The following is a 60,948-nucleotide window of genomic DNA, read 5'->3' on the forward strand; positions in this document are numbered from 1 at the left end:
CTGTTTTTATTAAGGTGTAGATGTTTGTCTGGAATAGTTCATCTTATCTTTATAGGACCACATTAAGTTGTAGTGGTTTTTGCTATTGTTCATGTACAATATACTATGAGTTAGATGTGTTTGTCAACAAAATGTTATGCATTGAATGCCTATATGGTGTAAATATCTGTTTGACAGACTAAAAAATAGAGAAAAATGGATAAAAAGTTAAGAATAGAGAACAAAAAGGTGCTTAGATATAAAGAACTATGGGCTCTTAAGAGCCTGTGTTGCTCACCTGGTTCTACTTTGGTTTTTGAAATCATGCAAAAATCAATTAAAAAATCATAACAGATACTGTAGTAATGGTTGAGGCCAAATTGGCGCTGTAATTTAATTAAAAACAGAAGACTTTAGTAACGTTTACATAAATTACCAATAAACTCATTGAAATTGTAGAAAATGACTTTATAAGGACAACTCCAACAAAATATAAATTGTGAATTTTGCTCATGTTGACTTACGTGTAGATCTTCTTTTCTTAATATTTTCGCAGTTTACAGTATATCTCAGTCTATAAAGATACATTTTTTAACGTCTTCATCAGCACCTACAGGCGCGTAGCAACCCGTACGCAAAAACGCAGCTGCGTACACATCGAAAATTTGACAAAAATAAAAATATGGTAAATCTAGTTAGAATAAAGCTTACTATAGTAATAGAATTAATTATAAAGTGTTGTAAAAATATGTTTATAGTAGTCACTTTGTAACTATATTCCGTTCTGGAAACTATTTTTCTCTTTACATTTTCGGGACCAGCATCGTGATTGTGCTGCTGATGCAAACAATAAAAATATCTGAGTCCTCAGGGTTTCAGAATACAATAAGTGCGTCTACTATGCCTCCTTACCCTGACATCTTTTCTGAAGATTTCAAAATGACTGATGAAATAAAACGTGATGTTCTATTAATATAAGGGTAATATTTTTGCAACCTATTCGCTGTTTTTTTTTTACGATCAACGTGTTTTTTACTTTTTTATTTTACGTTCGGTCATGCAAGATGGGTGCCTCGTTCATTTAATTATACGTGTCTCGAGATTAAAAGTGCTTATTCTCCATGTGCAAAATTTAAAGTGCTTGTTTTCCTTTGCTTTGTAAAAATAAAAGACTCGTTTTTGGAAGTTGATAAAAAGAACTCAGATTTAGTTTTGAAGCTTTTCCTTGTAGATTTTGGGACTTCAAAAGTATTTATATACAAATGTATAGTTAAAGGTTTCCAAACTATGATGTTATAAACAAGGATTTATACCCAGGAATCTTTAAAATACTTAACATATAATATGCATGTATGTCGGTCTGGACGACAACGATAGAACACTCTTTCAGTACCATGAGACGACTTAAAAATACAATGAAATCCATTCGTTTATCTGGGCTTGTTCTATTGAACATATAACACGAAAAACAAATTTCAACAGACACGGTTTTGGATAACTGGAAAGGAAATGGTCATTGACTTTCAGAACTAACTTTGAGAATTAAAACCTAAAAGAAAGACTGCTTGTTCTCTTATAAGATAAAACAGAGAAATGTGATTCGATTTATTTATGTATTTTCTCAATAATAAAAATACCCTATTTGGATTCTCTCAGTAAATGTATAGTCAGGTTGAGACTGATTAGGTAGCAATTAAAATATATGGTGGTGGCACTATATATTTTAATTAATACCTTATATAAAGCTCTCCCCACTACACATAATAGGTTTTATTTTCTCTAAAAAAAAAATTCAAATTTAAGTATTTTCAAAAGTTGACTTGTTACTCATGAAAATAAGATTTCTGTGAGGTCATTTTCAGTCCCAGGAAATCGCGAAAATTCAGGATTTTGCACCATTTACTCTAGAGCTTCTGGGGGCCTTGAGCGGCCCCCAGACCCCTCGCCATATGACTTATTTCCCCGGCATTGCGTACACATCATTTTGGCCTAGCTACGCCCCTGACCTAAGAAGGGACATTGATTCCATGTTTGGTTTTATTCCATTCAGCATGTTCAGTGCTCCTTTAGAAGAAGCATTTGTATGTATTTCTTATGGTAATCTCAGTCCCCTGGTGGCAGCCATCTTGAATGATGGTTTGGCTACAGAGTAACAGCACTTGGTCGGCAATTCATTAGGAACATTCATGCCATGTTTGGTTTCATTCTACTCAGTAATTCTCTAGGAGAAAACGTTTGTATGTATTCCCCATAGTCTTAAGTTGTAAAACTTACTCCCCTGCTCACAGCCAACTTGGATGATAAATCAGCTACAAAGTAACACCACTCAGTCAGCACCTCAAAAGAAATTTTTGTACCATGTGTGGTTTATATGTATGAAGTAGTTTTTATACGACCACAAAAATCAAAAAAAATTTGGTCGAATATTGGTATCACGTTGGCGTCGTCGTCGTCGTCGTTGTTGTCCGTTGAAATTTAAACACAAGGTTTATGACAATAAAAGGAAGGTTGGGATTGATTTTGGGTGTTTTGATCCCAACAATTTAGGAATTAGATGCCAAAAAAGGCCAAAATAAGCATTTACTTGGTTTTAGTCCCAACAGTTTAGGAATTAGGGTAAAAAAACAGGTCCCAAATAAGCAATTTCTTGGTTTTTGAACAATAACTTTAGTATTAGTTTATAGAAATCTATGAAATTTAAATCAAGGTTTATGACCACAAAAGGAAGGTTTGGATTGTTTTTGGGAGTTTTGGTCCCAAAGAATTAGGGGCCAAAAGGGTCTAAAATTAAACTTTGTTTGATTTCATCAAAAAATGAATTATTGGTGTTCTTTGATATGCCAAATCTAACCGTGTATTCAGTTTCCAAATTTTTGGTCCTGTTTTCAAGTTGGTCTAGATTAAGATCCAAAGTGGCCAAAATTAAACTTAGCTTGATTTTAACCAAAATTGAATTCTTGGGGTTCTTTGATATGCTGAATCTAAACATGTACTTAGATTTTTGGAAAATGACGCAGTCATTGTTCCATTACTGGCGACCTGAACTTCATTACATTTCTCTGCCTACCGCGCTTGGTTTCGTATTTACTATTTTCTATACAAACTGGAATCTGCTTGTGTTATCATTAATTATGCATGAGAGGTCATTGTGTAGTAATCAGCCAGGAACCAGTTTACAAACTAACTGGTTTCTGCTTGTATTCCACTACACTCGGACAAAGTGTTGTAGTTTGACGGGAACCAGTTTAGAATTTGTAAACTACAAAACGTAATCGGTTATTGTTCATTCCGTTTTGGTGTTTCATACCGACTTTTATGGTTTGAATAAGCTTAAGACCCTTCAAACATTAATGTGATAGGTATATTAAAGACTGTTTTACAAAAGGATGGAACTGTTTTGCTTTGAAAGTCGTACTATAGTGATATCTGTTATGTACGGATTTCCACTCTCACCGGTTAATTTCTTTTTTTACACGTGCTTTTGAAACTTCCTGTTTAAACATCGCAAGTTTTAAAATTGTTTTTTGAGTGAATTTAACTTATTTTAACTATCATGAAGCGTTCCAGAATCATTTTCAAGCAGTTTCTTCTTCTCTTTGATGATGGAAAATAGGTTTTTCTCAAGAAAATACCGCAAACGATCGCAGAGGAATTGAAACGTACAAGTCAAGTCGGCACCTGGTTAAATTGGCATCTAGTCAAATCGGCACCTATTTGACGTCAATTCGGCATCCAATAATATTTGTTATAATATTTTCTATTCAATTAATTAATAACTGTTACCAAGTACATAGTGAATATGTTGTTGTGTATTTAGGTAAACAACGAAACCAAAGTGAAATTATGTTGTTGTGTATAAAGGTAAACAACGAAGCCCTTACCCAAGCTGTTGTTTTAACAATTATTAAAAAAAAATGGAAAACTACAAGTCCCTTTCAATAAATCAAACTTTCATGCCAAATAATAAGCAAATTTAAGGTGTTTTTTTTCTTCAGTAAAGTTTAAAAAGCATTAAACAAACAATCCTGTAAAATGCTCATTGACAACTGGTTTAAATAATGCATAAAAATATCCAATATCTCATGTATTAGTCCAAATAATTATGACGTCTGGCAAGGCTATTTTATTTTTTTCTGTGACGTCTTCCTACGAAGTTCGTAGGAAGGCTTTCTTAGGAAGGCGTCCCAGAAAAAAATTAACATAGCCTTGCGGTCATAGAAAGGTGTCCCAGAATAAAATTAAAAAAGCCTTGCCAGACGTAATAATTATTTTGACTACTCATATATATATCATTAAAAATACACCAAAAATGTCATTTAGTTGAGAAAAATAAATATATACAAAATGTACAATGAACACCCAAAAATGTGAAAGTTAGTATTTAACTCTTTTTGCTTAAATACTGAAAAAAATTCTGGCAACCTCTTACTTATTTTTACTCTTTTTGCTTAAAATACTGTTAAAATATATATTTAACATGGGTGACGAATTGACTATATCAGGTGTCGATTTAACCAGGTGCTGATTTGTCCAGGTGCCAATTTAACCAGGTGCCGGTTTGACTAGAATTCTTTGACAAATGTTTGAAATTACCTGAGTTTCATTAGACCTTTGATAACAGTAACAAAAAGATTATTTACTTAATATTTTGTGGTATCAGGTCTGTTCGCGCCCAATACACTTTCGCACCTCGCACGTTCGCACCCAAGGTCCGTTCGCACTCTACTCATTCGCGCTCAATTTTAATTCAAATTCAAGTTGAATAATTGGAAAATCATGATTGTTGTTTTAAATTGCTTTGGTGTAAATACTGAATGTATTTATAGCTTGGTATGAGTAAAAATTGAAGATTTTAAAGGAAAAACACAAAAGATAATTGTTTTTAACAGCTTGGTCCCTTTGATCTGAAACAACGAAACAATAAAATATAGGAACCAAAATATAGCAATCCACTATTATAACCAAAACATGATAAAATCTATTCAACACACAGAAAAAAACATAGTCAGAATCTCACTTCATTTTGAAAGAAGTCAATGAAACAAAGTTATAGCAATACACTAACCAAAACATGATTAAGAGTTATTCAACACAAAATAAAACGTTGACAAAATACCACTTTAATTAGAAAGGATTATTATTATTTTTAACAATACGCTATCCAAAACATGATTAAGATTTATTCAACACAAATAAAAATGCTGTCTCGCTTTATTTTGAGACAATGACAACAATTATACTTATAAGAAAACACTTGCTTACAGAGTTATTAAACACAAAACTAATGGGGGCGAACATGAGTGGGCGTGAACGGACCCGGATTGAGACTATGTACCAGTGAGAAATATACAAGCCTTTCTACGGTATTTATTTGTACAATTCAGGTAGTCTTGACCTATTCATTTGTCTTAAAAAAACAGCCAGTTGTCACCTTCACTTCACACACACACATATATACGAATATCAATTATATGCTTACGAGACATGTTGCATTGTTAAACTAATTACGGTATGTGAAAATCAAGACTTGCATAAAAACTATCCCAATATTAGAGACAGTGGCGTCATTTTTCTTCAGAGCTTCCAGCTCTTTGATTTATTCTGGACCCAGTTTTCAAGTTGGTCTAAATCAGGGTCCAACATTATTATATCAAGTATAAAGTAAGTAAGTTAGTAATGACTTTATTTAGTATTGTGCAAGAGCAAGAAATTTTCAATTGCACACTATTGTGCAATAGCAAGAAATCTTTAATTGCACAGTATTGTGCAATAGCAAGAAATATTCAATTGCACAATATTGCGCAATAGCAACAAATTTTCAATTGCACAGTTTTTCTCATTTCAGATTTCATAAATAAAAAGAAAATTTCTTCAAACATTTTTTGGAGAGGATTAATATTCAACAGCAAAGTGAATTGCTCAAAGGCAAAAAAAAATTTTAAGTTCATTAGACCACATTCATTCTGTGTCAGAAACCTATGCTGTGTCAACTATTTAATCACAATCTAAATTTAGAGCTGAATCCAGCTCGAATGTTGTGTCCATACTTGCTCCAACTGTTCAGGGTTCAACCTCTGCGGTTGTATAAAGCTGTGCCCTGCGGAGCATCTGGTTTAGAAGAAGACCTGTGTATATATTTCCCATAGGGTCTGTTGTTAGAAAAGTGCCCTGTTGACAGCCATCTTAGTTGATGGATTAGCTACAAAGTAACAATAAAATAAAATTGAGAATGGAAATGGGGAATGTGCCAAAGAGACAACAACCCGACCATAGAAGAACAGACAACAGCAGAAGGTCACCAACAGGTCTTCAATGTAGTGAGAAATTACCGCACCCGGAGGTGTCCTTCAGCTGGCCCCTAAACAAATATATACTAGTTCAGTGATAATGAAGGCCATGCTAATTTCCAAATTGTACACAAGAAACTAAAATTAAAATAATAAAAGACTAACAAAGGCCAGAGGCTCCTGACCTGGCACAGGCGCAAAAATGCGGCGGGGTTAAACATGTTTGTAAGATCTCAACCCTCCCCCTATACCTCTAGCCAATGTATAAAAGTCAACGCATAACAATACGCACATTAAAATTCAATTCAAGAGAAGTCCGAGTCTGATGTCAGAAGATGTAACCAAAACAAATAAACAAAATGACAAAAATACATAAATAACAACAGACTACTAGCAGTTAACTGACATGCCAGGCAATTATTGCCAGCTCCAGACTTCAATTAAACTAACTGAAAGATTATGATTTCATCATATGAACATCAGGCACAATCCTTCCCGTTAGGGGTTTAGTATCATACCATCATAACATATATGAGAAGAACATAACCCGTGTCATGCCAACAATTGTTTTTTTAAAAATGTGTTCAGTTCCGATGCAAAGACCCTATAAGTGAATCAATATTAACGCCAAAATATGCAATCTTTAATGACCTGACAACAGTATCGTAACTTGGTCAGCTTCTCAAATGAACATCTATGTCATGTTTTGTTTCATTCATTCTATTAAGTGGTTCTCTAGAAGAAAACATTCAGTTTGTATGTATTTCTAATAGATTCAGATATGTTAAACTAAGTCCCTGATTGCGACCATATTGGATGATTGATTGCATACAAAGTTACAACAATTGACCAACACCTCATTAGGAACATTCATGCCGTAATTTATTTCATTCCATTTAGTGCTATTCTAAATGAAGACATTTGTATGTATTTCCATAATGGTCCCTTTTTAAACTATAAAGTCCTTCTCTGGCAGCAATCTTCGATGATGGTTTTGCTTCAAAGTAACAACACTTGGCCAGTACCTCAAAAGAAACATCTATGCCATTTTGGTTTCATTACATTTAGTGGTTCTCTAACATTTGTATGTATTATCCATATGGTCCTATTTTAAACGAAATCTAGCTCCCGCTAGCGGCATCCTTGGATGGTTGGTAGCCTACAAAACTACAACACTTGGTAAGCGCCTCATCAGGAATATCCATGACTTGTTATATTGCATTCCATTTTGTAGTTCTTTAAAAGAATACAGGTGTGTATATTTCCCTCAGAGTCTTATGTTTAACTAAGTCCCCCCCCCCCTCTGGTGGCCATCTCGGATGATGAATCAGCTTCAAAGTAACAACACTTGGTCAGCACCTCATAAGGAACATTCATGCAATAACTGCACTTCAGGCATGTTTGGTTTCATTCCATTCAGTTGTTCTCTAAAAGAAGCCATTTATATGTATATCCCATATGGTCCTATGTTCAACCAGATCACCTGCTGGCGTCCATCTTAGATGATAGATTTGTTATAAAGTAACAACACTTGGTGAGCACCTCAAAAGGAACATTCCTGTCATGTTTGGTTTTTATTCTATTCCATTTAGTGGTTCTTCAAAACAAGACTGTTGTATGTATTTCACATAGTGTCCGTTGTTAAACTAGTTTAGTTCCCCGCTGGCAGCCATCTTGGATGCTTGACTTGCTACAAAGAAGCAACACAAGTTCAACACCTCAAACGTAACAGTCATGCCATGTTTGGTTTCATTCCCATCAGTGATCCTTTAAAAAAGACATTTGTATGCAATGTCCATAGTGTCCTTTGTTAAACTAAGTTCCCCGCTGGCAGCCATCTTGGATGATTGATTGGCTTCAAAGTGCTAACACTTGGCCACCACTTTATTAGGAACATTCATGCCATGTCAGGTTTCATACATTCGGTGGTTCTCTAATAGAAAAAACATTTGTATGTATTTCCCGTAGATTCATATGTTAAACTAAATCCCCGCTTGCGGCCATGGATGATTGGACAAACTTGGTCATCACCTCGTAAGGAACATTCATGCAATGTTTGGTTAAAATGTAAAAAGTTAGAAGTTAACAAAGACGCCAAGTTATGAGAAAAGGTATAAAACATAGACAAAACAAATCTTTAAAACAGAAATGAATAACCCCTAATCTAGACACGCTAATATCAGCAATGTAAAACAGAAATGAATAACCCCTAATCTAGACACGCTAATATCAGCAATGTAAAACAGAAATGAATAACCCCTAATCTAGACACGCTAATATCAGCAATATTTATATTTATCATCTATGATTGGTGTTTGAAATAATTGTATGCAGACTGAGCGAAATATATGTAAGGTATACTTTATATAGATGTTAAGGGGCCAGCTGAAGCCTGCCTCCGTGTGAGGGATTTTCTCGCTTTGCTGAGGACCAATTGTGGCCTTGGGCTGTTTTTGCTCTTTGATGGGGTTGTTGTCTCTTTGACACATTGAGATGTGGTATGATTGCCAAAAAGAATGCAATAATTAATTATCTACGACAGTTTAAAAGTCGAAGTTTAGAAATACGCAATCTATCTGCAATGCAAGATTAAACCTTCATTTCAAGGAGCATTAACAATTAATAATATAAAAAAAAAGATGCGGTATGATTGCCAATTAGAAAACTCTCATCAAGACACCAAAATGACGTAGATAGTAGCAACTATAGGTCACTGTATGGCCATTGAAAATGAGGAAACCCCCATACCACCCACATTGCAAGCTACATAGAATTTAGAATGGAAATTAGGAATGTGTCAAAGAGACAACAACCCCATCAAAGAGCAAAAACAGCCCAAGGCCACAATTGGTCCTCAGCAAAGCGAGAAAATCCCTCACACGGAGGCAGGCTTCAGCTGGCCCCTTAACAAAAATGTGTACTAGCTCAGTGAAAATGCATGTCTAACAAAACCCGTAATGACAAATGCAAAATAATTCAAACGGATATGCTAACGCCCTGATAAATCGGAGGTTGATTTAGGGGTTCACGGACCGTCTCCTTTTTTTTGGAAAGGGAAAGGGATTTTGTTGATTATGAAGGAATCACTGAGGTATGACTGGAATGGGCCCCCCTTAAGCCGTCTTAGTCAGTGCCCCCTTTTCAGAAAATTTCTTGATCCGCCACTGTATATGTACAACAAAATACAGGATAAAAAGGGGGGTCCAACCATATGTCCCAATTCAAATGCATTGATCGGGCAAAAAAAAGAGGGGGACCCTTCTAAATACACCTCTGCATGTATAGGTAACTGTAAGGCCTTAAACCCATACCGTATGGTCGGCTTTAAAATGCCCTGACATAGAAATATGAAACAATTAGATTAAGAAAACTAACGGCCTAATTTATAAGACAATGGTTTACGAAAAAACAAATTTATATGACAAACCTGATCCCACGACAACTACTGAATTACAGGCTTCTAGCTATATAGCTTAGGACTGGGACATAAAGAATGTGGCGGTGTTAAACATATTTGTGAGCGTTCGACCTACCCTCTAACCTGGAATAGTGGTGTAACAGAACAAATAAGAACAAACTATAAAAATCTGTTGCAAATGGCTTATAACTCATCAGATGGTACAAAAAGAAAGACATCTAACAAAAACAGAGAGTAGACATGGCTGGGTACTTATATATCCCAAAACAAAAAGACACTATAAGTACAGATATAAGAGTACTATCAGTTACTGACAGCTAGTTCAAAGCCAATAACAACTAATGAAAAAAGAAGTGATGAAAACATGTATTCAAGACTAAAATATCAATCAGTAAACATACAACATCCAATGGATTTAGTGTAGAGACGGCATTAACAGTCAGGGAAAAAAATATGACCGTGTGCAATGACAACTATTAGAATCTACAGATGTATTTGTTTAATTTATGATATACTTTAATATAATATCTGGACACTACGGACTTTTTTATGCCCCACCTACAACAGTAGAGGGGAGTTATGTTTTCTGGTCTGTGCATCCGTTCGTTCGTCCATCTGTCCCGCTTCAGGTTAAAGTTTCTGGTCAAGGTAGTTTTTGATGAAGTTGAAGTCCAATCAACTTGAAACTTAGTACACATGTTCCCTATGATATGATCTTTCTAATTTTAATGCCAATTCAGAGTTTTCACCCCAATTTCACGGTCCACTGAACATATAAGGTGACCTATAGTTGTTAATGTCTGGTCTGTGTCTCTTGTGAACAGTTGTCTCATTGGCAATCATACCACATCTTCTGTGACAGGTAACATTTCTAAAATGTGTAACACAATTCCTTGCAGTAACTTCAATATGTATTACATTTTAACTATACCATGCAGTGGCGGATCCAGAACTTCTCCTAATTGGGGGGGGGGGGGCTGACTGTCCTAAGGGGGCCCCTCCAGTCATGCTTCAGTGATTCCCTATTTAATCAACCAAATTTTTCCCACGAAAGCCGCCCCCCCCCCCCCCCCCCCCCATGGATCCGCCTATGCCATGATGTTTTATTCAGCTGAAGTAGTGTTTTAGATTGTTCATATGCTTCTTTTAAAAAAGGAAAATGTTTCCCAAATTCTTAGAACCAGGTGACAATTTAAGCATCCCTTTGATTTTTTTTCTACTACTAGGTTCTGTATCTTTGCTAGCCAAATGTTGCGACCCGAGAATTTTTGTTGTGCACCCCAAGTATAAAATTTAATGTATTTCTGACTCGGACAAAAAAAAATGTACCTCCCCTTCTTTGGAAGATTTCAGAGTGTGATCAATAACGTACTTATTCTTTTTTCATGTTGGGAACAAGCGGTAAAAAGTTAATTTTGTCATTTGTTATAATCTTTCATGCGGTATAAATATAACTGGAACCGTTTTGCTAGAACTTCCCCTCCCCCTTTTCGTTATTCTCATACTTGTCAAATTGTAGGCCTTCAAAGATTTCCTTTACCGAGATACATTTTATCTTTCATTGTATAAGAATATCCAAGGATTTGTATAGTACATTTTATCTTTCATTGTATAAGAATATCCAAGGATTTGTATAGTAAGGGTTTACTATACAAATCCTTGGTATATCTGAAACCGTTTGGCTAGCACCCGCCCTCCCCCTTTTCGTTATTCACATACTTGGACCTTTGAAGATTTCCTTTACCTAGATACATTTAATCATACATTCATTTAATTGAATTATATAGTGCTGGTGTATTATAAGTGTAATTACCAACAATTGATTATAGTTTTTTGCAATGACAACCCTAACTGTGCCTTTCACCTTAAGCTTTGAAAGTGTCAATCGATCAACAATAGGTCACGGCCGACTATCAGCAATTTATTAACAAGTTAAATAAATATGCTAATGAACCGATTTAACAAACAAACATTAAGATATTTCTAGGTTTATTATTGTTGCGCTTACTTTTACTTTCATATTTCAGTTGGAAACGCAGAATGCGTGGTCATCAACCTTTATTTGATCGCCTGTCATTGTCAATCAAGACGTGTCATTCAATGAGAACACTGATATGAGGGTGTCCAATGGGATGTGCTAATCATCATAAATCAAATCTAATTAAGACGACTCCTAAATTAAATTCATTGTGCAAGATTTTTCTACAATGTAATCAAACAATTTACATTAAATTACTCTAAAAACAATGTGTACTTTAATGAATTACTATGTAAAAAGTGTTAAAAAGTGGAGTTCACGTCAATGTCACGTGGTTTTGTGGGCAGTGTCGGCAAATTGATGCCCGCCATTTTGACGAAGAGTGACAACGTCTAGAAGCGAGGGTAAACTGTCAATTATATGTAAGATTGGCATGTTTTGATCTGATTTATGTATCTTTTTCTTATAGTATTTTATGTTATTCTTACTATTCTCTTGTGTGTCATTTAAATCTTATTGGATTGAAATGGCCAACACGGTAAATAGTGTTCCGTGTATGCTGTAAAATGATTTTTATTTCAACGATTTTAACAAATTTTAAGTTGGTGTAATAGACGATGACTGAATAATCAACCTGTTTTTATTTTCAGCACGACTGTTAACTTAAATATGAAAAATCTTAACATTTCTTCCTTTGTAAAATGAATATTGATTGTGTAATTTTGACCTGGACAAGATAATTGATATAAGTCACCAGACCGTGATATTGTGTAAATAAAGATTATAGTTATGAATGTTATATTAGTTTAAAACAAGTTAAATATAGATAAAACTCATTGAATATGGAATAAATTGATTCCAAGACAGCCCATTATTATATTGAAATGATACATTTATACAGGGTTTAAAATTAGAAAGTGAAATACAGGTAGAAAAAAAAATATATATTGTACTGTAAATACAGGATTCATGGTTTAGTATTCAATATTAAAGGATAACTGTTCATTTTAAAATAAAATGCATTTTTATCTACATTATTCAATCTTGTTAATTTCTGGGTCTCACTAATAAGTCATGTAAGTGACAATATTTTCACAAGGAAATGACAAGAAGAAAAAATAGATAGAGGAAGAAGAAAAAATGAGAGACAAGATAGATCATCAGTGGTGTATCCAGAAATTTTCACAAGAGGGGGGCGGGCCCACTGATGGCCTAAGAGGGGGCTGTTTCAGTCATGCTTCAGCAGTAAAGGGTCTAACTTAAATAAGTTATTAGAGAAAAATAACATGGATCGACACTTTCATGAGTTGTCTACTTTTTTTCCTTCATATGTTTGTTATCAGTTAAATATTTCATAAATATTTTATCTTTTGTGGGCGCTTAGGAATTCTTGAAACTTTGCGCAGTAGATTAATATATTACATTGATAACTAATTTTCTAATTTCATTAATACAATTTTGATCAACCATAGTAAATCAATGAGACAATGCCTTTGAGGGAAAATTAAGCTGTAATAACAAGGCTTAGGTATTACAGGAGTGTAACTTATTTTATGAAATGATATGAGCAAATAACCCCTAATACGGATTAATCAGCAGGTGCAATACTGAAAATGTTTCACTGTCAATATAAATCAAGATTTAATATTGCTCTTTTCGAACAGGGCCAATACGGAAAAAAACAGGGCCAATACAGAAAAGAGCGGGAAAAAAGCCGTATTGGCCCTGTATTGATCACGGTTTTTAATTTTCTTATAATCATTTAATAAAAGTGTTATGAACTGGCTGTTTCTGTATTGGCACTAATACAGAATCAGCCAGTTCATAACACTATATTATTAGAGTAAATGAGACACTTGGGAATTACTTGGAATCTTGTGCAGTGCCTCGTTACAAGGTCTGATAATCATTTCTTACAATGAATTGAAATACATTGTGATATATGCCTGAGCAAAGGCTTTAAAGAGATGTAGAGAAGCTGTAATAATACCCTTTGGTTATTGCAGGAATATATTTTCTGTAATAACATAGGTGTAATATGCACGATTGGTAAACTATGAACTGCTATATCTTTGCAAAGTTTAGTATACATAAAGAAAATTACAATATCAATAGAACTTGAAAAAATTCAAATCTTGACATTGAAAACTTTCTGTAACTATGTGTCAATAAATTATGAAGTTGTAATGGATATATAACTAGTTTATAAGTCAAACAACCATGACAACTAAAAGTGCATACTTACTCTTACAAAAAAGGATTGGAAGGGTGGTAATGAAATCAAATTATATAAATTATCTAGGCATTTTAATTTTTAAAACTTTTAATAATTAAAATGTAACTTTTTATAGGTCTATTTAATATAATACAAATGTATAACCAACATGGTAGACTAATTATAAATAAAAAGTTATCAAAGGTACCAGGATTATAAGTTAATAGTCCGCCAGAGGCGCGTTTCGTCTACATAAGACTCATCAGTGACAATCTTATCAAAATATTTATAAAGCCAAATATTAACATTATGTTAAAATGGTGAATCAATCTATTATCACGCGCTAACCACAGCGCTATCAAAAAATTTTGGGGAGAACACTGCATATAAGTACGAAATTATAACAAGAGAACCAAAAATAAATTAGTAAATACATTTATATTTACTAACCATGCTAACAGATGTATCCTGTGGCACCAAGTTTTTATATCTGTTTTGAATTATAAGATGGGCGACAGATACATGTACCAAAGGGACATTCATACTCATAAGTGGAAAATAAACAGTCAATGCCATGAAATTTAAAAAAAAAAAGACCGAATGACAATCTCCAGTATACAGGTATACAAAACACAACATAGAAAACTAAAGACTGCACATTACAAACTCACCAAAAACTGGGGGTGGGGTGATCTCAGGTGTTCCAGATGGGTAAGCTGATCCTGCCAGAGGCAGATTTAGATTCTGGGAAAAATTTTGTTTACTAAATAGGAAATCACAGAAGCATGACCGGCCCCCTCCTAGGCAGCCATTGGGTCCCCACTTATGAAAATTTCTGGATCCGCCACTGCCTGCTTCACAATCAATTATAACTATAAAATAACTTTATTGGGCTATGATGTGATTTTCTAAAACAGATCTGTTGAACAAAAAAAAGTGTTTTTAATGATTGAAATTTGACATGTTTCAGGGGTGTAGATGATGTCTGTGTTACCACCAGATATTTCACAGTACACAGGAGTGAATTTGTTAGCAGCCATCGTTACAACAGCAGGAATACAGGAATGTGATGGGTAAGTTTTTATTTTATAACTTTGCTCCGTGTTGTTGAAGGCCTCCTAACATGCCAAATGTCACACAACAGACGCAGCAACAAACATTTTGGAAATTTTCACACCACTAAACTTCATTTGCACTTTTGCTTTTCACTGTTAAATTATTGAAGGAAAACAAACATGTTAATTGAAATGTTAAAAATGTTTAGATTAAGAATTCAATGTAATGCTTTTTGTTAAGAATAAAGATGAAATGGAATAATAATTGCTTCTTTTCCCTTTTTGTGAAAACTGAGTAACAAATGATTTCCAAATTTCTTATTGAAATAAAATATGGTTCACCTGTCTATGCAATATTGTAAGCATTTGGCCTGAACTTGATATAGATATAAATCTAAGCATACAATTTGAAAATGATACAAAATGTATTGATTTGATCAAGAAAACCAAAAAAATACACTTCAGTCAATTAAAGCCATTAACAGCTTATCATCATGATCATTCCAAGATACAATGTACTGCAAAATATCAATATTGAGAAAACTTGATTCTATTCAGTAATTTATTGTTGACCTTTATCATGTTTATGTATGTTTACTTTGTTATAGAACTGAAACAACAAAGAACAGTTTAGAAACAGAAGATGAAAAAAAGGCTATCTATAGGTAAGAAAAATTGGGGAACCAGTTGTCATGGTCATTGCCTAAATGTATACATTACCTTGTTGTACAGATCAGATTTCAATACACATTAGGCAACCAGCAATGACTTGAATATGCAGGTAGCAATTAAGTTTGATCAATATTTTGTACTTGAAGCAAGACATACATGTAGCTATTGTACATTATTACATTGGTTGCAATGAATTACATTGATTTCCCAGTTAAATAAAAACCGATAATTTCACATGTGAAATAAACATGGTTATTTCACTCTCTGACGTCATACAACAATAGGCGTTGTCAAGACGTCAATAACGGCGGATCAAAACAAATTGTGAATGCGTAGATAAAGGATAAAGTTCCTTACATGTTTCATATTAATTTCTTAAAAATTAAAAAAAAAGCTATTAGCCAATGTAATAAAAGAATAACTAATTAATTGATTGATTGTTGGTTGCTTAACGTCCAGTGGAATAACTAATTAAGAATTCAAATATCGCAAAATAATCTACTCTTGCCCGAACAACACTGATAATTAACTCATGTGCTACACGCATTCTTGAATTAATGTGTTGTTCGGTCACTCCTTGAATATTTTTCTCTATTTGAATTCTTCGATTAGTTAATAGGGAGCTACCATTTGATTTTTATGGAGGACCGGATAGAGTGAAAAATAAAAAGGCAGGACAGAGATTACAACTTAAAAAAAAATGCAGGACAAAATTTTTCATCCTAGCCCCCCCCCCCATAAAAATCAAATGGTAGCTCCCTTATTCTATAATTCTTACAACAGCAGTATAAACAATTTAAAATTTAGTCTGTGTTTAAAGTTTTTTAAACATCAATAATTTTTTCATATCTTCCTGAACTTGTCATGAATGTATGAAACTTGGTCCAGAACTTTTTTTATGATCCAAAAAAATAGCAAAATTGACAAAAAGTAATGAGCACCTGGAAACAACTATTTCCAAATGAACAATCTATAAACAGATATGATATTTCAATAACTTTTGGGAAACTGAAGTTTTGGATAAAAATATTATAATGTGGGTTACTCTTATTGTTTTACACTAATAATTGATTACTTAATATAATTTCTATTTCAGCCATCCATTATTTCCATTGTTAGTGTTGTTGTTTGAGAAATGTGAGCAGGCCTCACAGTCAGCAGATTGTCCAAGTTCTGACAGTTTTGATATTGACATTCAGTCCTTCGTACAACGACAAGAGAAAGACCGAAAACCCTTTTTCAGTGAAGACCCAGATTTAGATAATTTGGTATGTTTGTTTCACTGTGAAGTTGATGGGCAAGAATATAATAGCCTGTCTTATTACCTTACCTGTATTTTTTAGAACTTATAAAAGTGGCCTAAAGCTTTGTCTAAATTAGATAAACAATATGCTTCACAAGCTACAATGGAGATTTTGAGATGGATAGATATGTTAACTCTTAATATGGTGATCAGTTATAAATGCTTGTATATACATGTATACAGGTAATATATAAAAAGAAGATGTGGTATGATTTCCAATGAGACAACTCTCCATAAGAGACCAAATAACACAGTAATTAACAACTATAGGCTGCTTTAAGCAGAAACACATAATGCAGCTATTCTTAAGGATTTTTTTTTCCTGGTCCTTAAAAAGTGCATGTAGGTATGTAATGTCAGTTTGAACTATCTTTATAGAATTAATTCAAAAACTTAATTGTTGCATTTTGATATTATTAATCAGATTTTTATGTCATGTTTATAGATGGTCAAAGCTATTCAGGTATTACGGATTCATCTGTTAGAATTAGAGAAAGTGAACGAACTATGTAAAGACTTTTGTAATCGTTACATAAATTGTCTAAGAGGAAAACTTCAAAGTGAACAATTATTAAAAGTGGAATCAGACTTTGATGATTCTGATGTTGGTTCACCACCACCCTCAGGTACAAAGAATGTACCGATAGCACCAAATTTAACATCTACAGCCAACAATGTCATGTTAGGACAGACAGTGTCTCCAGCCTCAGTGTCAATGCCACAGTTAGGTCCAGGTCAAATTATGTCAGGTGGTACGATATATCAAATGGTCCACACACCACAAGGCTTGGTGGCTCAACCAATACAGGTATGTGAATGTTATAATTAGAAATTATCTATCACCATGATTACACTGATAAGCTTAGAACTAACCAACATTATATTGTCTGATAATGTATAATGCAAAATTATCTTTTTACCTCTCATAGAAATACCATAAATAGTCTTATCTTACCTTCTATAGATTTATGGGGATATGATTGGTTAATCGACTACACATGGTGACTATGTATATTTCAAATAGGGTGTTTTAAAAAATACATGGTAAGTTACCAGCAACCATATGGGGTTAGTAAGGAGTTACTTCCCTTTCAAAACACAAAAGATTGCACAACCCTTTATAAAAACAACACCGGTTGGTGAAAAATCTGAAAGAATTCAACAGACGAGGAAATTGATGAAAGGTTAAAATAAATTCAAAAAACATGATTAAAGTTAACAAGTTGTTAGCGTTGGCAGTAGAGAGTTACTTCCCTTTCAAAATAAAAATAAATAAATCTGGAAGGTTTCAACAGATGAAGAAATTGATACATGAAATGAACAATTGAAATAAATTCACACAACAAATTTAAAGCTAAAAATTTGTTATTGTGAGCATTTATTTTCTGTATAGACAAATAGAAGCAGGATCTAAATACTAAGTATTGAAGACTTAAAATCACTTTGATAGGCCCTAGTCAAAATACCACATGTGAAGATAGTCGGTAAGAGAAATTCGTTACATGGTGTGCAAGTGACCTAATATGATATATATGGTATTAGGTCACTAACAAACCATGTAACTAATAATATATGATATAGTAAGTTGGACTATAAAAATTTGTTTGGCTCTTTTTAAGATTAATTGGACAGACACGGCTGATACAAAACAAACTATTGAAAAGCATTTTATCACTATAAATTGTGAAGATCTTATACGAGATCAGTAACTTTAAAACATATATATTATCTAGAGAATTGATATAACATTAGGTATTGTATCATGTGAATCTACTAAGAATGATATAACTAACTTTTTCTTTTTAGTTTCAAGCAGCACAATCAAATCCAGTCCAGGTTCATGGAGGCACACCAATGTCACAGATTGGGGTTAACTCTGTTACACCAGCATCTAGTGCAGGTAAAATCACTTAAGCAATTAATATTCACAAAAAGACATTATATTATCACCTAGAGTTCAAGTGTTTGTAGTTTCAATACTTTGCTTAGAAAAAAAAACTAAATACTTTTGTAATTGCTGTTTCAGATAGCTTCACTGCCACATACATGACAAAAAAGTCATAGTCAAAATTATGTGATGTATGTTTAAATGTTTCTCCTACAAATTGTTAACATGTAAACAACATGAACATGTAGCATATTAAATTAATTAGAATGAAAATTTGGTGTAAATATAGGGCATTCATTCATATGACATAATTTTAATTTACTATCATAGATAACTGTAAATTGTGTTCCCCAGTACTAAACTTCTTATTACAGATACATGTATAATTTTGTCTGCATTTTGATATAAGAATTCAATATTACACATTGGTATATCATGGTCTTATTGTGTGTAAATTTTTTGACAAGATAAACAGTTAAAATAAGGTATGCAGATAAATACTTTACATCAAACATGTTAAATTCTCATTTTCCATTATGTGAAAATGTGTAAATTGGACAAAAACAGTAGGAAAATTGTTCTTATAGACTTCTTCATTTTAATTATACTCCTGCTTAAATATATATAGATAAGCTTGTATTATGATTTTAACTACAGAACTATTAACTGTATTTTTATGTGTTTGAATTATTCTAGTTTATAATTTCTCGTATGCAATGGCACGCTCATATAGTAGCCATAATTTTGTATAAGTTACTGTTTATAGTGTTACCTTGGTAATTACAGGTGCTTTGTCAGCATTAGCAGGTCATTTAAGTTCTGATGATGAAGATGGTAGTGATAAAAAGAAGAGTAAACGAGGAGTTTTACCAAAGTCAGCAACTCAAGTGATGAAATCCTGGTTATTCCAACATATTGTTGTATGTATAGTTAAACTTTCAAAATAAGATAAAAAGGGGGTGTTCATTTATTTTGCCATGAAAAAAATACTGTTTCATTTCAAATATTGAAAACTAATTTGAATTAAAAGAACAAATTTATAAAGAAGAAAAATATAAAATATAAAGTGTTAAGGGCTATTCCAGTAAAAATTATCCAGGGGGGGTGGAACACCACTTATTTTTTGACCCCCCACCTATGGAAAAGATTAAAAAAATACACCCCCACCTAGAACATGTATTTTCTTCCAAGACCCCCTACCTAGAGAAAAAAAATAAAAGTTAGCTAGTTTTTTAAAGTATACAAAAATGTTGCATCCTGTCAAATAAATGTAAAATTTGTTGGTTTATCTATTTCAGTGCATCCAAAAAGGGGGGGGGGGGCCCCTAAATCCGCCTCTGGTCTCAATGGCAATCATACCACATCTTCTTTTTTATACTAGCTATGCTGCTATTAAAATATAAAATGAATCATGTAACAATGTTATGGAGCAGCAGACGACAGATGCAACATGACCGCAATAGCTCACAGTGACCGAAAAAGGGGGGTGCGATTTTAATTATGGCCCATTTTATTTTTAAAACTGTCAATAACATTTTCAGGTACGACATATTCTTCAGGTGGGGAAACTGGTTGGCACCAACCATTTGATGTTTCAGAGTTTAGTTTGAGCCATAAAATATTTTTGGTAGGCACAATGTAATTCTTTTTTTATTTTTTGTATTTCTTATATACATTTTTTTTTTTCAATAGGCAAATGTTGAGGAAGATGATATACTCTCCTGTGTAACAAGGCCATATTTTTCCGCAAAAATTAGGCCATTTTTTTCCTTCAATACCACCCACGCAACATGCGCAATAAAAATCTAATTGTCTGTGCCAAATATAAATATTTTTATGGACCGCATAGTTTGGATGTCACCCACACATATTTTTTTGTGGGGAGACGGTATACAAGGGAGAGGGTACTTGAAGTTGTTATAAACTGTATGCAATAAAATATTATTTGGGACAAAAATTGCAAAGAATTGGCCAGTCCACCTTATTAAGGACATATTCTTTGCAAGGAAAGAGATTTAAGTACAGCAAATTCTGCCATTTCAATTTCAATGAATATACAATAACTTCTTCCAACTGCAACAATATTTAAGTTAACCTTTATTTACAATGTTTAAACTGGTACTGTTGCCTTGTTCATGTTCATGTTGGGGTTTTTTACATTAAATTTGGGTCTTCCTCGATACCATACTTATTCCAGACGTTCCGTATCAGAGGACATTTCAGGCAATTCCTCTGCACTTCTTGTATCATTATATCTTCATCACGGTGACAAGAATAACAGTATAGAGTACCATTAATTCATAGAACAAAACAACAAATCGCTGAAGAAGTCATGTTTACAAAATGTCAAAATGAGCCAAAGACCAAAAAATGACAAGGACAGTTAAGCGTCTTTTATGGAGACAAAAACTATATTCCTAAATAGTCTTTGGGGTTCTTCAATCGAAATAATAGCAAGCTAAACTAAATGAGATTATTATAAGGGCTAAATCTCGTCTGTACTAGCCAAATTTAACAAATTTAAAGTTGTTTATAAAAAAAATATATATCATGAATGATGGTTAATTACGTTTTTCGGGTTATCAGTTAGACCGCATGGTTTTATTATTACAATAGGAAAACACCCGAGACGTGAAATCGCATGGTTCTATTATCATAGGTAAACATCCGAGACGTCCCAAAAATATATAGGTGCTCCTATTATTGGAGGAACATTACACAGTTGTGTACACACACATGGCGGCATGGAACACGATCGAAAATTCATTTGACGATATCTAAACGTTTCGAAACGAAGTGAAAAGTATCGTGCGCCACGTGGGCGCTTACATTTGTCACTGTATGCGCCATTTCTTGTCAATATGCGCTATAGGCTCAGGGGGCACGTCCTTCCCGATCACTGGTTTGACAAGAACACAAACGGACGCTTAAAATTAGTGGTCTGCCAACTTTATTTGCAGTTGGATGACCTTTTCAGGAGAATCTTCCTTCATAACAGGGGGAACAATATGTTTAACCTATCATTCAGAAACCCCCCACCAACAGAAATGAATTTAAATCGGGACCACCACCCTCCAGAATACAATTATGTTGATAACCCCCCACCTATTGAAAAAAATATCGTCGGCGTTCCGCCCCTCCTAGGTAAATTTTACTGGAATAGCCCTAATATTTTCAGATCGATAATTGTAGCCATTTTCAGCTGCACTATAATAACAGTATAAGGTCAATGAAGGTCAATTTTAGAAAACTATCCAGAACAAAACAGTTGAACGGCTTGGTATACCTTGCCTAACCCCATTTTCTAAGCCTCATACAAAAAGTTGATATTTTTCTCTGACATTGACTTAATATTGTATATTTATTTATGTTTGCTAAAATTGAATTAAATGTTTGGAAGGTGATTGTCATATTTTAAGTGTTTTGATTAAATAAATAGATACTGATACTGTAATCCTGTATTTTATTTTAGCATCCATATCCAACAGAAGATGAAAAAAGACAGATTGCTAACCAGACTAATCTGACTTTATTACAAGTCAATAATTGGTAAGTAGTTAAATAAGAACTAAAAGGAATATTTGTGTGTTTTTCAGTTTTCCTAAATTTAGTAGTAATTGTCTTTATTCGTGTGGCATCCCTTTATAACCAGGGAAAGTACTTTTAATGGCCACCACCCAAACATTTGCATGCTAAACCACACAATTTAAACTTTGTGAACTGCTTTTACTCATACAAATATAATTCAAGTTTATATTGCATTGAAGTTAAATCCTCTATAAGGATAACTTTTGATATATAATCGATTTCATTGATCTTGTAATAATAAATATCACAAGAAATAAAAAGAATTGAAAAAATGTTGAATTCTTAATATAAATGCAATAGCAATGATAAATTCAGTTTTACAAAACAAGTCTAATTAAGGTTCTCATCATTCCTGGTTTTACCCCACGGATGGCAAATTTTCATTTAGTGCATGATTTATCTTTTATTTTAAGTACAAAATGATTGTTTTCAGGTTTATAAATGCTAGGCGAAGAATACTTCAGCCAATGTTAGAAGCCAGCAACCCAGAACAAGTCAAAACAAAAAAGTCCAAACCTCAAACTCGACCATTACAACGATTTTGGCCAGAGAGTCTTGCAAATCTCCAGCCACAGATTGCTCCTGCCATTATGTCAATAGCCTCTATACAATCAACAGGTTTGTCATATTACTGTTAAAGCAGAAATAAATTTCGTGGAAAGAATATATTCACGAAAGTAAATCCATGTGAAAATTTAACCTTCACATAATTTCACTTCCATTTACTTTAACAACATAATAATTTTATTCATTAAATATTGCTTGTTACATAAACCATCAAGATTCGACGTGCCCTGTTACAATTCACTGACTACCCAGGGAAAATCAGCTGATTATATTGATTGACATACATTTTGTTTACAAAACACTATAATAACAAAACTAGAAACATTATTCATTGATTATGTTTCTTTTAAATGTGAATCTTATATAGAGACAAAACCATGAAATCTAAACCCCACAAAAATAAATATTTGTTGGTGATTTTCTCTTAAAACTGCAAAAGATATTAAATTGAAATAATATTAAATAAATTGTGTTGTTCTGATGTACTTTTCTGGATTTATATTCATCACAAAGACTAAAACCCAATTTGTTTCAAAGCCAGGATGTTTTAATAAATGTAGAAAAGTTCTGAGCCATATCAACAAATGTGACCTGAAAAAAACCTTAATATGGCTATAGTTGAGTTTGCATGACGAATTGGAATGATTAATGTTCTTTAAGTATTAAAGATGTATGAACTGACAAACTGAAAATTGTTGCAGTTATTAATCATTTGTTAATGAAGTTTTAGGTAGTGGAATTTAAAAGAAGAAAAAAACACTGCATGCCATCTTAATTAATTTGTCAATGATTTTGGTTGATATAATGACACCCGTAAAAGCATATACAAGCAGAAGACGATTTTTGGTCTTATTCTGATGGAAATTGCTCAGTCAGATTTTGTTCACCTTCTAGCCTTAATGCATTGAAGTTTGACTTAATGTTAAAATATTGATATAAGAAATAATATGATAGCAAATGAAACAACTGCCCACCCGTGACAAATTGATGCAAATTTAAACTACTGAAGTGGTAACCACATGCCTTCAACAAGGAGAAAAACCCATACCATATAGTCAACTATAAAAAGTGTTGACATGACAAAATATAAAACAATTCAAAGAAATCTGACACAAAAGATTCCAGACATTGCATAGAGATTTTTTACCTAGGTTGACAGATTTATTAATAATCCTTATCCTTCAGGTCAATTCCAATCCAACACAGCTCATTTGGTAAATAATTTTTCTACTTTCAGAAGAAAAACCAGGTTTCAAAGATATGAACAGTAATAGTGAAAAGACAGACGACACAGAAACCGTGAACCAGTCATTATCTCCTGTTCCTGTAACAGACAGTTCAGCACTAACAATTGATGATAATTCATAGCATTTGTTTGTAAAGATTCTGGTTAAATATTGGAATCTGTCCTATTTGTTTTTGTCTAAAAAACTACAATGTAAAATTACATGTAAATTTGCCATTTCAGAAACTAAAGCTTTGTTGATAAATATATTGTTTGTACACCAAAACAAAAGAACCATTATACAGGATATTGTAGACCAATCATAATCATCATGTAATTGTAAAGGACACTTTTAACCAATCATAATCAGTAAACCATTCTTAAGGACACTCTTAACCAATCATAATCATTATGTCATTGTATATGACACTTTTAACCAATCATAATTTGGTATACATTTCAGCAAATTTTACACAGAAAAGATGGCATTAGATTCTGAAATGGCAAAGTTCTGTATCTTTTGGTTAATGATACATAGAATGTAAAAACTTCCACAACCCTTCCTATGTAAATATTTAATGCATTAATGATTTGTTTGTAAAGTAGCTTTGTTTTGGAAAAGAGCATAAGAGGTTTCAACACTTTCTGTAGGTAATATATATAGGAAGATGTGGTGTGAGTGCCAATGAGACAACTCTCCATCCAATTAACAATTTAAAAAAGGTAAACCATTATAGGTCAATGTACGGCCTTCAACACAGAGCCTTGGCTCACACTGAACAACAAGCTATAAAGGGCCCCAAAATTACTAGTGTAAAACCATTCAATCGTGAAAACCAACGGTCTAATCTATATAAAAGAATGAGAAACACGTATAAATTACATAACAAATGACAACTACTGTACATCAGATTCCTGACTTAAGTTTGTTTTCAACTAGATTCAAATGAAATCTTTGGTGATGTCCCTTTTGTTTTTAATTGTCACAAAAAATTTGATTTTAACTCATCTGTTTTATTTACCACAAAGAGAGTTTGCTTGGAAATTTTCTGTTTTAATTTTCACAGAAGTGTTTTTGTTTTACTCACTATCAGTCTTTAATTGTTGGCTAAGATTTTGTAAATGCTTGTTTTAATGTAATTTTTGAATAAGTTTGTAAATGGATGTTTCGAAAAGTATATGGACATGCATTTTGAATATGTATATATGTGTTACATGTATAACTAAGTATGTAAACATGTGTATGAATATGAAAATGACCATGGGTATGAATAAGTATGTATGTGTTTGTGTTTTCAAATGTGTAGAATATGTAGAATATGTATACATGTGTTTGGATAAGAATGTATGTTTTCATTTTTTTGACATAACTATTTTTACATATTTTAACCTGGATTTATTGTATATGTGAGGATTATTTTTACAGCCTTAATTGTTTTCATATTGCTTTGAGCTTTGTTTATATTTCATATTTGTTAAATTGTTTTGTTGATGGTTGTAGTGTTAATGACTAGGGATACAGCATTGTTAAATATTTTCTTACCTTTTAACACTTTGTACAGTTAAACAGTGATATAACAAAGAAATGTTATAGAATTATTTTTATTTCCCCATCATGCCTTCATATATTGTAACTTCACATAAGATTGTAAATAAGTCTTATCTGTTTGAATTCGCTGTTTTAGAATCTAAAGGACTATGGGTAATCTCATGGTTCGTACACCAAAATGAAAATATTGTTGTGTCATAGGTTGAATTTCCATTGTTAAGACCATTTTAAACCAATTAAAACATTTTGGTGTACACTTTTGAAAATAATACCCAAAATGCATTGGATTCTGAAAAGGCGAATTGACAAATGGCAAAGTTTATTAATAATGTTCATCCCTGTGAGAGGTAATTTCCACTCCAGTTCCTTATTTAATAACAACTTGTATATAAAAAGTGCCAACAAGTTAACTCTCCACCAAAGTCACAATGTATAAAAAGTAAACAATTAAATATCTTTTTACAGCCTAAATATAATTTGGGTCAGCTTTATAAAGTCAAATTTGAAAGATTCCTACATTGTTTTTTGGTAACAATTTTATGTCTTGGAGTGCCCCAGAAAAAAAACCTAAAAACATGTTTTATCGGAAAAACTCTGCCCACCTTATTTTAATGCTATCTGCTGACTGGGTCAACATAACATTTACCTTTTATTATCTGGTTAACTAAAAAGTGTTCACTATCAGATGTCTCGCCTTGTATTTGTGTCCTAAATGGATTGTGCCTTTGTTGTATATTGATTTGAACACAGATTCATATTTCAATGAGATAACTAGGTAATACTTACATCACAGTTCACCAGAAACAGAACAAGTTCTAAATGCAGAGGTTTAAATATTTTCATCTTAATTCTTTAAAAGTGTTCATTAAAAGACAACATTTTATCGTCTATACCAAAAATAAACTTATCATAAAGTGTTTTTATTATTTTCTTATCATTATATGTAACATTTAATTTGAAGATGACATATTTACTTGTGACATTAAATTATACTTTCCAACATGTCATTATCATGAAACTTTATGAAAATATCACAAAGGCAATTGTGCTGGAGTAGCAAAATTAATTTAAGGTTATGCATAAAAGTTTATTTATTCAGATGTATTTTGGAGGAAATAGAATGACTTACCTCCCATGAAATCCAATGAATTCAGCTTTATTATTGATATATTGTTATTGAAATCTGTTATAAACAGATATTTGTTATTTAATGATGTACAATAAAAGATATGGAAAAAAAATCATTGTTTATCATTCTGTATCTTTCCCATTTTAGACTAGAAAAATGAAAGGATTGTAAGGTATATATATGTCTGTCTGGCAGGTATCATCTGACCTTCACCTCATTTTCATGGTTTGTTGGTCAATGTTAAGATTTCATGGTTAAGTTTGTTTCTTAGTAACTATAAGCAATGGGTTAACTATATTTAATGCATAGATCAATTGTAAGATGTTCATGTCTGTTTGGCATGGTTCACAGGTCAATATTTAGTTTTCCATGTTAAGTCTGTTTCTTATGACCTATTAACAAAGGGTCAACTATATTTGGTGTATTGAATGATAGTGAGGTGAACATGTATTTCTTGTTTGGTTTTTCTGACCTTGACCTCATTCTCTTGGATCATGTTAAGTTTATGTGATACTTGAAGTAAAGCTTTATATTTAGGACTATACCAAGGGAAATATATTTTGATCTATTGCACTGTTACACATTTAATAACTGTTTTATTACCTAATACATACTGAGTCAGTTCTAACAAATTCTTAGAAATAAAACACATGAAAGTAACAACTGTATTTATTATAATGTGTAAGGAGCATACATGTACAACCAATACTTTAGAAATTCAATAAAACGGACATGAAACAATAAACCCAAAAATGTTTAAAAGACCCAATTTCATTGGACAACATGAATACCTTCCAACTAATCAGTTTTCAGAATAAGAGGTCATAACAGGTCAGTGCAATAGACTGCACACGGGTGCAATAGAACAATAATTTCCAGTGCAATAGACCATGGAACAAAAAATGGCAGAAAAAATAGCAAATAATATAGAAACATTAATAAAACAGAAATACTCTTTATTAGGTAATAATAGAATTTATTGCAAGCTAACTTTTGGTTACTTTCTGTGGGAAATATTATATTGCTATGCAATAATACCAAATCTTTTGAAATTTTAACCATTGAATTGACACAAATATGATATTTTAATATAATATTTGAACCTAACTATTATTAACTGCCCCTTACCTTTTTTTTTGTCCCTCTTTGCAGGGACATAGAAATACCAGGCATCGTTCTAAAATGGTGGACGATCAACTTTTTTTAAAAGAGTTATGCCCTTCTAAATATTAAATAAGTTTCAATGTGAGAACTTTGGAACTGATGAGTCTTATGTAGACGCTCAAATCAAAATAGTTATAAAGCCAAACAAGTACAAAGTTAAAGAGCATCAAGGACCCAAAATTCAAAAAAGTTGTGCCAAATACGGCTTAGGTAATCTATTCCTGGGATAAGAAAATCCTCATTTTTTCAAAAAATTCAAAGTTTTGTAACAGGAAATTTGCATAAATGACCATATAATCAATAATCTTGTCAACACTGAAGTGCTGACTACTGGGCTGGTGATACTCTTAGGAACAAAACCTCCACCAGCAGTGGCATCGACCCAGTCATGTAAATTGTTATCAAGGGTACCAGGATTATAATTTAATATCCCAGACACGCGTTTCGTCTACATAAGACTCATCAGTGACGCTCAGATCAAAACAGTTATAAAGCCAAACAAGTACAAAGTTGAGCATTGAGGACCCAAAATTTCAAAAAGTTGTGCCAAATACAGATCAGGTAATCTTTTCCTGGGATAAGAAAATCCTTAGTTTGTCGAAAAATTCAAAGTTTTGTAACAGGAAATTTGTAAAAATTACTTTATAATTGATATTCATGTCAACACTGAAGTGCTGACTACTGGGCTGGTGATACCCTCAGGGTCAAAACTTCCACCAGCAGTGGCATCAACCCAGTGGGGTAAATTGATATCGAAGGTACCAGAATTATAATTTAATATACCAGACGCATGTTTCGTCTACATAAGACTCATCAGTGACGCTCAGATCAAAATAGTTATTAAGCCAAACAAGTTCAAAGATAGAGAGCAATGAGGACCCAAAATTTCAAATAGTTGTGCCAAATAAGGCTAAGGTAATCTACCGGTATTCCTGGGATAAGAAAATTCTTAGTTTTTTCGAAAAATTCGAAGTTTTGTACACAGGAAATTTGTAAAAATGACCATATAATTGATATTCATGTCAACACTGAAGTGCTGACTTCTGGGCTGGTGATATCCTCTGGGATGAAAAGCCCACCAGCAGTGGCATCAACCCAGTGGTGTAAATTGTTATCAAAGGTACCAGGATTATAATTTAATACGCCAGACACCGCTTTGTCTACATAAGGCTCATCAGTGACGCTCAGATCAATATAGTTATAAAGCCAAACAAGTACAAAGTAGAAGAGCATTGAAGACACAAAATTTGTTTGATTTTGTCTATCCTGCAATTTTTTGTCACAGAAAGCTCAACATAGGGATAGTGATCTGGCAGCGGTGTAAGCTTACTTCTAAAAAGATTTGTATTTTAGAATGTGGAACAACCTGGATGCTTCATACTTGACCTTGACCTCATTTTCATTGTTCAGTGACTACTTAAAAAAGTGAAGATTTTTTGTAAAGTTAATTTCTCTCTTACTAAGAGTAATAAGAGAACTATATTTGGTATGTGCTTAGCTTGCAAGGTCCTCATGTCTGTCAGACAGTTTTCACTTGATCCTTGACCTCATTTCATGGATCAGTGAACAACGTTAAGTTTTGGTGGTCAAGTCCATATCTCAGATACTATAAGCAATAGGTTAAGTATATTTGGTGTATGGTGTACATGTTTAACTGGCATGTATCTTCTGACCTTGACCCCATTTTCATGGTTCGGTGGTTAAAGTTAGGTTTTTGTGTTTTGGTCTGTTTTTCTCACACTAAATGCAATAGGTATACTATATTTGGTGTATGGAATGATTATAAGGTCTGCATGTCTAGCTGTCAGATGTCATCAGACCTTGACCTCATTTTCACAGTTCAGTGGTCAAAGTTTAAGTTTTTTTTTAATGTAATTTTTGTTTGATTTATATGACTTTGACCACATTTACTTGGATCATGTTAAGTTTATGTGATAGTCGTAGTAAAGCTTTATATTTAGGACTACCAACATAATATCAATGATCAGTAAAGAAGGCGAGATATTTCAGTGTGTGCATTCTTGTTATTTGGGATAAAAACTATAATTTGGCATTAAAATTAGAAAGATCATATCATAGGGAACATGTGTACTAAGTTTCAAGTTGATTGGACTTTAACTTCATCAACAACTACCTCACAAAAAACTTTAACTTAAAGAGGGACAGACGAACAAACGCATAGACCAGAAAACATAATGCCCACAAATGGGGCATAAAAAATTACCAACAAGACTAGAACTACAAAGGTCAAACATGATCATTTATTGACTCATTCTTGGATTGATTTCCTTATAAGAAAACTATTTAAAACCTCTATTTTTTCTTATCTCAAGGCTTCAAATATGTATATATATGCAAACAGAATCGATATCATTTATATATTTTTACTATCATTAACTTACAAAAGTATATATAATATGCGTACAATGTATGAAAATAAATAAAAACAATATCGTTTAAAATCATTTGAACTATCACAGTAACAAATAACAATATCTCCTGTTGAGTCTCTGTATTTATTATCCAATAAGGAAAGTGTCAATTCTATTTGTATCTATGGCACTAGCACTATTTTATCTAACGGAGCCTTCTTATTGGTTTAGCATAAATTGGCATCATCATGTGATCTGACAAATATGCAACTAGTCCAATTATTATAAACAATGCACATCCTGCTATCATTAAATATCTGTATATTATTCCATAGTCAAAAATCTGGAAAAAACAAAGACATATTTTTAATTGACTATACATTTTATAAATTAAAACACTTGTCATACTAGCAAAATTAATTCGCTTATAAATATACCTTGAAGGTTTGTTCTTATAAATATCTGAAAACTTGTCACTTTGAAAATGTTGCCTACCCATTTACATTTTATATCTTGACCACAGAACTTGCTGATTTAATTTTCTTCATTTACTTCTTCATTTAGAATATCACCAATATCTTAAATTGGATACCTGAGTGGTATACATTTTATTGTAAATCTAACATCAAGCAAACATTTTTGTATTTTTCTGGAAATTTTCACATATTACATTTCAACATGTTCATATATATGTAAGGCCTTGTTCACATTGACCTAACAGTGGCGGATCCAGCCATTTAAAAAAGGGGGGTTCCCAACCCAGGACAAAGAGGGGGTTCCAACTATATGTCCCCATTCAAATGCATTGATCGTCCAAAAAAAGGGGGGGGGGGTTCCAACCCCCAGAACCCTCCCCCTGGATCCGCCACTGCATAAACTTGGTGTTTTGTTTTAGTGTAATTCACATGTAACTTAACACAGTTGTTTCCATTGATAAAACTCAATGTTCACATGTAGTTTAAATTGTGTTTTGTCGACATGCAGTGGATAGTCAATGTAGGCCGTGTGTGCGCCCCCTTTTATTTTTAAGTCAAACGGTCGTTTCCAAACTGCTAGAAAAGTTGTCAAAGAAATTTGAATTTCAACATTTAAATGACATACAGTTCAAAAGTGTGAACAAATCTTATGTACAGGAAATTAAACCCTATGTATAGATGTGAACAAATTCAATGTGAAACCAGTGTACATTACATTAAACTAATTGTAAACATGTTTACTGTACATGGCGTTTAGTGCGAACATGGTCTCTGTCTTGGATGTACAGTAACTTACAGTGACGGATTCTTCTATGGTAGGTACTTTAGGTTCCCTTGGTAATACCACTAATATAACAGTTATCAATCCAGCAAATAAAACAGATCCTATACCAGCATATCTACAAAAAAATATCAAATTATAATTAAAAGACAACAACAACATAGGGGTAGAAGATAGACATATGATTCCAATGTATAATTTCATCCATTTTCAATATTTAACCATGATGACTGAAAAAGTATTATTATAGTATTACTAATTATAAAGGTTGAAAGAATTGGATGAATAATTTTCATAAATTTGTAGTCGAGAGGTTCTCCTGGTTTTGTAGAACACAAAAAAAAACACTTCTAAGGTTTTGGATTCGTTATTTATTATAATATGGAAATAATTTGTACAAAAGTAATGAAATTTAAGATTAAAAACAATGGTTAAAGAATAATAGCAAGAGTACAATGAGGACTCAATGAATTTCCAATTAAAATAAATTATACAAGTTCTTAATCTTTTCTCTCTGTTCTGTTTAGAAAATCTCAATTTTCCAATGACCCATTCTCATATTGATGTTTTCAGGACAAAGGATGGTGGAATTAGGCCCATCACACTAACCAGTGAAACTGATGCTATTTAGTTCAATCAAATCCCTTTTGGGATCCTAAGTCCACAGTTATTCTATGAATTAGCCACCCCAAAAAGTACCTTTTTCTTTACATAATGTAATAAGTAACAAAGCACTTAGCGCTACTTCAAAATGTTTGAGATGTTTAATGGTGCAAAATTTTATTACAGTATTTCCTACATAACTGCTTTTTCACATTACAGTCCAAGATTGCTTTGACAGCCTTCTTATGACTTGTTAGAAAAATTACATGACTGATTATTTATTAATTTGGTGATGTCTTCAAATTGGTTAGATAAGATCCAACTACAAAGCGGCTTATGCATGAATCAGCATGATTCCCAATCATTTGATGAAACTAACTCACATATTTTATAGTTAAGAACAGTTCATGACATGTACAGCACTGTCTGCTAACGGCCCTGAGCCTAACCATTCTGAATCACACTAGTTTTTTCTGGTAGAGTTCATATTCCTCAGTATCCAGTTTTCTATGTAGTTTTATACCCAAAATATATTTCATTTATGGTGTCTTAGGGCAAAATGTTGTCATTTAACCAAGGATTTGTATTGTAAGGCAAAAAGAAAAAAAATAATACATGTGTTTCCGCTTACTTTAATTTACCTACCTTAATTTTTAGTGCCTACCTGAACACTTTTTATGCCATTTTGGAAAAAGCAGTGTTAAAGTAGTCCAAATAATTATGACGTCTTGGAAGTCTATTTTAAATTTTTGCTTTGACACCTTCCTGCAGCATCAAAGAAAATAATATAATATAGCCTTTCAAGACGTTATTTGGACTATGTTAAAGTCAGACTGATTCGTAGTAGAAACAATCTAAAAAATGTTTGTAACATAAAATGATATTGCCTACATACATGTACCTAACCTATTTTTTGTCAGCGCAGAAGAAACACATGTATTATTTTTTTTGGCCTCACTATTTATAGAAAGTAATCTTAATCATGTTAATTACTATACAAATCCTTGGTTCAACTGAATGTTTGAACCATGACAGCAAATATCTTGCAATCTAAAGTAATGTCTTTTAATCACTGAAAATACCCATTCATTTATGAGGATCTCCCCAAATATTTTAAAATCTGTTGCCAGTGTTGGAATATTTTTCCTGTAACTTACGCAATCGCCCCTTCCGCTCTTGAGAGAAGCAAACAGAGCAAAAGACAAATTGACCATATCAAAGCTAAAGTAAACAATCCTGGCCCAACACCGAGCACTGTAGCCATTTTGCTGTCTAGAGTTTAGGTTATAGTATTTTTGCTTGACAAGTCAAAACATCTTGTTTACAACAATTCCATGTTACCTTTGTAAGGCTTACTATTATTGGTCGATGTCAGTTAGATATCGATTGGTTGTTAGTTATCGCAAATATTTTTCAGCGGGATATTCAAACTTATTAAAAAAATCATCAGGCAGTGGCTATAATTTTTCCCGGCTCTGATTAAAATATCTTTAATCAAGCCGGGAAAATAGCCTATCTCTATGCCACGCTTAAAAAACAGAAAATATGTTATTTTGCTGGCCGCGTTTAGGTATAAAGCGGAAGCCAAGTTAAAAACTATTTTGTTTACACATATGCATATTCAAATAACTGACTCATTTCAAAAGCAAGTTTTATTTAAACATTTTTGTTTTTGAAGTTATGCACTGTATGTGATGAATTTGTTTTATTGTACGTATGACTCCGGCCTTGTATAATATTTTACCGGCATGGTCAAATTTGTGATGCAACAAGATTAACTTTTTTCGAACTTACGTCTGGGAACAGTATATCTTTATATATGGTCCTGCTTTCAGTTAAAAGATACGAGATTTTATTCGTATGCATACATTGTACATGTTAAACATTAGACTGAGTTATTTTATATAGAAATAATTTCAACTCATGTTTATATATGATTTCATTGCAACAAATGAATGCTTAATTTTTTTTTCTTGTAATAAATTTTTAATAGCTATTTAGTATTTAAATTTGACTGATAAATGTTTATAGACGATTATATGTCACGGTCTCAAGTATTATAGTAGCTGTTTTCTTATTGAACTACTGGGCATATATACCGGTATACCAGTAATTATTTGAATCTTTAATATTTACAGTGCACACTTTCATATATATATAGTTTTATAGTACTTTCCCACAGGCACTCGTCTCAGAATTTTCCCTCCTATATACCTTTATAAATATATTTTATATAAAGGTAAATATGATTTTTTTTCTGAGACGAGTGCCTGTGTACTTTTCTTTTCAAAAGTAAACATTAAATTTCACTCTTCATAAGAACCAGCAAAATAACAAATTCACTCTATTGCTGGTGCTCGAATTATATTTAGATATTTAAATTGGATCCGGCTAAATAACAAATTTGCTATTTTGCCGGTGCCGGCAAAATCATTGAGCCACTTCCTTTTTGTAATATATAGTCAGATATTAATATTGTTGCCGTCAAAGACTGGGACATGGACCACCTTTTTTTATTTTTTGTGTGTTAACTTATTCTTAATATCCTTGATATTCTAATAGATCATCTGGGAACAGTATATCTAACAATAGGGCCCACATATGTTCCAGAATAGATCTATATCGATTTCGTCTTTTCAATACGACATTTATACAATAACAATTATAGGAAAGGTCAATTGTTATTTTATAAGTCTATTCATATGCGACTATAGCATACATGCGAGAGCTTGATTTAGCTAGCTATAAAACCAGGTTTAATCCACCATTTCCTACATAAGGAGATGCCTGTACTGAGTCCGGAATATGACAGGTGTTTTTATTTCTTTGATGTGTTGGAGGTTTTGATTTTCCCATTTGGTAAGGGACTTGTCTTGAATTTTTCCTTGGAGTTCGGTATTTTTTTATTTTTTTTTATTATTTTACGTTTTTTTTTTTAGAGTTTAACATTTTCTGAAATCTGAACATGATAAAAACTGTTCTTTTTTTAGCAAATAAAAGTCTGTGTAGCGGCAGGTGATATTTGTTGAGTCTATAGATATGAAGTTTATATAGTTTATCTGATATTTTTTTTTTATCAGATTTGAATATCATTGTGGTGTTTATGACCTCGACGTGTTGACGCAATGACAACGCCTCCTAAATAGGGAGTAAATATACCAAGGTTAATACGAAATCCCAAGGGCGTGCGTTTCCTTGATCATGTTGATAGAGACTCACAAGAAGATATTGGCGGAAATTAGATAGATCTATAATTCGGAAGTAAAACTTTCCTCCTCTTCACTTAAAATTTCCAAATAATCTTGAGTACTTTTAATTACTTTCTCTGAATCTAACGAACAAAGACAACGTCTTATGATTGCCAATGAGTCAACTACCTACCAGAGTTCAATTGATGTGGCTGTATGAAATTATAAGTCACTGTAAGACACTGAGAAAACCCCTACTGTACCTATATCAGGCCCAGATATGAAAAATGTACAATGTGAGCCAGTCAGGGGAGAAAACGAACTGCATAATTTGAAAACAAATATAATGAAATAAAAGTTTTGAAACATATTTTAATTAAACTAAAGTGCACACCAGGGATGGGGTAATTAAAAATGTAATGGTAATTTAGTGTAATGCATTACAATTTTCCATGTAATTGAATGTAATGTGTAATTGAGCATTTTTTTAATTACATGTAATGGTAATTTAATTAATTACATTGAAAAAAGCATGTAATGCTCAATTACTTTTGAATTACATTTCAATTATATGTACTTTTATGGTGTTATAGATAAGGATTTGTGTTTAATAATATAAATTGTAAAATTATATATATTTTTCAGATATTAATATAAATGGTTTTTTTAATATATGAACATGATGAAGTCTGTAATTTATTCTAAAGTTTTATATCATTTTTTTGACCTACAGATTTTTTTTGAATAGTCTTATAATTTAAAAAATGTGATAATCATATATAAGGGTTGTTCAGTTTTTAAGAAAGATCTCTTAACTAACTTAGATTGATAAGTAATAAACACCTTGTTAAACAAAAACAATAAAATGTGTCACTGTGAAAAACATCTTTCTGAGGCCGTGTTCACACCAAACGCCGTGTAGAGTAAACATGTTTACAATTAGTTTAGTGTAGTGTACACTGGTTTCACATTACATTTGTTCACATCTATACACCTTGTTTAGCTACCTGTACATAAGATTTGTTCCCACTTGTAAACTATATGTCATTTAAATGTTCATTACGTAGAACTGAATTCAAAATTTTTGAAAATATTTCTAGCGGTAAGAGAACAACTATTTGACTTCAAAAGAGGGGTGGGGGATGGGAATGGAAATATTCCGATCCCCAATTTGATAAAAAAAAAAAAAAAGGTCATACAGATAATAAAAAAAATTATTCTGAATCAAGAGTTTCCCCATACATTATAGTGTTAAATATTGAAAAAAAAAGTGTTTGATCACCAGCATCGAAAAAAAAGGAATAAAAACGTACGTAAGTTAAGTGGTTGCTACTTTATGAAAGCCATTTTTACAATTTGCAGTAGTTTGAATATCACTAGAGATGTCTCGATAACGCATTAGAAAACGTTAGCTGCAACAGCGTGCTGTTTACAGCCGGAAAAAAAAGGATTGAGATATTATGGATCACTTCATTTTTATCTTTTCTGTTCGTTTCAAATGGTTTTTCTTCTCCAAGGAATATTTGGTAAAGGAATAGGGTAACGTTTTTTTAATTTATTTTACGTGTTATTTAACGGAACTGAGATACTAGACAAACAGATCATTTACCTCACATTTTTTTTTAGTCATGCATTTATGCGTGAATCGTTTTTTGAGTAAAGACCAGTGGCGAATATTTCTGTGTACGTCAAGTCGATTCGGGAAGACCTTTTCAAATGAATTAGGCAGCAACTATTTACTTAAATTTTTGTTGAGGGGGAGGGGGGCGTGAGCTTTTGATTTTTTTTAGGACAAATTTTGGTGACAAGTCGAAATCAATTTTAGCATTATATATAGTGGCAGCTGAGGGTGAAACAAACATTTTTTTTCAGGGCCAAAAACTGGAAACATTTTTTGTTTCCAAAACAAAATCCATAGCTCACCACCCCCACCCCCTTGCCTTTATGTTTTATACTCGACTATAATAACTCCTCCCCCCCCCCCGAAAATCAATTGGTTGCTGCCTTATGGGTTCGGCAATGATGCTGCTTTGAGTCCTGATTAGGGATTAATAAAGTACGTTAATTTTTTTTAACCAAAAAAAAATCTGTAAAATTTAGGCAACTAATAATTATCAAAAATATCAATTTTACTCAAAAATAGTTTCCTCCTTAAATATTTACACGATAAAACTAATGTCCTAAATGCAGTTTTGTGTACACTTAACCTACACATGGCCTACATTGACTATCGACTGTGTGTAGGTAAAACATGATTTAAACTACATGTAAACATTGAGTTTTATCAATGGGAACGCAATTGTGTTTAGTTTACGTGTGAGTTACACAAACACAACACCGAATTTAGGTCAATGTGAACACGGCCTGAGACAGTTCATTTAGAATTTAAAATCACTGCATACAATCATTTTGTCAAATTAGTATACACAAAAGGATTATAAGAATAAAAATTAACAGCTGTAAAAGCAAACAGCAATTAATCAGATTAAAATGTCCCGGGGCAATGCCACTTTTACAGATAATTTATTTAATTAGCAAAATATTGCTAATATTTAGACATAATATGCATTGTTTGTACTAAAAATTATTTTCAATATTGTGACAAGCACACTTTCATTTGATTTTTTAATATTTTTAAAGTAAAATAAAAAAAATATTTTAAATTCATTTATAATTTCTTTATTCATATTATGTTTAATTCAAATGAGTTCATTTCTGAGATGTCAAAATACCCCTTGATGTATTGTCAAGTTAATAGGAACAAATCCCCTCTCCTATCAATATAATGATCTTCTAATTAATCATAAAACTTCCATGTCCGGATCAAGCAATATCTTGCACAACATTAGCTCCTGTCGAAAGATTATTTACAATTGCTGTTTTCAGACCAGAAGATTCAGACTAATTGACTCAACATTAGAATAACTATATTAAATGATTATCAAATGCAACGCTTAAACTATGCTTACTGAATATTTAACACATGCATTATATAAACATGTAAAATATTGTTAAAAAATATCATGATGAAATGTAATGTGTAATTTAATTAATTACTTTAGTAAAGTAATTGTAATTTAATTAATTACATTTCAAAAACTGTGTAATGTGTAATTAGTGTAATTGACCATTTTTGCAATGTAATGTGTAATTTAATTAATTACATTCCAATGTAATTGACCCCAAGTCTGGTGCACACGCTGAAATATGTACGCCTCACCAGTTTTACATATCATGAATGTATGTTGAAAGTCTCTAATACTAGTTATCTATTTTTCAAAAAAAGTGAGTTTTAATTTGTCAGTTAGTGCATCGTAAGCCTGTTTGGCTGGCTGTAATGTAATATTGTACTAATATGTATCTACAGGTTGCACTATAATAAACCATTCATTCACAAGTATGATGGGTTTAAAACTCGTATCACATACACTTAACATTATCAATAATCCATGTTAATGTAGACAACGTCAGATGAACCCTGCCAGACAGACATGCAAACATACCATTCATACCATACACTTACACTGACCAATGAACTAGGCAAATGAGGCCAAGGTCAGATTACTAACATTATTCAATGAACAAAACAAAAGTTCAAACTCAGACGAACCTGTCATACAGACATGTACATCTTACAATCATTCAGACACCAAATATAGTTGATCAATTGCCTATAGTATCTGTCTAACTGAGAGAAAAAAAACCCATTAAAAATAAACATTGACTAATGAACCATGAAAATGAGACCAAGGTCATATGAAACAACCAGAGAGACATATTTACCTTACAATCATTCCTACATGAATATTCTAGTGGTCCTATTGCAGTCTGCGCCAAAAAATTTTCATCTACTAGTCAGGAAACTAAACATCAAAACTTGTTACTATATGACTACATAAGATTTGGAAATTTTCACTAATGCGAATGAATATTTACTAGTCTTGGTCATTGGACTAGTAGCTTACATGCAGTGCAGACTGCTATTGATTATAATATCTGAGAAATATAAACCAAACCACAAAAACTTAACATTGTCTAATAAACCATGACAAAAGGTCAAATTCAGACAAAACATGCCAATTGGACATTTACACCTTTATACAATCCATTCCATACACACAATATTGTTGACCTATTGCTTATAGTATTTGAGATACGGAATTGACTACGAAATTTTAACCTAGATCACTGAGGGTTAGGTGTACCGTGTCTGATAGAAATGTAGACATTGTAAGGATCATATAAAACAAATAAAGTTATCCTATAACTCCTTATAAGTAAACGCGTTTTATAAACTCCAGAAAGACTTTCTTCCCTCAAATCCAAAATTAAAAGCTAGCGTATATTAATTAGATCACATAATCAAACCCATTTTACTTCATACAGGCAACGAAAAGGGGGGCACTTTTAACTCAAATATAGCAAGGTTAGAACAGCATCATATCTAAAAGACAAAATATATTCACATCTAACCAGTGAAACACTACATCGGAGTGAAACCGAGTAATGCATACAATCAAAATAAAAATAAAAATTGAATAAATTATTTACCATTGCAAGCATCTTCTGAAGACTATAAACGTTTTCCAATATTGTTAAGCTCTTTGATATTTCTAACAGATAATAATAGCATTAATTTTAATTCATATTAAGATTTTAAGTAATGTGTGGGACTTATTACTTTATGCATGATTGATTGATACATGAACAACGTGATGTAGCAAATATTTCATGCTTACTCTGGACGATATCATGTTGACGATGGATGACTTTACCCTGACTAGTACTATAAAAAAGTAAAATAACAAAAATACTGAACTCCGAGGAAAATTCAAAACGGAATGTCCCTAATCAAATGGCAAAATCAAAATTTGACCTCAAACACATCAAACGAATGGCCAACAACTGTCACGTTCCTAACTAGGTACAGGCATTTTTTTTTATAAAGAAAGTGGTGGATTAAACCTGGTTTTAAAGCTAGCTACATCTCTCACTTGTATGACAGTCGTATAATTATATTGACAACGATGTGTGAAGAAAACAAAAAGACATAATGGGTAAAAATGTAAAATAAAGGGATACAGCAGTCAACGTTGTGTTATTATCTTAATCACTATAAACAGCAGTCAACGTTGTGTTATTATCTTAACCACTATAAAAAAAAACAGATATATTAACTAACATTTACCATGAAACAATTGCACAATGAAGGGATGTTTAAGAACTGAGCCACGCCACATGCAAGAAAGAAACACAAAAAGGCTCACAGACAAAGCACATTAGCAAAAACGAAAGACAATAATACATAAATTATCATAGAACAATAACACAATGACGGGATGTTTAAGTACAAAGCCACGTCATATGTAATCAAGAAACACAAAAAAGCATATTAAAAAAATGAAAGACAAGAATACTTTGAATAGACTTATTAAGAAGGGATATAGTTACGATACTGTTGTCAGGTCATTAAAGATTGCATATTTTGGCGTTAATATTGATTCACTTATAGGGTCTTTGCATAGGAACTAAACACATTCAATTAAAAACCAGTTGTTGGCATGACACGGGTTATGTTTTTCTCATATATGTTATGATGGTATGATACTAAACCCGTAACGGGAAGGATTGTACCTGATATTCATATGATGAAGACACAATCTTTCAATCAGTTTAATTGAAGTCTGGAGCTGGCATGTCAGTTAACTGCGAGTAGTCTGTTGTTATTTATGTATTATTGTCATTTTGTTTATTTTCTTTGGTTACACCTTCTGACATCAGACTCTGACTTCTCTTGAACTGAATTTTAATGTGCGTATTGTTATGCAATTACTTTTCTACATTGGCTAGAGGTATAGGGGAGGGTTGAGATCTCATAAACATGTTTAACCCGCCGCATTTTTGCGCCTGTCCCAAGTCAGGAGCCTCTGGCCTTTGTTAGTCTTGTATTATTTTTAATTTTAGTTTCTTGTGTACGATTTGGAGTTTAGTATGGCGTTCATTATCACTGAATTAGTATATATATTGTTTGGGGGCCAGCTGAAGGACGCCTCCGGGTGCGGGAATTTTTCGCTGCATTGAAGACCTGTTGGTGACCTTCTGCTGTTGTCTGTTCTTCTATGGTCGGGTTGTTGTCTCTTTGACACATTCCCCATTTGCATTCTCAATTTTAAAAATTATCTTTAAACATTAACACAATGACGGGATGTTTAAGTACAGAGCCACGTCAAATGGATACCACCGAAAGACAGACAGACTCACTGAACTCTGGTTTTTAGCGTCCCAGTTAAACAGAACAAAATCTAAATATGTTCGGGAAAAAAAATTCTATTTTGAGCCAACAATACCTTGCTCAAATTTCTAAATGAATCTTGGTTAGACCAAGCTGTGGAACAACACAAAACTTAGCTATCTCACTCGAGGATACCACGAGTTTTTAAGGACATATGAACTTTTTGAGTTCACAATACTTTCATATTCACGTATATTTAATATACTAAAATAGGAAATAGACAACAAAATAAACACTTAATTTTTTTTAGTTTGATCTTCGAGTACGTTCTTCCTCGTGAGCGGGAGCGTGACGTTGCAAATAAAAGCAAGTACAATCAAATGAACAAAAGGGTAGATATTGATCCAAATGAAGACTTTTAACAAACAAAATCTTTTGAAAGAGGAGACAAGGAGACGCCAATATATCACAATTTCACGTGAATATCAAGTGAAAAATAAATCACAAGTTTCATTTTAATAGTTTGTAATTATTCATTTTATATGATGTAACAGACCAAGGACAGCTTACTCAAAAAGACAAGATGAAGAGGAGACTGTGAAACTTTAATGTTCATATGTTTTGTTGACAGAACACATTATTTTTCGAGCATCGCCGAGAGATGGTGGGGTGTTTTATATTTTCCATCATTTAACGTAGCACCCTTGCAATTATACAAACTAGCAGGCTTTTGAATTGTTAGGTTTATATCAATTCTAATCATTCAGTATGCTATGTAGATGATTTGAGGGGCCTCGGTGGCCGAGTGGTCTAAGTAGTTACTTCTTTAATCACTAGCCAGTCAAGACTGAGTTTGTGAGTTCGAACCCCACTCGTGCGGGTGCACTCGACTCAAATCTTATTTGACTAGGATTGTCAGTTTTCCTATCGAAGGTCGGTGGTTTTTTCTGGGCACTCCGGCTTCCTCCAGCAATAAAAAATCGGCCGCCACGAAATAACCTAAATGCGGTGCTTAAAAGTGGCATTAAAACACAAAATAACACAATTAAAGAATTTCTTAAGGAGTCAACACTTAACTTCAAGCAACAATCCTAAACGAAAACAAAATGACAACAGACGAACAGACGAGTGTCCATTATGTTACCCTCTTTCTAACTTCATTGTTTCTTCGTTGAATGCATGGAATGTTATAAAATCAAAACCTTTTAAGAAATAATTTCATTTCCGAGTGAAAGACGTATTTATCTTCACTTTTCTAAATTAGTGTAAAATTATTTAGCTTATATCTTATCTGTGATAAAATAAAATGAAATCCAATCCTAAACATTAACTTATTCTATTTCTTATTTGACAAACTCATTCATGTGTATGGACAAACAAATGAGACGAAATGAAACAAATGAGACGAAGTCAGGGTCGGATCCAGTATTTTTTAAAGGGGGTTCCAATCATATGTCCCCATTCAAAAGCATTAAGAGCTAAATGGTCATAATGAAACTGAATAGCAAACTCATAACCGATGAAACTATAAAACAGTCAGATTTTATTTAAAAGTATTTGTACCAACTTAACTAAATTTGATCAAAGATTTAGTTGAAATAATGTAACGATATGACGCACTAACTGATCATGATCAAGTATACTAGATGAGTTTGAGTCAATGTACTTTTTACTGTAGGAAGTACATTACAAATAAACATAAATAAATTTCTTTGATCTATGAGTATTTATTTCCTTGGCGCGCGTAAGCACATGACGTGGAGTCAATGTCAAACAAACAAAATTTAAATTTAAAGTACAATCGTTGTCATATAAATACTTTTGTATGAACCTTGATTTAGTGCTTGACCTTCTGAAGATTTCTTTAGCTTATGCAAAGGCGGATCCAGCCATTTAAAAAAGGGGGGTTCCCAACCAAGAGTAAAAGGCGGGGGGGGGGGGGGGGGGTGTTCCAACTATATGCTCCCATTCAATTGCATTGATCGTCCAAAAAAGGGGTCCCCTGGATCCGCCACTGTTATCAGGCGCGGATCCAGAGGGGGGGGGGGGGGGGTTCCGGGGGTTTGAACCCCCTTTCTTTTGGACGATCAATGCATTTGAATGGGGAAATGTAATTGGAACCCCCCCCCCCCCCCCCCCCTTTTGTCCTGGGTTAGGAACACCCCCTTTTTAAAATGGCTGGATCCGCCCCTGGTTATGAATAAAGGGGAATATGTGCCAACTTCAATGAGACAGCTACTGTGTTTATAGTATATTTTGTAAATTTGAATCCCAACAATTGCAATGCAAAAATAAAAAAATAAAAAGATATCCAGTTTTTAATGAAAGATGTCTAAGTCGAATGTTAACCTCAGAAAGCATTTGTTACTGGTTTCTGAATCTAATTTGTAAATGTGAATTTATATTATAATTCGTAAAAGCTAGATGTATTTAATTTCATAATAAAGAATTTAGTAACACTTACCTCAGAATCTAGCTGAGTCATATTATCCTAAGTATAGACGAGTGAAATCAAGAATTTTCTAATAATACTCCAAAGAAATTAATCACGAAAACTTATAGCAAAAAAACCTATAATTATCAGCAATAATTTTCCATTTCTAAATCGGTATATCAGTTTCATAGTGGAATTTTTCGTTCTCTATTGTTAATGTGCCTATTTTTGGTGTGAATGTTCCTTTATCCGCTTCTCACGGTGAAAATATTATCCAAATCATTCGCTTTGCTCGTGTTTGTGGTGACGTTTTATATTTAATTCAATATATTCTATGCATAACTGGTAAATTAGTGAGTCAATAATTTCTTTTCCATAAATAAAAAAAATAAACTTTCAAATTCTTAATAAAAAACACCAGAGATTTGATTTGGAAGTTAGACTGTACCTACGGGGCCAAACGACTAATCTTACAGAAAGCATAAGATTTAAAATCTCAGTTTTGATCTGATCTTCAACATTGGTAGAGGTTATTCAGAAATACTACGAAACATTTTTCTCGCGTATTGGTATTAATCATATGCGGATTCTAAAAATCTCTAAAGAACTTCTCGATAATTTGAAATTTCGATCTTTTTCTGCAATAAGTTCTATATTTTTACCATCATTCCCAAAGTGTAATCGAAACATTGTCTGAAAGAAATAATCCACATTGCTTTTCAACATAAAAATTGTAGCATACGCAATAAATTTATTACTTTGGGATATCATACGGGCTATTTATATCAGTGAACCAAAAGGTAAAACATGCTACACAGACGAACAAGTGAGCAGAATGCTGGAGTTTCTTATTGACAACATATTCGTTAATTTTGGGAGTAGTCTTTTTCAACAAATTGTCGCCATTCCTATGGGAACGGACTGTGCGCCTCTCCTTGCAGACAGTCTTAATATTTTCATATGAATCAGCAAAGACCCATCGAAACAACATCTGATTAAAAAATTTTGACAATACTTTTAGATATTTGGATATTATATTGGCTCTCAATAATGATGACTTCAGTATGTACACTAAAGAAATTTATCCCGTTGAACTAACTTTAAATAAAGCTTATACACACAATGACCTATGCCCTTTCCTCGAGGGCTTAATACAAAATTTATGATAAAAGAGATGATTTTTCATTTCTATCGTTTATTATCCATTTTTAGATGGTGACGTTCCCTTGTCACCATCTTATGGTGTTTATATATCTCAACATGTACGATTCGCTCACCATTCGTAAATATAACTCAATATGCAGACAATTTATGTATTATTGTCTCTTTTGTTACCTATTCTGACATCGGACTCGGACTTCTCTTAAACTGAGTTTTACTGTGCGTATTGTTGTGTATTTTTTTTTCTTCTAAAAAATACATTTGCTAGAGGTATAGGGGGAGGGTTGAGATCTCAAATAACATGTTTAACCCCGCCGCATTGTTGCGCCCTGTCCCAAGTCAGGAACCTCTGGCCTTTGTTAGTCCTATATGATTTTTAATTTTAGTTTCTTGTGTATAATTCGGAGTTTAGTATGACGTCCATTATCACTGAACTGGTATACATTTGTTTAGGGTGCGGGCAGGGTTGGCAAAAACCCGGGTTTTATGAGTATTGCCCAGCCCAGTGGGAAATACTGGGAAAACCCGGGTTTTACTGGGTTTTAATGGGTAATACTGGGAAATACTGGGTAATATAAAATACTGGCCTGAATTTTAAAGAGGATTCAGTGATCAAACTCAATTGCAATACATTTAAGAAATTTATAAACACATTTTGATTTATAAATTAGTTATATACATTTGAAAAAGTACTATTCTTGCAACTATGAGACAAGTAAACATGTAGGCACACATTACACAAACATTAATGGAAAAGGCCTTTATCAATAATTCTCTTCTGAAAGTCTATTAAATCGCCCTCTCGTCTAGATTGGTCAAACTGTTAACATAAATTCAAAGAATTCATTTTTCAAATGTATATATCTTACATTAAGAATTAACAAGAAAATGTAAGAAAAATTACTTTTGCATAATTTATAAGTACATCACTAATTAATAAGTAATTATTCAGATTAGGACATTGATATGTTTATATAACAATATTCAGCCTTTTCATTTCTATAAGGGTTAATGACTTGACCCTGTAGGGTGTTTATTTAGCAATATGATTGCATAGACATTTAAATGGTTTATTCCCGATTGTCCCACTTTTTAAAAATTATAAAAGTATAAAAAATATGTTTTTTAAATCATTAGATTGATACACTTTTGATATTTCTGATTTATGAAATAGATCTTTTAAGGTCTTGAATTAAACTTTTTTTCTGAACCTTTATTTTTGGGTCTATATATGACTCTAGAAAACTAATTGGTGACGAAAATCATATGGTGGTGAATTTATTTTTGCTACAGCCATTTGAAAGTACCCAATTCTGATGATTTTCTCAGTTTTCATCAAATGTTATCCATTTTTGGGCTATTATCATGAAAAAAAATCACAGTTTCACAATTAAACTTTATTTTTTTCATACTTTCAATAAAGATAGAGTGGACCAATCTGAATAGATCTAACTTTAAAAAAAAAACTAGAAGTAGGTGTTAATGTAAGAAAGTTTTATAAAATTTTATTGTTTTTTTGTGTCAAATTGGCCATTCTGTCAATTTGTAAATTTTGGAATTTTCTCTTTTTTTAGAACACAAATCTTATTATTTCAACTTCTTTGTTATAATTGATTGAAAAAATACATATTTGAGAAATTTGAAAGATTTTTTTTTTATATAGGATGCACATGTTTCTGTTAAAATCATTTCTTGTACCCCCATCTATTTTCTCTAAATTTGCTGCTGTCTAGAATTTTTCCAGATCAGCCTTTTCAAGAATCACTATTAAAGGTTGTTTTTCCAATTTTCCCATTGTTTTTGCAGTCAACAGGACTCTTCACCAATTATAAAGAAGAGCCAGACTTCCATAAGAAATAAGAAGATGTGGTATGATTGTCAATGAGACAACTCTCCCAAAGAGACCAAATGACACAGAAATTAACAACTATAGATCACCGTACGGCCTTCAACAATGAGCAAATTCCATATCACATAACTACAAAAGGCCCCAAAATGACTAATGTAAAACGAGAAAACTAATGGCATAATTTATGTACAAAATAATGAACGAAAAACAAATATGTTACACGGCAACAAACGACAACAACTGACTTACAGGCTCCTGGCTTGGGACATCACCACAACAAAGACACTAAGTACAGATCTGAGAGTACTCGCAGTACTGACTGCTAGTTCAAAGCCAATAAAAAATAATTAAAAAATATGCATCTTAGACTAAAAAAAATTGATTTTTTAAAAGACTTCATATTATATTATATGATACTTCAATTGTACCTACTATGAACAAAACAAAATATGTAAATATTATTATTTGTTCTTATTTTGTTCATATTTTATAAGTTACATCGATTAGTAACCTTTGATTAACTGCAACACGCTATAAAAACAAATTAATGTACTTTGTCTATATGCCTTGTTGTGTTTTATTACCTATGACGTGGCTCTGTACGTAAAAATCCCGTCATTGTGTTATTGAGCTATGTTAAATTTTGTATTCTTGTCCTTCATTTTTTATAAGGTGCTTTATGTATATGCCTTTTGTGTGTTTTTATAGTGATTAAGGTTATAACACAGTGTTGACTGCTGTACCCCTATTTTTGACAATTTTACCTTTTATGTCTGTTTGTTTTGTTCACACATCGTTGGCAACTTGATATAATGGAATTTTATGCGACTGTCATACAAGTGAGAGGTTTAGATAGCTATGAAAACAGGTTTGATCCGGTATTTTCTACAAAAGAAAATTCATCTACCAAGTCAGAAAATTATAGTTGTTGTCCATTTGTTTGGTATGTTTGAGCTTTTGATTCGCCTTTTGAATACGGACTTTCCAATTTGAATTTTACTCAGAGTTCGGTATTTTTAAAATTTTACCTTTTAAACATTCACAAAGCCAAACAGGAGATATTTTCAGCTCTTGACAATGGTCAGTTCGACACAGGCTACCCTTAGGCAAGTACATATGTTAGTCCTACGTCCTTGTCTTAGGGATTTCTGATTATGACGAAAAAGAAAAAATATGATATTGAGAGAAGTTTTCACATTGAATGATCCAATGACTATTAGGAAGACGTCAATTAGGAAAATCGAATTCATCATTCTTAGAATAAACAATCGACAAACGAACCAGAGTATCATTTATTTTGACGGGAGGTTTGGCATGCCACAAAACCAGGTTAAACCCACCATTTTTATTTTAAAATGCCCTGTACCAAGTCAGGGAAATGGCCATTGTTTTATTATAGTTCGCTTCTATGTGTGTAACATTTTAATGTTGTGTTTTTGTTGTGTCGTAGTTCTCTTATATTTGATGCGTTTCCCTCAGTTTTAGTTTGTAACCCGGATTTGTTTTTTCTCTATCGATTTATGAATTTCGAACTACTGTTGCCTTTATTTATTGTAGTTTTTTATATTGATAAATTATTGTTAGTGAAAGTACACTAACATTTAAATCTAGGGATATTGATTTTTCTTCATGGTAAGGAACCGGTTTCAAAACTGAAACTTTATATCAATGAACAAAGAGACCTTTTGTAACTTACAATGAGCATATGTATACCTTATCATTCAAGATCCTGCGTAGCCTGGGATCCTGACTCACTGTTTGACAGTAACCTATCGACGAAGTATTAGATTGGGTCAGAATTGCAGGCTGGATCGTACGATGACCTGTACAATTTTTTGTTTACACTTCGTTCTAAGGTCAAATGTTGTCTTATTGGCAATCATACATCATTTCATTGTTTTTATCATGTAGAATTCTAAAAACGCCCTTGATCTGTCATTTATATATGATATTGATTTGTCTGAAAGGAAATCAACCTCTTACAAATATCACACGTCATTACACGAAATGAGTAATACTTTCACTTAAAAAATATGACAATAGATATTATCATGTAGATGTCATGAGAAATGATGTAACAGGTCAATGTTCGAATAAACAAAACTAGTATTACAACTTAAAATACAAGATGAAAGAGGAGACAAGGAGATGCCTATATATCAGAAACTCACGTGAATGTCAGTTGAAAAATAAACCACAAGTTTCATTTTAATAACTTGTAGTTATTCAATTTGCAATTTGAATTATATATACCTGTTTGTTGTTTCAATGGTTCAAACTTGTGGATGTTTAATATGACGTAACAGGTCAAGGTCGGACTGAAACTCAAAAAGATGAAGGAGGTAACGGGGTGACGCCTATTTATCAAGACCTCATGTGAGCATCAGGTGCATTTAAATCACATGTTAAGTTTTAATAGATTTTAGTTTTAAAATTTGCTAGTTTGAAGTTTTAAAGATATATATAAATTGTTTCAATGGTATAAAGAAATGGACATTTGATATAACGTAACAGGTCAAGGACTGCAACTTAAAAAAGACAAGATGAAAGAGAAGACAGTGAGACGCCTATATATCACGACCTCGTGTGAACATCAGGTGCAAACTAAAATGACGTAGATGTTAGCAACAAGAGGTCACAACACGGCCGTGAACGACCACCAAGACCCATAACATATACCAAGCTTTTAAAAGGCCCGACATGACAATATGTGAAATAGTTCAAACGTGAATACCAAAGACAAGTTCTTGTATACAAAAAAAAAAAACAACAACAAAAAAACCAACAAAAAACTACGAACGATAATCACTGAATTACAGGCTCTCGAGATGTGATAGACACAGACATAATGTGTCGATGTTTAACATGTTTGCAGGCATCAACTGCTTCTATAACCTGGTATAATGTTGTAACAGCACAAGAAAACAAAAAAAGCTGAATTAAATCGATACTTTATAATTTACCAGTGATACACTGATGACGTTAATTGAAACATATGACAGAATAGGGAATAGAAACTGGGAATGTGCCAAAAAAACAACAAACAAACAGGAGAACAAAAAATAAAGCTACCAAAAGGCCTTCAACGCAGCGAGAAAATACTACACACGGCGGCGGCTTAACCTGACCCAAAAACAAAAGCAATGTTCAGCAAAATTGACGCCACGCTAAACTCCGCAATATACAAATGGACAGGCGCAAAGATGCAACGGTTTTATATGTTTTGTATTAACAAAAATTAAATTAACAATAGGGAACAAAACATCGTCCCTTTTTTTCGCAAATTCAATAACTAATATACAGTTACCGTGTAAAACAGAAATAAATATAGGAAAGCGATTTATTAGATTCATTTAGTGAAAAGTAAAATCTCAAAAATACTGAACTCCGAGGAAAACTTAAAACGGAAAGTCCCTAATCAAATGACAAAATCAAAGGATAAAACACATCAAACGAATGGACAACAACACTGTCATATTCCTGACGATAAAGGCATTTTCAAATGTAGAAAATGGTGGATTGAACCTGGTTTTATAGCGCTGAACCTCTCACTTTTATGACAGTCGCACCACATTCCGTTTTTTTACAACGATGCGTGAACAAAACAGACATACTCGGCAAATAGTAAAAAAAATATGGTTACAGCAGTCATCACTGTTACAATCTCAAGACAAACAAACATATACAAAAAACACAAAAACCATCTATCAAATTAAAAAAACACATTCCTAGTAGTGCGTAAATTGCAGTATATTTAGGGAATTAATCATCATTTAACGAAAACAATATCACATTCAATTTATCAATTCAACGAAATTAAGAAGGATCTTGACTAAGTTAGGTTATACACTGTGCTTCATTGCAATACAGGAGGAACTTGTCTGCTATTAAAAGGGCACAATTTTTCCCCTTTATTGCTGAAACCTTCATAGATATAGTCAAGAAGAAATTTTACTGCTTTAATAATCTCATCACACTTCAGGTTACTATAACTAGCATATTTAACTTTCAATACAGATAACATAAGTTGCAAAGGCCGATTTTTTTTCATAAGGGACCATGTAACCAAATAGGAAACCTTAGGTTTAATCAGATTATGTGGAAGTGTCATGTAGAGAGACAAGTCAATACTGTTAACCGAATTGGAAGGATCATCAAAATCATTTACTTTACTGGCATTAAACTAATGCTTTACACTATAGAAATCATTCATGCCATTTTTTAAGAGGTTAATGGTAACTTCTATGATTGTAGTCAGCTAATTAAAACATTGAAAAATTAGTTTTAACATACCTTTTTGGCCGAAATGAAACGATATTTGATTTGTTTGTGTATATTAATTATGTTGCCAATATATAGAAGGAACCTTGAAATGTTCAGAAGAAACAATACGCTTATATAAGATAATTGACTATGAGGATTGTATAAGCTTGCAGTTGCAAGTGACCTTTCTGTGGATTCTGTTGTGCGTCAGTCTTCTATTCTATTCAACAAATAGCACGCGGAAAATTTTCGTTAACAACAATAAACTAAAAACAATAAAACAATGTTTCATAGAATTTTTACAATAGCGTACTTCTTCCAAAAGTAAAGAAACAATTGCCGGAAAAGAGCCACTGTTACATTATAGTTACCAGCTATGTGTCTTAGTGCACATACAATTATATATTCATGACCTTCTAATTTATATTCATGACCTTCTAATTTATATTCATGACCTTCTAATTTTTCAAATTTTCAAAACATTTCCTCAATTAAAGACAAGTAATACTCACTTCCGTTTATCAGATGTGCCTGGTCATTTACGTACTTTTGATCCCGTACGTACCAGATACAGTTCTTGTTTAATGTGGATGAGATTATTTCTCACAATAATTACTTCCTCGATAAAAGAATGTGGGACTTGGAGATAGGGGATTAATACAGTACACGTATACGTGCTACATAAAAGATAGTGAAACCAAACTACAGTCCACTGAGTACTTTGTTTCTTTACCATGTTTGTAATTGCAAGCCCATTTTAACCAACTTGCTGAAAACTTATTCTATAAATTTTATTTGAAATTAAGAAAAAGTGGTATGGACCTTAAGTTCACAGTGACAATTAAGAAAACAATACTAATCAAATTGTGGTTGTTTGAACCAAACAACGAAACAATCTAAATTGACCCCTTTTGCAGCAGCAATCTGTCAATTTACAGAGGTTGATTTTATTATGCAAAGTTAAGTTTGAATAGAAACATGATTAGAATCTAGTCTGCACACAAACTTTTGTAACTGCAAATTACAGGTCGTCCGGCAAGATGTGAATTTGCGATAAAGCACTGTTTGAAAGATGGGATTCGCGTTTGATATTCTTCATTAAGAAAATCGGAAAACAAATCAACAGTTACTTCTTTTCAACCGTTGTTCTGTTAAACGCAATGCAATGATACACAACATTGTCCAAATATACATAAGTATTGGATCATTATACCTCTTCCAAGCAAATATTTCGGGTTGCAAATGTGATCAAATGGGACAACTGCTGTAGAATACAAGGACATCAAAGATACTTTTGGGATTGAAAATACGTATGCAATTTTTAAAATTGAGAATTGAAATGGGGAATGTGTCAAAGAGACAACAACCCAACCAAAGAGCAGACAACAGCCGAAGACCATCAATGGGTCTGCAATGCAGCGAGAAACTCCCGCACCCGGAGGTGTGCTTCATCTGGCCCCTAAACAAAAATGAATACTAGTTCAGTGATAATTGACGTCAAACTTAACTTTAAAATATACACAAAAAAATAAAATTAAAAATCAAACAAGACTGACAAAGGCCATATGCTCTTTGAGACTATTTAGAAACTCTACCATTTGGAACTCTTGGTTTACTAGCTTCCTTGTGAGCAGAAAGCCTATATCAATAAAATCATGATAGGAAATGCAAGCACGGGAATATCGTATCAATTGGGAGATATATACCCCGTATGCAGGTGCTGCTAGCATGTTGCTACTTAGAAATGGAAAGTTCACAATTGAAAAGCTGAAATCATCTCTTTTGTTGTAAAGTTTTGTTTTCAACCGACCCTCATTGTCAATTTCTAGATGTAAGTCAAGATATGAGGTTGACTTAACTGTATCTGTAGTATCCTTTATCTATAGTTCGACGGGATAGATGCGTTTTACATAGTCACCAAATTTTGAATTATTTAGTGTAAATGTTGAAAAAGACCAACAAACTAGTATACAACAGGGAAAGAGAAACAGGACAAATATAACCATCAAACACTACTAAACAGAAATATTGCCTCACAAGTTGTTACTGTTTTAAAATCCGGTTGTAAGGAGCACGCACGAGGATAGAAGACAGAATTGCCGGCTGCGACACATCGAACATTGATTCAAACAAAAAGATGTAAGTCTTTAAGTCGATTGCGGTCGAGTAACTGTTACAGAAGATACTATTACATTTAATTCATACTTTTGTGTATTTGTTTTATTTGCAAGATATTATTCTTAATTAGTTTACTTTTAGAATCTGTTTATTTTTTAATTTAAACATTTTATGATCATGCAGTGTTAATTTAAACTTGGTTAAGTAAAATGAAGGGTGATTTCAATAAACTTTCAAAACGGGTACTTCATGTACAAACAAGCAAAACCTTTCTATCCATATCGTTAAAAAAATCAAACAAATTTGAAATTAAAAAAACAAACTTGCATCACAGTGTAAAGCATTCGTATTGACATGACTTCTATTAAGTTTGACTCTAAAAACCTGTCTCATTCAAAAGTCACAATTCAGGATTGTTCAGTGATTAAGATGATAACACAATGTTGACTGCTGTACCCCTATTTTTGACATTTTTAACTATTGTGTCTGTTTGTTTTGTTCACGCATCGGTGACAATATAATGGAATGTGATACGACTGTCATACAAGTGAGCGGTTTAGCTAGCTGTAAAACCAGGTTCAATCCACCATTTTCTACATTTGAAAATGCCTGTACCAAGTCAGGAATATGACAGTTCTTGTCCATTCGTTTTTGATGCGTTTTGTTATTTGATTTTGTCATGTGATTATGGACTTTCCGAAATGATTTTCCTCTGAGTTCAGTATTTTTGTGATTATAATTTTTTCAAACCAAATCAAAATCCTCATAATGAAAAACAATTGATCCAGTGTGAATATATGAGCGATAATGTACTTTTCCCTGGGATCATGGAAAACGAAGGGGAATATTGTGATATCGCACAAAAAAAAAATCTCCAAGTTCCGAAAGAATTAAACCTAAAAATTGCCTTCGTATTGAGAAAATGAATGAAGGTAGTCGTTGAAAAATAGGCACAGTACCGTATACTGCATATATTATTGCTATTCGGTTATAGGCAGAAACATGAAGCGCTAAACAATTGAAAGGTTCGACAGTTTCAAATTACGGATCAATATCCAAGTATGTTATGGAAAAGGGGAAATCCATTTTCTATCAATTAAAAAAGACCGGGAGTCAGACGTAAAACAGTGCTTAGAGATAAGTTATTTATTGGAGATTTGCATGTAGAGACGACTCAATATCTAAATGTTGCGATTGAAAATACGAAAAAGGAAAAAAAAGCCTATAAAATTATCCAGGATATTTTCCCAATAGATTTAGCTTTCAAAATCGAAAATGTCGATTTCAGAAAAGAAAATGTCACACAAGTAGCATAGGTATCGTCGGAAATATTCAAAATGTTGGAATACTAATGGTAAGTTTTAAGACAAATAAAGATGAGAAATTTGAATTATAATATTGTGTATTTATCAGAATATCGGGTCAATAATACATGTGGTTAATTAATTAAATTGTTCACTAATCCTTAATCTAAATATAGTATATACAAGGGCGTGTATATGCAAGTAATGATAACTATTAATTTACAATTGACATTTCATAGGAAACTTTGGTCTGAATTAGTGTAGCTACAAAAATGACCGGATGTAAAAATTAATATTTAATCACTTAACTCTTTTATAGGGGTATGTCAAAGAACGTCTCGTCCTTTGTCTAAAAAAAAGAGTTCATAGGAAGATACTAGGACATTGTTGATAAATATATTCCGTATCACCTTTTCAAATAATACACAACGATTGTCTTGAAGTATAGAGTGTAAGCTCCGATTGTTGTTTATTATCTTGATAACGTATTATAGTATTCTTTTAATTTGTCTTTGTGAATATTAAAGAGTAACTGTGTAGTTTATTTTTGGTAGCATTCATTTTACGTGGCGCGGTACTTAATATATATCCCTTCATTGTTATTGTGCTATGGTATTTTTTTGGTATTCTTGTCTTTAATTTTTGCTAATGTGCTTTGTCTTATGCCTTGTTGTGTTTCTTTGATGACATTTTTGCTATTTCTTATATAGATTGAAATTTTAACACAGAATGTACATATATTTTTACCTATTATATGTCTGTTTGTTTTGTTCACACATCGTTGCTAATATAGGGGAATTTTATGCGACTGTCAAATGAATGAGAGGTTCTGCTAGCTGTAAAACCAGATTTAATTCAGTATCTTTTACCTTAGAAAAATACCTGTACCAAGTCAGGAATATGTCAGTTGTTGTCCATTCATTATATCAGGTCTTTTTATTTTCCTAGGATTTTTTTGGTATTTTAATTATATTACTTTTTATAGGGTTCATAACTTTGATTTATTTTATGAGCTATAGTCTCAAAAAGTAAAATCACAAAAATACTGAACTCCGAGAAAAATTCAAAACGGAAAGTCCCTAATCAACTGGCAAAATCAAAGGATAAAACACATCAAACGAATGGACAACAACTGTCATATACAGGCATTTTCAAATGTAGAAAATGGTGGATTTATATAGCGCTAAACTTCTCACTTGTATGACAGTCGCATCAAATTCCGTTATGTTTACAACGATGCGTGTACAAATCAGACATAATCGGTAAAATAGGCAAAATATGGTTACAGCAGTCATTACTGTGTAACAATCTCAAGACGAACAAACATATTGGTGACCTTCTGGTGTTGTCTGTTCTCTGGTCGGGTTGTTGTCTCTTTGACACATTCCCCATTTCCACTTCAATTTATTATACAAAAAACACAAAAAACATCTATCAAATTAAAAAAAACACATTCCTTGTTTCGAATGATTCATCAATCAATTGAATTTAAATAGTTTTGTAATTGGTGATTTGAATGCTAGAACTGATGATGTAAACGGTTTTGCACATAACACAGTTTTAGGAACCAACGTTTTTAAACGAAACTACCTAATTTCAGCAACAGCAGTTGACTTCGAATAATAAACGTCCGTCACATTCAAAATAATTTACATGCAGTGGTCCACGGGGTATGAGTGTAATTGACTACTTTACTAGTTAAGCCAAATAACCTTGGAAAAGGTTTAGTAATTTATTACAAGTAATTTTAAATATTAAATGATTGTTGATCCTTTAATTCATGTTCACATTAAAACTTTTCACTGCAGTACAATGCATCCTATCAGACTTGAAATGTTGAAAATACAACAACTTTGTAACGTAGGAAATTTAATACAGTTCTCTTCCAAATCAAGAAACAGTATCTTGTAAAAGTATTTTGTAAACTTCAAACTTCTGACGTCAACATTTTTATTTATTTGATTGTAATATGCCAAATGTATATACTATGATGCCATATTCAACTATTATTTCCAGAAATGAAGTATGTGACTGCCAACTTAAATACCCATTAACTTGGATATTGTAAAAACTGTCATCACATACGACCAGAATCAACGAGGTTGTATTCTTTTTCACATTTCAAACTTTTCTACAAAATGGACAGTAACCGTTACACCAAGATAATTTTTTGTTAACTTCGATTAGTATAAACCTGAAGTAGCAAACAAGTAAAGCCAGACCACATCAATCACATACTAGATATTCGCAAAGAAAGACACTGTCCTGCTAGATGATATATAAAAAAAGAACCTCAACGAGTAAAGAACTTGATACATCAAGTACAATGATATATTTTCGAACAGCGATACTGACAGTCGTTAATTAAATAATGTATAGATCTAACCGACATCACTAAATTTGAACAGCGACACTAACGCATACCAATGTTAAAAGAAATCTGAGATCATATTAAGTAATTAATATCAACGGGCATCATAAGACTCTTACTTTGATCAACATCTTTTTACGTCTTCCTAGTACGAAAGAAATATGACAAACTCTGCATATGTGTTGATTATCGCTATTTTAACCAACTGTCCACCAAAGACGACTACGCATTTGGATTCGCTTGATAGTAATAAAATATTTATAGTGCTCGATTTGAAGTCAGGTTATCATAAGGTTGAGCAATAGTATCTACCAGCTTTTACGTCATGACCACTTGGTTCCTCGCATTCAAAGTATTGTCATTTGAATCACAGAATTTACTTGCTACTTACCAGAGGTTAATAAAAAAAGAAATAGTTATCTCATTCGAGGATTTTCACTATACCTTTAGACGCCTTTATCGTCTTTAAAAAACCTTAAATGAACACATAGATTGTTGCAAGAGAAATTAATGTATGTTTATTACACTTTTTTTTTACTTTCAGCGCAATGTCAAATACAATGCCCATATCGTGTCAGAGAATGGGGTTGAGCAAGATCCACAAAGTCATCAATTGGACGAGACCAACAATGCCTTCGCCTTTTCTAGGCTTCTTCAGCAAGATAGACAACGGGAAAGAAAAATAAACAAGAACACAAGAAACCAACATGGCAAATCAAAGGATACACATGCTCAATCATATAAGCTAAGCTACTATTTTCTGTAAATCACGCTAACTATTGGTGTCTCATTTATTTATCCTCATGCACCATGTAGATTTTAAAGTGTGACATCCAAGGTTTTCTTCAAAATATAACCTTTTCAATTTACTATCATCTTATATGTCCATTGCGATTAATCTATTTAAAAATTCGGTCCTTGGACCTTACAATAATACTTAGCGAAGTCAGACAGAAGCTAATGATTCCAAGATCGTGTGATTTCAGTTCAGATTATGATGCTAGTTTCTGTTTTAAATATCATGCGATACAAAAACAAATTACCTAACGACAATAATGTTTCATCATTATCCTAAAAGCTACTTATTTTTTTCTCTCCAAAGTTTGCATTTTCGTTATTGCTAATCATCTTGGTATTATTTTTTTGTGTTTATCCGTCTAAGGCAGTTATGATCAGTAATACCCACTGATGTACTTGATAACTTATCATGTCCTCGTGTCGGTAGGAAAATAAAATATTGAATTGTACTTAGAACGTGGTATCGAACGCGCCATACACCACAAATATTATATTTCTAAAACAAACCTAGTGTACTAATGTTAAAATTCAAAAATAGCAAGCTGTGGTCATGTCTTATGTTTACAAAGGCTTTCCGTTTTATATCAAAGTCCAAACATGTACATGTAAAAAATTGAAGAGGCAATTAACTGCTCGTATGACAAAGATAATTTGTTGCCAGAAATTAAGTACACTACACTAGCTGTTTGTTTCCGTAAGTCAAGTTTGTTTACTTGCGCTCACTATACCACGTGATCTATACAGTATATATTCCCGCTTGAGTGTCAATATTTTTAAAATATCATAATTATACAGATTGATCTCAACTTCATCACAGTGAGTCAAAAATGTCAAACGTAACAGCTGGAGCTACATTGTTACTTGAAAGCATTACAACTAATGCTTCTACCGTAGTTAATGATGTCGATACATCAGTGTACTATGACGTTGAAAAATATTCATGGATAATATTCTCACCTTTATTCCTGATGATCGGATTTGTAGGAAATCTTCTCAACATATGCGTACTTTTCAGACTCAAATTTTACAAGAATGCAACATACACATTGCTGTTTATTCTTGCATTTACCGACTTGACTGTTTTGTTTATTGGACTTACACGTTACTTGATTAAATATGCATCTGAAGTTGACATTAGGGTACTTTCCGAATTCAGTTGCAGGTTTAGTTTGTTCCTTATTTACTTTTCCATGCAGTTTTCCTCGTGGATATTAGTCCTAGTGACAGTCATTCGTTTTATGAAGACATTTGTACCTCTACGCAGAACAGCCTCAAAGGACATCACGATCAAAAATACTTTGGTATCACTTTTGATTGCCGCTATCATGTTAATTGGAATAAACCTACATTTCTTTTGGACTAATGGCATAACCGACGAAGGTAGCTGTTCTTCGCTAACACCTGAGTACTATGAATTTGACGAAAAAGTATTTGTGTACGTCGACTTTGTATTTCTCTCAATTCTACCAGCTGGGATTATGATTGTACTAAACGCTTTGATCTGCTATGAACTCAGCAAACTAACTAAAACTCGCAGAAGAATGTCAATACAGTCGGGTGTCAGCCCACTAAGGAGACAGAAGTCAACAAAACGAGTCACATGGATGTTGCTCGTTACCACATCATATTTCATCGTAGCAACCATTCCGATCTCGATCTATTTCATTGTAGATTCTCACGTAAGACCAGGCGCCGACGCCTCGACAGAAAGCCGCCTAGACATAGCTTGGACAATCACTTACCTCTTCCAGTATTCTCATTTTGCGCTGAACTTTTATCTGTATACAGCAACTAATGAAAAATTCAGAAAAGAATTGACGGCACTGACTAAAAATGTATACCAAAGGTAAATATTTTTCTTTATGCTTAAAAAATATTACATTTTTCACTTGAAAATATTGCAAACAAAATCAAGGTTTTAAGTACTGTATAAAACAATTGACAAATGTTGTTTCGTCAAAGATTAATTGACTGTTGAAGTTCCTCAATATTTTATCATGAACAGTAACTATAGATTTAATGTAGGTGTTTTCTTTCGGTATTTGTCAAAGTTTATGTGGGGGAATATGTCTGCAATAGAAATAAAATGCACTAACATAGCATTGAAATTTTCAAATGTACTTATTAAACAACACTTGTTGACACATTTCAAATCAATTAAACACGAGATGCTTGAAGTGGTTCTTTTTCCGAATCAAAATTGTTCTCTATTAAGTATCAAGGTACAATTTCTTGTCATCTAACCTTTTAAGTGCTGTTTTTGACTTTGCGTGATCTCATTTTAATACAACTATATTAAAAGACATATTGATACAGTTCGAAATATAAGAAAATCGACTATTTTATTATCTTCTAAATTCAAAATAGCATGATACAGTTTAAATATAAAAACAAATATGTTATTCTTTTCTGTTTTCAGAATATCAACAAGTAGTAACCAACCAATCAAACCTGCACCATCTCGTGAATATTCAAGTGATTCTAAAAAAATATCTGCGACACAATCGACGTAAAGAGAAAGAACAATAGTAAAATCCAATGATCTCTGTGAATCCGTCCTTGACTTAAAAGCGACTGTTTGCTTTATTGACATTGTGCAAAAACCTTGTATTTGACTTAATGTTGCTGTATATAACGCAATATGCATTTATATATTAATATATCAATATACTTAATTTAATAACTTCATTATGTAAAATGAAATTGAAATTAAATACATGCAATAATACAATTATTTGTCAACGCATTACTATAATCATTTCATGTTTTAAAAGAGGAACTTGGTACCGAGTTGTAAATGACATATTTAGGGTGGTTAAAATATGCATACAAGACTATACAAATTCCATACTTCGTTGAATATTTAAATTCGTGGTTCACGATTACTCATGATATCCACGAAAATGGGTGAACCGTGAATGATAATAAATCCAGAATTTTGCAATCTAGCATTATCACGACGGTCACTTAACGTCGACATT

General features: G+C 32.6%; 3 protein-coding genes across 4 annotated transcripts; 2 read left to right on the plus strand and 1 right to left on the minus strand.

Annotated features, from left to right (window-relative positions):
- The first annotated feature begins 11,711 nt into the window (after positions 1-11,711).
- LOC139523325 (homeobox protein PKNOX2-like) lies at positions 11,712-26,643 on the plus strand. 2 transcript variants are annotated; one of them, XM_071317204.1, is made up of 10 exons: positions 11,712-12,084; positions 14,848-14,950; positions 15,541-15,597; positions 16,701-16,872; positions 17,353-17,715; positions 18,714-18,807; positions 19,582-19,715; positions 22,268-22,344; positions 22,817-23,001; positions 24,188-26,643. In XM_071317204.1, the coding sequence occupies exons 2-10, from the start codon at positions 14,856-14,858 to the stop codon at positions 24,316-24,318; spliced, it is 1,308 nt and encodes a 435-aa protein (XP_071173305.1). In that variant the 5' UTR covers positions 11,712-12,084; positions 14,848-14,855; the 3' UTR covers positions 24,319-26,643. The 2 variants fall into 2 exon arrangements, with proteins under 2 accessions (XP_071173305.1, XP_071173304.1); XM_071317203.1 differs by having other exon boundaries at positions 11,977-12,066.
- A 3,742-nt stretch (positions 26,644-30,385) lies between these two features.
- Positions 30,386-33,603, minus strand: LOC139523326 (transmembrane protein 218-like). Its single transcript, XM_071317205.1, has 3 exons — positions 33,407-33,603; positions 31,662-31,764; positions 30,386-30,732 (listed from the first exon to the last, which is right to left on the minus strand). Exons 1-3 carry the CDS (start codon positions 33,511-33,513, stop codon positions 30,595-30,597), a joined length of 348 nt encoding a protein of 115 aa, XP_071173306.1. The 5' UTR covers positions 33,514-33,603; the 3' UTR covers positions 30,386-30,594.
- A 24,110-nt stretch (positions 33,604-57,713) lies between these two features.
- On the plus strand, positions 57,714-60,698 carry LOC139523327 (kappa-type opioid receptor-like). Its single transcript, XM_071317206.1, has 2 exons — positions 57,714-59,813; positions 60,387-60,698. The coding sequence occupies exons 1-2, from the start codon at positions 58,795-58,797 to the stop codon at positions 60,478-60,480; spliced, it is 1,113 nt and encodes a 370-aa protein (XP_071173307.1). The 5' UTR covers positions 57,714-58,794; the 3' UTR covers positions 60,481-60,698.
- The last annotated feature ends 250 nt before the right edge of the window (positions 60,699-60,948 follow it).

Source organism: Mytilus edulis, chromosome 5 (genome assembly GCF_963676685.1).
Source record: "Mytilus edulis chromosome 5, xbMytEdul2.2, whole genome shotgun sequence".
In the NCBI taxonomy this organism is placed as follows: domain Eukaryota; kingdom Metazoa; phylum Mollusca; class Bivalvia; order Mytilida; family Mytilidae; genus Mytilus; species Mytilus edulis.

Bases quoted from the DNA above. Each gene is read 5' to 3' on its own strand.
- LOC139523327 (XM_071317206.1), top strand. From the start codon at position 58,795: ATGTCAAACGTAACAGCTGGAGCTACATTGTTACTTGAAAGCATTACA. The intron at 59,814-60,386 runs GTAAATATTTTT...TTCTGTTTTCAG, and splicing joins ACTAAAAATGTATACCAAAG to AATATCAACAAGTAGTAACC.
- LOC139523326 (XM_071317205.1), bottom strand. From the start codon at position 33,513: ATGGCTACAGTGCTCGGTGTTGGGCCAGGATTGTTTACTTTAGCTTTG. The intron at 31,765-33,406 runs GTAAGTTACAGG...ATTTTTTTGTAG, and splicing joins AGAGCGGAAGGGGCGATTGC to ATATGCTGGTATAGGATCTG. The intron at 30,733-31,661 runs GTAAGTTACTGT...TGTTTTTTCCAG, and splicing joins CCATAGAAGAATCCGTCACT to ATTTTTGACTATGGAATAAT.
- LOC139523325 (XM_071317204.1), top strand. From the start codon at position 14,856: ATGATGTCTGTGTTACCACCAGATATTTCACAGTACACAGGAGTGAAT. The intron at 14,951-15,540 runs GTAAGTTTTTAT...ACTTTGTTATAG, and splicing joins GGAATACAGGAATGTGATGG to AACTGAAACAACAAAGAACA. The intron at 15,598-16,700 runs GTAAGAAAAATT...TTTCTATTTCAG, and splicing joins GAAAAAAAGGCTATCTATAG to CCATCCATTATTTCCATTGT.